We start from the raw sequence: 72,089 nt of genomic DNA on the forward strand, positions 1-72,089 counted from the left end.
TCTGTCTGTCTGTCTGTCTGTCTGTCTGTCTGTCTGTCTGTCTGTCTGTCTGTCTGCGATTTTGGTCCCACATTGTGAGATTTGATTTTGGTCAGTAATGATGTCACTGATGATGTCAGTCATGTCATCAGTGATGCAAAGTTGAGAAATTGGGCAAAATTGAGCATGCCAATAGAGCAGGCGAAGCCACTCAGCAGCCGAGGTGCGGGCGAGCCCGTGCAGAGGGTGAGCTGCAGGGCGGGCAATATGCATAGGGCAAGGCCTAGCGAGACCGCGCAGCGGGCGAGCCTAGGAATCGAGCGCTGTCTAGTACTGTATTTACAATCCTTCCGCCACTTTTAATCACACATGAGGCTTTCGTTTTAGTTTGTTACCGGTATATTACTTCAGAAAACACTGAAGAGGTTTGAACATTTTCCATCCACTAATATGCCATAGTACAGCATAGATATGCTAATCTTTTCGTGTCAGCCTAAACCATAAACAACATGGAATTGCATGTTTATTCTAAAGAGCAATTACAAAAGCCCCAAATTAACTGCTAAAAAAAATTGTTTTCTTTCTTTGTGCAAAATTAATTCAGCATTGAGATGGTAACGTGAGAATGTGTGAAGGACAGAGGGATTTAATAATGTAGTTATTGTTGGTTAACTGGTCTTCTTGTCTTCTGCTGCAGATCCTATGGAGCAGACGGCTGCTGTTGAGCAGAACATGCCTCTAGGTAAGAGAGAATATAGCCTGCACAGAGACTTGAGTTCAGCTGACTCAAAAGCATTCAATTACAAGTGCAAGCAAGGTAAAGAGATGCAGGTTCAATTCCCTGTGTGGATAGTGCACAATACTGCTGAAGTGCCCCTGAATACACACACACACACACACACACACACACACACACACACACACACACACACACACACACACACACACACACACACACACACACACACACACACACACACACACACACACACACACACACACACACACACACACACATATTTATGTCACTTATTGCTATTATATGGGGGGGGGGGGGGTGGTTCACATTCTTTGGTATGTAGCTATGTAACCTATGTGTACAGTATATGACCCATGCTCTTTGGCACCCTCTTTTGGCCTTAAAGACTCATGTGATGGTTGAAATGCCACAACAGCTGGTATATTATACTACGCATCTCGCGCGCTACGCACGCTTGATTCCTGCATCTCGGCTGCTGCGTGGCCTTGCCTGCCCTATTGGCAATTGGCAATGTCTCCCTCTCTCCCTCTCTCCCAGGCGATCACCAGGCCTTGATCATCAGTTAATGAGTCCACACATTTCTCTTCCAGAGGAGAGGCCAGAGGCGTTTCTGGTTGAGGAGGCAGGGAGGCTGGAGGAAGAGGAGCCTCAGGCTCAGGAGGTGGCCGGAGCAGAGGAGCTGATGGGTGACGGTGTGGAGAGCAGGTACGGCTGTCTGCCAGGATGGTCACAATTTGGATCCAGATGCTTCGCCTTCTACAAGAGCCCAAAGAAGTGGATACAGGCAGAGGTAGGGTGGGGGTTCACTCCAAAATGTTATTTATTCACTTTAACTGTTACCCCGTCATACCTATAATAACAACCTGTCAGGAATAAAACTCTGAAAGAAATACAAAATATTTCAGCATTAAAATGGTTACATTATCAGCAATAAATACCAGACTGGTGGTTGTCTCCTCCTGAACGGGATCATGTCTATGTTCCCCGGGTTCTATGTTCCCCGGGTTCTATATTCCCCGTTTTTCACTAACCTCTCCCAGCCCCCACGCCAAACCTAACCTCCCCCCATGCCTAAACCTAACCTCCCCCAGACCCTAACCCAAAACCTAACCTCTCCCACCCCCACGCCTAAACCTAAGGTCGGCATTGCGGGTTGTCGGCATAGCGGGTGGACACCATTTGGGAAAAACGGGGAACATAGGACCCGGGGAACATAGGGATGACCCCTCCTGAACTACCAACTTTACAGCTGATGCTGTCTCCATTAAAATGCATTACAGCCACTGAAGAAATGTGTGCAATAATTATTTGTTAGAAAACTTTGTATTCAACGTTTTGGAAGTGCAGACTGTTGATGAGGCCAAACTGTGTCTGTCTGCATTAAGAGTGGTTTCTCTCTTCTTTTACAGCAACATTGTTTGAACTTCGGTGCCAACCTTGCCTCCGTCCACAGCTTTGAGGAGTACCAGTTCATCCAGGGGATGGTGAGGTGGAACAGCGATGTCCCCTTCCCCATAACATGGCTCGGTGGCACTGATGCCGTTCAGGTAGCAAACTCATCCGTGTGCCTAGATCAATCCAGTACTGAGTGTGTTTTCTTTCTAGTGAACACATCTGTATGGCAATCAAATATTTTGCCAGCTGAATGCGAGCTAAAGTGTAAAGTATTCAGATCGCCATAGGTGTCACCCAAGAGAACAAAACTGAAATCTTGTAATGAAGTACTGTATTGTACTTAGTTATTACTTCCCAAATTTACCAACCTGATCTCACAGAAATACGTGAAATGACCACGACCTCTTAACACCACGGAATGGTGGCACGAAATGTGTTCAAATTACTTGCCGCGACCATGACCTGGACCGCTGGACAGTGTCGGACCGTCTGCAGTGGTCTTGAACGTAACAACAGTCTGAGGTGTACCAAAACAACAAAAAGTTGATAACGGGGGGCACGGTGGCGCAGTGGTAAGCGATGTCGCCTCACAGCTAAAAGGTCCTGGGTTCGATTCCCACCTAGGACGCTGTGAGCGCTGAAGGAGTGCGTGCCCGTCCGCATGCCCTCGAGTGCCCACCTCGAGTGCCCACCGCCTGCGTGGGGTCGTCAAAAAGGGCCTTTCTGTGGGGAGTTTGCATGTTCTCCCCGTGCCCCCTGGGGGCATACATGTATAGGAACCCCTCACCAAAACATGCAATATCCTGGTTGCTAATGTGGTTCCTCCTCTGGTCGTTCGGGGCGCCTGTTCGGAGGGAGGAGAACTAGTTGGAATAGCGTGATCCTCCCACGTGCTATGTCCTACCGGTGAAGCTTCCCCTGTCAGGTGAAAAGAAGCGGCTGGCTACTGCCCATGTCTCGGAGGAAGCATGGAGCCAGTTTTGGCTCTCCCCAGATCGGCAGAGGGTGGAGCAGCAACCAGGATAAATAAATAAAAAATTTGCACTAATGAGCGATAAAAAATCAGGGGGGGGGGGGGGGGTTGATAACAAACAAAAGTGCATCAGTGCTGCCCTATAGGGAGTAGGGGCAGGAGTGGCAGACCTGTAGGGAGTAGGGGCAGGAGTGGCAGACCTGTAGGGAGTAGGGGCAGGAGTGGCAGACCTATAGGGGGTAGGGGCAGGAGTGGCAGACCTGTAGGGAGTAGGGGCAGGAGTGGCAGACCTGTAGGGAGTAGGGGCAGGAGTGGCAGACCTGTAGGGAGTAGGGGCAGGAGTGGCAGACCTGTAGGGGGTAGGGGCAGGAGTGGCAGACCTGTAGGGAGTAGGGGCAGGAGTGGCAGACCTGTAGGGAGTAGGGGCAGGAGTGGCAGACCTGTAGGGAGTGGGGGCAGGAGTGGCAGACCTGTAGGGAGTAGGGGCAGGAGTGGCAGACCTGTAGGGAGTAGGGGCAGGAGTGGCAGACCTGTAGGGAGTAGGGGCAGGAGTGGCAGACCTATAGGGGGTAGGGGCAGGAGTGGCAGACCTGTAGGGAGTAGGGGCAGGAGTGGCAGACCTGTAGGGAGTAGGGGCAGGAGTGGCAGACCTGTAGCGTTCCCGACTTCCAACTTCGTCGTCACAAGAGAACTGGTTTGAGCCCCGGCGTGTCCAGGTTTTATCCCCATTGTAACCGTTTTTAACCCCGACACAAACCATAACTCCAACCAATTTGCTTTTGTTGCCTAGACCCAACCAGGTTGTTTTACTTGCCTAAGCTTAACCGGCAAAGTCAAGCCGTGTGGCTCCCACATTACCGGTGGCGAACCGGGCCAGTAGCGGCGACTCGCCGGTGGCTCGGTAACCAGGAAGTAGCAGTGGCACCCGCAACTCGCTACGGGGCCACCGATCAGGCGGGAAGGAGGGCAGTTACTCTGGGAAGTAACCACCACCACCACATAATGCAGTGTTGAGAGGTGGTGGTCATTTCATGTGTTTTTGTGAGATCATGTTGAAATGTACAGGAGCGCTATGCAAAATACATCTGGCACTTTCAACAGCTGCAACTTTGTGCACATTAACCAACAATGACAAGCGATTCTAATTCCTCTGTTATCAGGATCGCACATGGCTCTGGAGCGATGGGTCCAAGTTTGACTTTCATCTCTGGAGCAGTGAAGAGGGTGGAATGCCCAACAACGCTGGAGGCAGACAGCCTTGTATTGAGATGAATTTACCAGGTACCAAGAGTAACAAGCACATAGAAAGTTACATCACATTGTTTTGTTTCATCTGATCTAAAAACGGTCTCTTCTGGAATTTACAGGGGACTACTACTGGAACGATAGGAGCTGTGTAAATCAGTGGCCCTTTGTCTGCGCCAAAAGGCTGAACTGAATTCAACTTGCCCCAAACAGCCACTGGAATATGGAGAATGAGTGAGACAGTAATTATTGCTGATACTGCGTGTTATTAGTGTGTTGATACTGTCTGTCATTTGTTTGTATACCTGGTCAATAAAGAAGTTGAAGCAATAAAGAAATTCAAGTTTTGTGGTTCTTGATTTCAGTCAAGTCTGAGTTTCAGCAAATAAAGACTTGGTTAACAATAAATAATGTTATTAGGAATAAATGTGCCTCCTGTGTAAACTCTGCAGCTGAATAGACTGTATTTTAACGTTGGTGGTACTTGGAGAGGCAACTCATTTCTCAGGTGGTACTTGGTGTAAAAAGGTTGAGAACCACTGAACTAAGTCATTCAAATCTGATTAGCTGAATAATTGCTGCAATAACCTCATGGGCATGCACACAGTCAAAAACATTATGGAGAAGTATACGCAAATTTAGAAAACAAAACCCAGGAAAAATGAATTGCCTTGGTTGACAATGGAAATTGGAGTTCTAATGAAAAAGAATCTGAATTGAAATCAGAGAGATGCGTGTTTTCAGTGAAAACGACCTACATTCAAGTGTCGATAAGTAAAGAACGGGCACCAATATTGTAAAGTGTTACCGATATATGTCCCGCTACAATCCTTTAATCAGAGCAGCCTAACCCAACTTAGTGCCTGCCTCTCCCATATTAACTGATGGACTTCTCAAAATGAACGATGATAAAACTGAAATGATCTTGTTTGCCTCCACCAATTCATACAGTCAGAGAGCCTGCATTCTTGGTGCCCTATCACACAACATTAATGCAATGCCGATAGCCAGATCGACAGAGGGTGGAGCAGCAACCAGGATACATCAATTAAAATCAGCACTAATGGGGGACAAAAAATCTGAGGGGGGGGGGGTGTAGGCCTACTGTTCATTCCCCAACAGTCATGAATAAAGTGCACCACTCGTATCACTGCAGCCCTTTCGTGAATATAAAACCTTCTCACAGCATCAATGTGACAATATTGTATTATGACAAGAAAGAACACTGTCTCTCAATGATGGCCATTGATAAGAATGATGTGTTCTTATCTGATTTTTCTTTTCTTTTCCCAGCTGAATGCCGTTGCAATGGCCTAATTTCTCCATGGGGATCAATTTAATCTCATACATCTCCTGCTCTGGATCTGTCTATGTTGCATGTGATTGGTTATTTGTTGGAAACTCCGCCTCTTTCGTGTGAACGTGCTCATACAGTAGCTGGAAAGTTAAATAGTGGGTTGACAGAGCCAGTTGATATAAGCAAGGTGAGACTGATTATCTGGGAACGCCGTTGTTCGCTTTCGTGAGGCCAGCTAACGCAAATATAGCCCGACTTTGTTGAACAATGTGGACCTCTGTTCTTCTCTGTGCCCTCACTCTCAGCGCTGTACCAGGTGAGACTCACCATGAAGACACTGAACCTGCACTCAATTAAAGTTCTTCAATTGTTTGGACTCAGCTGTACAATCTGAGGTCTGGAAATATCACAAACTGTAATAACAAGGACTTTAATAAGTAATTGTCGTAGTTAGATTATTAACTGCTGGTCTATTTGTCTTCTGCTGCAGATCCAATGGAGATGGCTGCTGTTGAGCAGAACACAACTCCAGGTAAGAGAGAATAGCTTAGACAGAGACTTGCATTAATCTGACCCCATAACACTCAATTAAAGTTCTTCTTCTCTTCAATTGTTTGGACTCAGCTGTAGAATCTGAGATCTGAAAATGTCACAGACTGGAATACCATGTCTGTACAATGACTTCAGATGGTTAACTCATGGTCTACTCATCTTCTACTGTAGATCCAATGGGGCTGAGGGCTGCTCTTCAGCAGAACATGACTCTAGTAAGAGAGGACAGCTGGACAGAGACTTGAGTTCATCTGACACTAAAACACTTAATTAAAAGATAATGAAAGCAGGAGGCTGGCATGATGGTTACGGAGGCTGCCTTCAAGCTAAAGAGATGCTGCTTCAATTCCCTGTTTGGATAGTGCACAATACTGCTGAAGTGCACACTGATCCCATATATGTACCAATCTGCTCAATGGATATTGAAAACTGACTAGCGTCAACTAAATACTGTGAAACAACGCTACAAGGATCTGTTTACAGAATGTTCTTGTGGTTGCAGCAGTCCTCATAAGACTAAAGCAAAAACAATGCACCTTTTGGGACCAGGGACCAGTTTGTTTCCCAAAAGCATTTTAGCACTAAGATACTATTTTTGCTTTGGTTTTGACTAGAGTGAAATATAACCTTAAAAAACATTCACGGGAAACAAGCTCTTGATCATCAGTGAAGTATTTAACATGGTCATTACAGTATATACAAGTGCACCACTCTTATAGTGATCACCTTGGGACGGGGCAAATTGATCACTATAAGCGGATGATCATTATAACAGATTTTTCTCTTTTTCTTTATTTCTCAGGCAGATTACCATCTAACTGACATTTGTATATGTATGACATGAATACAGTACATATAAAGTAAAACAATGTTATTGACTTTAACAATCCATACAGTACGTTAGGCCTCCAGCTGTTTCAAACACAGCTGTCTCGCGTAGACTTACGCCATCTCTCCACAGACAGAGATGTTGTGATCTCTCCATATATACAGACAGACATGCACCGAGTATCTGAGTAACGAGATACAGCAGCCATCACTGCTGTATCTCGTTGGCTCATTTTTGGTAGGTTGTAAGTCAAAATAATAATAAAATGACTGTAGTTTTTAAACATTTTTTCCATTCAGGTGGAACAAGGCCCAAAATGATCACTGTAAGCGGAGTATTGATCAGTATAAGCACATATTTTAAACAGCATGTGTATAGGAATGATTCAGGACCAAGATTTTTGATCGATATAAGCGGTTGATCACTATAACCGTGATCACTACAGTATAAGCAGATTCCACTGTCATTGTGTGCTGTCTGGCATTCAGCATTGCTGATAATGATCACAAGATGGCAGACTGTAGCACCTTCAGAAGGAGCCTCCTATCACCTGTGTGTGTGTGTGAGAGAGAGAGAGAGAGAGAGAGAGAGAGAGAGAGAGAGAGAGAGAGAGAGAGAGAGAGAATCTGTGTAAGAGTCTATTATATCGCTCAGTGGTCTAAACAAGCTCAGAGTTGTTGGTGCACATGACTCTTTCAATTTGTCTGAAATTGTACACATCTTTGAAAACTGTTTATATCCTATAATAAGGGAGATCATTGTATGTTTTTATGGTAACGTATCACTACATTTGTTCCTGTTAATTTGTCATTCCAATGCTGTTTATGCTATATATTTTTATATAGTTTGACTCAAGGATATAGAGGGAGGAGGAGAGAGGAGAAAAACGAACCAGCATCTGTCTCTGTTCTGTGTGTGTGTGTGTGTGTGTGCGTGCGTGCGTGCGTGTGTGCGTGCGTGCGTGCGCGTGTGTGTGTGTGTGTGTGTGTGTATGATATGGACTAATTTAATAAAGTGATGAAACTGCACTGTTTCTTTTGTCTATATTATTTAAAAATATCTTCCTGTACATGGTCAGTGCTTACCCACTACATCACAAAAGTGTGTAAATGAGTCTTTACTTTACAAGTCAACTTGGTGATGTCATCGACTGAATCATATTAATTACAAGTCTTCCGAACAAGTCTTCCGATGACATCACTGGCATCAACAAACTGAAAGCGTCGTCATGGTGATCACACGGCATTTTGTCTCTAGAGGTTTTTTCTTCTTTCTCCACTGCATGCACACTGCCAGATGGGGGCGGGAAGTGAGGGCCGGACTGCACACTGCCTGACTTTAACCAGAATTGGCCCCAATTAGATGATCAGGTTCAAATAAATCCTCATTCATTGTTCAACTCGGGGCAGAAGAGCAGCTGCAGGAACTGTAAACAGCCACATGATCTTACCAACCCAATCTGATCTTTAGGATCCAATATACCTCCAGACAATGGGTGGTGGTAACCTGCCAGAGTGGCTGCTAGAGTAGGTCACAGGTAGTGTTTATCAACGTTTGACTGGGCAGATTCATTACATACAAACTCTAGATCTCATTGCAAAATTACTTAGTCACTGTCAGGTATCCAACTTATTTTCTTTTATTTCCTCTCTGTTCTAAATACATGGTCAAAAAGTCAAATGGTCCTCTTGATGGAAAAACAAGTGTCCTGGCCTGTCCACAGTTGTCGATGTATCCTCGCACAAGGATTGGAATCCAATTTTCTTCGTTAGTGCATTTACACTTATCTGTAAATGTAGGTAATCAATCAATCTGGATTCAATCAAGATGTGTCCAGCTGCCTTTTAACTCCAGGTGTAAATCAGGCCTTTAAAGTCGAACTGAACCCATTCGGCGGGTGGGTCGGAGTCCGTTTCAGACTTAAAACATAACTTGTCTGAGATGACAGGTTGAGAGGCGGGTCATAGTAGCATGTCGATGATTTGCTTTGACAATTCTGGGGACTGGCTTTGGCATTGGCCAATCCTGGCGTGTTCCACCCCCAAATCTAGTGGGATTCAGCGTGTTGTCGTGCTACGCGAGTGGGATCCACCGAGTACCAGGCAGCCACCTACTTCTGTGTGGAACGAGCAGACAATCCGATGCATGGAATGCGAGTTTTAACGAGCCAGTTACATTTCTTTGCATTCTCAGACATTACCGTTTGATTTATTTAGTATGTTCCATACAATTGGCCAAGTTAGTAGTTAGTTTATGGGCTAGAAATTCTGTCAGATGACAGGCACTAGGCGCCATTTTCTCCTTCATTTGGAAGAGAAAATTATCCTGAAATGAAGATTTGATTGACAGCTGCCCTGCCATGTCGTGATATGATTGGTTGAAATGCGGTAGAAATTTTATAGTACTAGTTGATGTCAGCAAACTGTAGATTACTGTTATGAATGAAATCTTGAAAAAGGAACTTTTGATGTGAAAAAGTGTGAAAAACTAAAGAAATTCGATTTTAGTGATTTTTTTTGCCATACATTATTAAATAGGTGCACTGCATACCCAGGTATTTGAACTAAAATAAAATAAAAGTCATTTTTGGGTTGAGCTCGACTTTAAGGTGTATCCTATAGGATGAGGACCAGGGATCGAGGGTCGTCTTTAGCTTTTAATATTAATTTTTATGTAATTTATCCATCCAGTTGGGCTCAGGTGCTAGTGTGTTGGAAACGTAATTATATCAAGCACAAAGAGGAAAAACCTCTAAGAAAATGTTCTCTTGCTCAACACCACATAGATGTGTTTGTTATTCAAATGTAAATTTCTGGTAAAATATGTCATCATGTCTATGACATCACTGATGACATCACTCGAGCACTCGATGATGTCCTCAGTGATGGTCACGTCACCTATGATGACCTATGATGACCTATGATGGTCACGTGACACGTCACCTTGCTAAAGTGTTGATTTTATTATCTCAGTAAAATTAGGCGCTATGGTTGAACTCAGGTTGTGCTGCCTGCAATGACATTGCATGAGAGAGAACCAGGTCATTTAGTTCAGCCCAGAAATAGGAAGGTGGGGTCACATAGCGCAGCAGAGTTTCCAAGGCCCGATTAAAGTAGCCATGGGCCCCGGGGCTACGACTTTTTCAAAGGCCCCCCTTACGACTTTTTCAATCCCCCCGGACACCATTACGACTCAACTATTGCCCCGCCAAACATCAGCCATGCTCAATTTGCATACAATAATGCCATAGTGCGTAGGTTTGTGGAAGACAGGTGCACATATTTGGGTTCTCCCCCATGAAAACTTTATGTTTTTAAATTAAAATACAAACATGCAATTTCACATAATTTGCAGTGATTATTATTACCATATCTGTGTACAAAAAGTAGGATAAGCTAAAGCAGATCAATAAACAACACCCAAAAAGCTTAAAGACAAATCTTCCTAAAGATTAACCATCAGATCTGGGAAAATAGATTAGTTTGTTTTGATGCTCTCCACATTGATTGGACATTCAGTACAGGCTCACTGTAGGCCAAGATCCATCTCTCTCACACATAATGCACGCATGTGAGTGTGAGTGCACGTGCGCACACTCACACACAACGAGGCATATCTTTTCCCCTGATGTTTTTTTTTCTTTTTCCCCCTCTGAGTCTTGGGCCCCTTCACGTCCTGGGCCCCTTCACGTCCTGGGCCCCTTCACGTCCTGGGCCCTGGGGCTTAGCCCCCGTAAGCCCGTGCATTAAACCAGGGCTGAGAGTTTCAGGTCAGCTTGTTCCTGCTCCTCACCTAGCTGGCATCATTTGCATATGCTTGGGTTTTGTCTTATTTTGATGGGTGTGGCTGTGGATGTGCTTCAGGTTAAATTGTCCTGACGATGGCATGTGGATGGAGATCTTCTTTTAACTTAACAATATAAAGGCAATTTTAGCACACAGGGTTTGCTACAATCATGTGGGACAACAAGAGACACATGCCAAAGTAAGTTGATTTTTTTCTTCTATATTTATACAACTGCTATTACCAGTAGAAGTATATTTTTTTGTTATGACCACAAGCTAATTGATTTAACAATAAATAACAAGAGGGAATTAAACATTAATCAACCATTATTATCAGTTCATATTTATGCCAAATATTGATTGATATGTTGATTATGTTTTTGCACTGATAGTAATTGAATTTCTTTCATCAATTGCAATTAACTTATTAAAGCAGAAATTAAGGAAATATGTTTTACTAGGCATCTCTCTACGCCACTACGCACACTCGATTTCTAGGCTTGCCCGCTACGCGGCCTCGCCCCCCTGGTATGGAGGACCAGGAGAGTCTTACGCTAATGAATAGAGTGTCCCCTTAATAATTATCCAATCGTACAATTAAAAAGAGTAATTTCAAAAAGGATTCACAAATGACGTATTAATACATCATTAAAAAGTCGTATTTGGAAAAGGAACTTCAAAAACATCCATTAAACAGTGTATTTCAAAATGGAATTACGAATACATCATTTAAAACATCATTTAATACATTGTTTCCTTATTCCTATTCGAAATAACCATTTGGAATTGTATTTGAAGTCACTATATTATATCCCTGATTCGAAATAACGATTGGATATGCCATTTACCCATTGCATGACACTTTTGGCCTTAGCCTAGAAAAACTGTGTAAAACAATGCAAATTAGACGTGTACTTTAATTTTAAATTTTACATACCTTGTAGGCCCTGGAGAGTCTTAAGCTAATGAATAGAGTGTTCCTTTAATAATTATCTAATCGTACAATTAAAAAGAGTAATTTCAAAAAGAATTCACAAATGACGTATTAATACATCATTAAAAAGTCGTATTTGGAAAAGGAATTTCAAAAACATCCATTAAACAGTGTATTTCAAAATGGAATTACGAATACATAATTTAAAAGATCATTTAAACAGTGTATTTCAAAATGGAATTACGAATACATCATTTAAAACATCATTTAATACATCATTTCCTTATTCCTATTCGAAATAACCATTTGTAATTGTATTTGAAGTCACTATTTCAAAACTAATTCAAAAAACCGTTTGGAAAACCATTTCATTTTAACATGACACTTTTTTGCTCTTTGTCCCCAGCCAAACAGTGTCAATCGTGAATTGAGCCCCCTAATGCAAATGAGCCATGTAACAGGCTCTCTGATTGGCTAGAGAGCTTTGAGGCACGAAAGAGCCTGGCTCAGTGGACTGCCTCTCTAGCCAATCAGAGAGCCTGTTACATGGCTCATTTGCATTAGGACCATGGATTCACGATTGACACTGTTTGGCTGGGGACAAAGAGCAAAAAAGTGTCATGTTAAAACAAAATGGTTTTCCTATCGGTTTTTTGAATTGGTTTTGAAATAGTGACTTCAAATACAATTACAAATGGTTATTTCGAATAGGAATAAGGAAATGATGTATTAAATGATGTTTTAAATGATGTATTCGTAATTCCATTTTGAAATACACTGTTTAAATGATGTTTTAAATGATGTATTCGTAATTCCATTTTGAAATACACTGTTTAATGGATGTTTTTGAAGTTCCTTTTCCAAATACGACTTTTTAATGATGTATTAATACGTCATTTGTGAATTCTTTTTGAAATTACTCTTTTTAATTGTACGATTAGATAATTATTAAAGGAACACTCTATTCATTAGCTTAAGACTCTCCAGGGCCTACAAGGTATGTCAAATTTAAAATGAAAGTACATGTCTAATTTGCATTGTTTTACACAGTTTTTCTAGGCTAAGGCCAAAAGTGTCATGCAATGGGTAAATGGCATTTCCAATCGTTATTTCGAATCGGGGATTTAATATAGTGACTTCAAATACAATTCCAAATGGTTATTTCGAATAGGAATAAGGAAACGATGTATTAAATGATGTTTTAAATAATGTATTCGTAATTCCATTTTGAAATACACTGTTTAATGGATGTTTTTGAAGTTCCTTTTCCAAATACGACTTTTTAATGATGTATTAATACGTCATTTGTGAATTCTTTTTGAAATTACTCTTTTTAATTGTACGATTGGATAATTATTAAGGGGACACTCTATTCATTAGCGTAAGACCCTCCTGGTCCTCCATACCCTGGCACCTCGCTGACCTGGCCTGGAGCTGACAACATACTGCTGTGCATGGCTGAAGACGGGGGTCTGAAGCCAGACTCTCACTTCTTTCAGTGTCTGCCCCTAGGACTTGAATTTGCTCTTATGACATCACTGTGTGTGTGTGTGTGTGTGTGTGTGTGTGTGTGTGTGTGTGTGTGTGTGTGTGTGTGTGTGTGTAGGTGTGTGTGTGTGTGTGTGTGTATGTGCCTGTCTCTTGTGTGTGTGATGTCACAATGCCTCTGACATCACTGATGATGACACAATTTATGACATCACTGATGACATCATCACTGGGACTTTGTGTGTGTGTGTGTGTGTGTGTGTGAGAGTGAATTTATGACATCACTGATGATGTCATAAGTGGGACAGACATACAAACAGACCCCTAGCTCCCTTTTGTAATAGATAGATAGATAGATAGATAGATAGATAGATAGATAGATAGATAGATAGATAGATAGATAGATAGATAGATAGATAGATAGATAGATAGATAGATAGCAATGGAGTTATAGTGAAAAGAAATTATTCCCCTTTTTGCTGGGGAGTGGGGACCCCCTGGAACTCCCTCAAGGCCTCAGACTCCACTTTGAGAACCACTGTTTTAAGGTGTCGTCACTCAATAAGAGTCTTGCTCTGAAATTAAATATCCACTGTTTGGACTAAGGAAGGATCTAACCCCTCGTGTTAGGGCAGTGGTTCCCTAAGTGGGGTCGCCTGAAATTCAAATAGAGTCGCCTGATTTCTTTTATATATATATTTTTTTTTACACCACACACAATTTAAAACAAGTGAAGATGATTAGGGTCAATTGCGTTTTTTGTTTGTTTTTTCCCCCCCGATTTTTTATCCCATTTTTTATCCCCCATTAGTGCTATTTTTTTTTTTTTTTTAATGAAAATGTTTGAGATTATAACTTTAAATCAGGATTCTGAGAATAAAGACGGAATTCTGAAAATAGTCAGAATTTTGAGATTAAAGTGAGAATTCTGAGGGAAAAAATAAGCATACATGTGACATCACTGACGATGTCACTGATGATATTATCGACGGTGTACTGGAATTTGAATGTCTAGGGTCCCTAGATTTTTGTGATGTCAAAATCGGGTCACAAGCCAAAAAAGGTTTGGAACCCCTGTGTTAGGGGTTCAAGGCCATATATGGGCTGAAACCCCAATGTTTTTATGTTGGTTTTAGGGGTCCAAGCATTGCTATTGTTTTTGTAAGGATTATTACGTTTTTAATCTTGTTCTTCTGTTTCTCCCCTAAAAGTCCCAAAAACTATACGACCAAAAATGACCAAACTTGGCAGGTCCAAAGTCTCAGCCACTACTCAAGTTACAAAATCTAGTTCAATTTGACTCCGCTCCCTCCCGTGGTGCTATAACAAGCAACCTTATGTTTTGGCTATAACTTCTGGTCAAAAATCCTTTTCCAGTCTATTCATTGGGCCGTTCCACATCTATCCACATAGGCCCCTGAATAAACCTTTAATGACAAGTCACACGCCCTATAACACAACATTGGCCATAACTCATTAACCGTTCATCGAAAATGCCCAAATTTCTAAGATATGTTGAGCAATGGTGCTTGAACACATCCCCCATGCATGGCATTTTCAGCTCTACCACTAGTAGGCGCTACAAATAACAAAACAGGTGGGAAAAACAATGTTTTTCTTTAATCACCATACCTTAATTAGTAAACAGACCAAAAATGATATCTTGAAAACTGAGCATACAGAATGTGCAGCTGCAAATAGTTTGATACAATGACAATGTGATATCTTCAACATAATTTGATCAATCTTCACCAAAGGAAATGCAAACGATGGATTGTCAAGACGATGTCTGTAAAGTCATGTGGAAATTGATTGTGGCGTGCTACAGTTACAGTAGTGAACTTTGCTTTGGTGTATGGTGTGAACAAAGGGTACGCTTTAAGACTCTGCCAACTTCCACCTTGATGTACGGGAAACTAAATAATGGGATAAGTGATACTGTAGGTCCCATATACAAAGCCTCTGAAATAATATGACAATTAGGCAATATATTACTATATTACTAGATTACTAGATATTACTAGATACTAGATTACTAGATATTACTAGACAGTCTATTGTTTATTCATTCCATTATTTTGACAGTTTATGATCTTTTCCCAGAAGGCCGTGGGACTCGTTCCAAGACATCCCGGTCATCCAAGATGAACAGATTCCTTGGAAATTGGTCAAACTGCTCAAGTTCCTCTGTCTCTGTGCGCTCGCCCTGCTCGTGTTCGGGTTGGCTGTTTCCAGCAAGGTTAGTCGTGTTTCAATCTATATTGAACTTAATATGGGGAGGGGGGGGGGGGGGGGTTACCACTGTGATTCCATTGGAGGCAGGATAGCTGAGTGGTGGCACCGTCCCAGGTCTTTTCTGTGTGGATGTTGCATGTACGCATGCGGCTGGTGAGCCTGCTGGCGTAGGCGGCGTACAGCTCTTTAAAAACAGATGGACTGGTTCTGCTTCTGCTGTGTGTAATGAGCTGCTGATGTGTGCTGTGCAGAATGTTCTAGTCGCCATGAAGATTGATTGACAGCTGCAGGGCCGGTTCCAGAACAAGATGACTAGGGGTGCATCCCAGATAGGAAAGGGTGCAGATGCCCGGCCGAAGGCCGGGCCCATTCGGGTGGCCTTTATTTACTAAAAATAATGCATTTGACCATCATTTCAAGTAGAATGATACCACCCAAGCAAGAATATTTCAAGTGTTTCAAGTGCTTTACTGAAATATTTGGACCATATAATGATAATACAATTATCTCAACCTTAAAAGGTTACATATAGGTGCCAAAAAGCCATAAAATCACATCAAAGAACAAAGAAAAACAACAACTATAATTCAAGTTTAAACAAGTAAGTAAGTGTGCAGCTGTAGCATTTATTAAAAAAAAAAAAAAAAAAAAGTTTTTTTTTTTTTTTTTTTTTTTTTTTTTTTTTTTACTTTTCAACTGAGCATGCAGACAATTAAAATAAGGGTGCAATGCATGCTTTTGCACCCCCGTAGAACCGGGCCTGGACAGCTGTCACGTCGTGATATGATTGGTCGAAATGAGGTAGAAATGTGACAGTACTATCTGACGTCAGCAAACTGTAGACTGTGATGAATGAACTCTTGATGAACGAACTTTTGATGTGGAACAAATTTGAAAAACCCAAGAAACTGGATTTTTGTGTTTTTTTGTGTGTGTGCATACATTGTTTAATAGGTGCTGGGATGTGATCTCAAATCGACAATAACATTGGGAGTGTGGACGTCCGACTGATGTCCGGCGGGCGGCCGTTGTGCCACTTTTTTTCAAACCCATGAAAAAATTTGGCACAACGCCCGCAGGAAATTTGTTCAAAAGTAATCCAAAAATTGTCGTCTCTTATCTTCTTATCTACGACTCTTCTTCCCCTCTCTCGGTCTGTAACAAAGCACTTCCTACTTAAATAAGTCTTGTCTCGACTCTGCTCTCTGCTGCAGGTCTCTTTCCTCCTGCTGATCACTCTGTCCAATAAGGCCACTTTGACCATCCCAGCTGACCAGAAACCCGTGGCCTTGCTGTGTATTGGCTGCGCGCTCATCTCTTCCAGTGTCCTGCTCCTTCTCAAGAGCATCTGGAAGGCAAACTTCAAAACCTCAAAGCTGCCAACCAAAGTAACTGCAGCCGTGGTAAGGACGAGTCTGACAACATTTCAACAGCAACTTTCCCTGCTCTCTAACTGATGCCTTGGGCTAAGAAGAAAACACCCTTGTTGGTTCTTTATTGCTGATGTTAAACGGCAAATTGCTCCAGATGAGAGATGCTGACTATGGAATTTTAAGGGTTGGCTTTATGGCCAAATGACCATGACAAACAGTGGGAGGACCACCACACCACTCTATTTAAAGAGCATGGTGCAGATTAACAAAAGTCAGAATTTACATTTTGGGCTCATGATTACAACGGAAATACCCCAAAAAGAAAAGAAAAAAAATCACAGGGCCCCAGGATATAAGAAGTAGGAAGATAACTAAAGACAATCACAAAGTTGCAAGTGCAATCAAAATCGAGTAAATATATACAATATGTACATGAGTGGTGAAGTGTTCTGTGGATGATAACTATGAATTTACGTTGAGTTAAATAGGTAGTGTATTTACATGAATTTACAGTCGGAGTTAAATGAGAGTTTACATTGAATGTACATGAAATTTACAGGCTAAGTTTAAATAGGCATTAAATGTGCAGGGAATTTACATGAATTTACAGTCCCAGTTAAACAGCCATTAAATTAGGTATGAGTTCCAGTTTTATTGTTGTGATGCTTTTAAATCTTTTATTTTCCTGTCAACCATTTTATGTGCTTAATGAAGTTGCTTAATGCACTTTTTATACTTTTTTTTTTTGTGATGCTTTTAAATGTCCATTTTATTCTCTTCTTTTCTTTTATTTTCCTGTCAACCATTTTATGTGAAGCACTTTGAATTGCCTCTGTGTATGAAATGTGCTATACAAATAAACTTGACTTGACTTGACTTGACTTATGCCGTATGGCATCATAAGAGGAGAGTGTTCTGCTGGGGCTGACACAGGGATGCAAAGTCATGGAGAGTGAAAAGGGTGACCGATACCCAGGGCAGAAAACCATTCAGAAATCCTCCTATTTTTCCCCCCATAGAAAGATGGTTTTCTATGGTGTTAGTTCATTTAGTTTGTGTAGCTATATAGCTTGATAACGCACATCACATTTATTATTTACGTTACTATCACGCCCTGTTTTCAGAGCAGAATTGTTTTTTCGCAGCATAAACGCTCTGTATCTGCCGGATGCACAGCACAGTTTCCGCAGGCAGACCGTAGTGCTACGCTTTTGGCGCCACACTAGTCTTCATGCCCGTGCTGTCAGCCATGTTTTCACTCCATGAGGTTATCAATTATGATTTTGTTTTTCACTGTGTGAGAAAATGGACTTGTAGCGTGCGGGTCGTTCCCGATGTTCCGTCTCAGACTATAGTTGACAGTGCTGGTCGGGATCAGACTTGTACTGTTCCCAGTCTCCCGGCCAAGGCACGTCACAAATTAATAGGAGAATGATTGCCTAGTCTGATGTTGTGACATCATGAAAGACAATAAATATCATCTAGTCTGATTTTGGCATTAGATGAGAAAATCTTACAAAAAAATCATACAGAAAAACTTATCACTGATGGAAAAATGGTTAATAACGTAATACCTTATCTTGGTCCCTGAATGGAAATCAGTCAAATTTATTGTTCTGTCTTCTTGTGTCAACCAGGTTCTGTCAATCGAGTTCCTGGTATCCCTGGGTTCAGCGGTTCTCACCATAGTGGCTATGCCACACTTGGACATTGTGAGCAATGTGACAATACTCAACAGTGTAGCTGTCCTGTCTGCGGTCTTACAGATTACCTCCCAATGTATTGCCAGAGAGAGGAATCGGTTCCTCCTGCCATCTATACTTGCCTTTGTCCTGATCTTGCTGGGCTACTGTCTGTTCCTCGTCTTCTACCTGCTGGACCAAAACAGGAACAAGATGGCAATTTGGGCAGGCCTGGCTATCGCTGGGTCCTTCTTGACCTCTTTCAACTGGTGGGAGAACTACATCAGATTGTTTACCGACAACAGCAGCTCAAACTTCCTGAGTGTTCTGTCTAAAGACATCAAGGAGTCCCAGAACGTGCTTCACATGCTCTCCAGCCTGCTCAGGATCCTTGTGACGGGTTTTGTGCTCGGAGCCTACGTCCCTCTGTCCAAAATGGACTGGACCATCCTGACCACCGTCCCACACCGCGAGACGAGGACAATAGCAGTCCTCATCGGGGTCCAGGTGATCTCCTCAGCACTGTGCCACTCGTTTGCAGGGGTGGCCTGCAAGATGCGGGCCCTGAAATGTAGCTTCATCCTCCCTTTGTACTTCGCCTCTCTGGCCGCTATGGCCGTGGTTATCGTGCCGGTTTTTCGTTATTATCAGGACTGCAAGACAAACCTGAAGGTGACCGACAACAGCACCTTCACAGACTACTGCACTGCAGCTGTGTATGGCAGAAACCAAACCCTGGCAGGTAGCATGTTCTCGCAACTCGGTTCGGATGTGACACGCACGCTCTGCTGCCGAGATCTGTCCCAGATAACTGACATAGGTCTATTAACAGGTAAGATTCTTGAGCTTGTTCAAACTTACAATTAAAATGTGGTACAATGTAACATTATACAATTAGACACCACAGGCATAACCTCTGCATGTGAGAAAGGCTGCAAGACCAAAAATGTGAATGTTTTCAGAGGGTCACGACTCACGACACTGAAACATTACATTTGTCTCAAAAATAGATGTTTTAATTGCAAGAGAGAGACAATGTGAAGGTTCCACACAGGCAGGTTTTGTAGGCCACCATGTCACATACCTGTCAGAAACAATACTGTGTACAAGACATGGCAACTAATTGTGGGAAATGTAGGAAATCGCTAACTGAATAGTACACAAGGCAGGTTGAGGGAAAGTGTCCGTGGGTACAACAAAAAGTATCCTAGCCTACAACACTTCACAAAATAACTCCTTGAAGGCACAGAACATCACCGATTTATGATCCTGTAGTGTACTAAGAGTATCCAGGGGTGGGCATTCCATTTTCCTTGAATGGTTCTGTTGATCCTGCCCCAGGTTTTGCAGTGGCCTGGTGGCTGGGTCTTCTGCTGGCCACTCGCCACATCTGGTTCCTCAGCGTGGAGCGCATTCAGAGAAGCCAAGACCTGTTCATCAATGGGATGTATGAGGGGGCCTTCATAGAGCAGTCCTTACTCCTCAACACACGTTTTGATATTCAAATGTCCGACAAGAAGAAGACGTAAGTGTGGTTGTGATGTGTGTATCTCTTTCTGTTTTTACACATTTTTGTTTTGTTTTAAATATTTAGTTTCTCTTTTTTTTATGAAGAGACAATACCGTCTTAATAGGGAACTATGTTATTAATACTGCTGCAGAATATAAGTATTTTAAGTAGAATTAGTATAGGATGGATGGATCAGCGTGACATCACGACAACAGAAAAACCGGGTTCAGGAGAGATCGCATAACATTTGACTCGGACCAAAACATAAAAAAAATGGGGGTTTAAAGAAAAATATATTTTATATATATATATATATATTAGATTTGGTCTGACTGCAATGTCCTATGGTCTCTCCAGATTCTAAATATAGCTGAACCGTTTGGTTTGACCAAGTAAAACTATTTTTTATAAGCATTTTACAAAATGTCTATGGGAAAATAAATTGCAGAAGAAAATCTCTGGTACAGCGCTGAAGCAGGAAGTGACGTTCACTTTGCCTCTCTATAGGATTAACAACAAATCATCTGGCTGGACTTTGAATGTCAATTCTCTAACTGTCCTAAATTAAACTTGCAATTCTTGTCTTTTCAAGTGTCAAGTCAACAGACCCAGTGACAGTGTATCTATGTGCTACCATGTGGCACGAGAACTACTCCGAGATGATGCAGATCATTTTTTCGGTGTTCCGGTGAGTTCACAGACCAGACCAGTCCAGCTCACAAGAATATTAGGGGCAGTCATTTTCCCATTCCAATATTGAGCAGTTGGATTTTTGATTTTTGTCTATTGATCCTGAGAGGGAAATTGCACCTTCCTAAATCTTGAGAGCTCAGAAAAATCAGTCTTTGAGGTTTTAGCAAATATCAAAGTACCTCTGTGTGATTGTCTCAACTCTCCAGGCTGGACAAATACAGACCAAAGGAGGATCCAGAGGACACTGATGTGCTCTTCGAGACCCATGTCTTCTTTGACGATGCATTCAAAGATGTTCCGGGGAGTCTGGGACGCCATGTTAATGAATATGCAGAGACCCTTGTGAAAACCATCAGAGAAGTTTACAGGTAAAATCCATGTTTACATGGTATACATGAAATATATATATATAGCCTCCTGAAAATCTGTGCAAAGATCGGCGCGGCCTGGGGGTCCTTCGCTAGAGCGAGGTGCTGCGTGACGTGCAGCGCACAGGTCTTCTTGAGGCATCCTCTCTGCCCATGGTAGGATTGCCTTTTCCCTGGGAGGGTCTGGTGAGACGAAGGAGGAGCCCCGGCCTGGAGTCACCCACAGGGAACTTAGACCCTCCATGCTCCGAAGGGTCTTTCAATCCTGGGGTGTAGCACTAACTCTATTGCAGCGGATTGGGCGTGATCAACCCTTCCGCGGGCAATGTTGCAGACAGAGTAGGAAGGCTGATCCGTGAGCGGCTGCTTCTGGGACACGGGTCGGGGTCTTAATCGGCCTCGGCTGGGTCTACTGGGCGAGGGTGTATGATGTTGACAGACCCGAAAACACCTTACGACCCCAGTTAACATCACTGATGACGCATCCCAGCGCATGCTGTAGTATAGATTTTAAACACATATATATATATATACCGTATATATATATATATATGCGAGATTTCTAGGGTGGAGACTCTGGCCCCTAGTAAAATCAGTGTAAATCATGGCCTCTTGTGCATGATTTGGTGCTGTAAAACTTCAGCACCAGAAAATCCATGAAAAACGACGTTGCAATATAATAATAAAAAAGAGAAATAGTAGGATCTTGCAGATTGCCACTTTAAGCGTTGCACTACTCTGTCATGCTCTGCATCAGTATCTTCATGGGGGATGATAGGAGCCTCTTCAGAAAGCAGCAGCACACCCCTGACCAGAATATCCTGAGGACGCCGTATGGAGGTCGTCTGGAGGTCACCATGCCTCACAGGAACAAGCTGGTAGTTCACTTCAAAGACAAGCAACTCATCCGCAACAAGAAGAGATGGTCTCAGGTGGGCAAATCATGTCTTCATGGCTTAAAAAAAAAAAAAAAAAAAAAAAAAAAAAAAAAGATAAGATCAGATAAGTTGTAACTCAAGACATAACTGGCTTTACTTTTATACCATTTTGTAAGAATAGACAAAATGGATATCTGGATATCTCTCACAACAACAAAATTCTCCAAAAATTATGGTTTTACCAGCAATCAATATTCCATTTGCATTTGGACCATTCGGCTGCCAGCCAGCCAGCTGGAAACTTCACTTAACTAGAAGCTTAACTTAATATACTTAAACTTAACTTAAAGTGATAATACAGAAGATTTCAGTTTTGTTGTCTTGGGTGACACCTATTGGCGATGAGTCGTAATTGCAGGTGAGATCCAAACTGTTATTATGTGACATTACTCAGTTTGTTCAGCCATAGTAACCACCCGTAATGCTAGCAGAGACCGGAAAAAAGTAGCTTGTTATCCTACTTCACACAAGAGTTGTCGGGAATCTACAGTAACCTACAGAGTGAGTCTATTGTGTTAGCTCCCGCCCACTCTGTGTCACCACAAACACCAAGTTCATAAATGCTGCAATACTGAAAATGCAAAGGCTTCCATCAATGGGCCATAGGCTCAATCACCATTATGTTAACTCACTATCAGATAGATAGTGACTTAACACACATTTATTCAGATGAAAATCTAAAGTATTATCACTTTAAAGGCCCATTCCGTCGGTTCTGGCGAGAAATAAATGTGCACAAAGTGTTTTTTATTGGCAATGAGTGAATGCGCCTTGACGTAACTTAAAAATGGCGACCAGGGGCGTTTCTCTCAGACCAGCCGTTCAGAAGATACATGGAAATACCTCAGTTTCGAAGGGGATAGCATTTCCCGCCACAGCTAGAGGATGTGACGTCTGCGCGCGTTCATGAGCTTGTCTCTTGTCCTAGACGGCTAACAGGAAATGGCTAAAGTAGCTAAAGTGGCTAACTCTGCTAACATTACCGTCTTGTGTGAAGTAATGCAACCCTAACGTTACTACCGTTATGCTTATGGTCATGGAACATTATTGTTTGACTGCATTTAAGCTGCGGTGGTGAGTGCCTATTAGAACCATAATGTTAGCTTGATGCTATATACGCGGCTAACTAATAGATTTAGCTATATTTATAGAAATTACCACCAGCCCCACTAATAACGTTACTGTCTTGTGTTGATAATGAATCTAACAGTCGGAAATATGCCTAATGTTAGCCTACTGTCTGTTTATGCTTACGGTACATTGTTTGACTGTTCAGTTTGGTCAACTCCAGGCATTACACGGTACCGTACATACAGGGGGAGCAGGCTATTTCCTGGCTTGTGCTAACATGAGTATCCACTTTCCCGCAACCAGCAGGCTCTGGCTGCAGTGGGACTGCACATAGTTAACGTTAGCTTGATGCTAATCGCGGCTAACTAATATTAATTTACATTTATAGAAATTACCACCAGCCCCACTAATAACGTTACCGTCTTGTGTGGATAATGAATTTAACAGTCCTAAATATGCCTAACGTTACTGTTATGCTTATGAAACATTGTTTGATTGTTCAGTTTGGTCAACTCCAGGCATTACATGGTACCGTACATACAGGGGGAGCAGGCTATTTCCTGGCTTGTGCTAACATGAGTATCGACTTCCCCGCAGCCAACGCAAGCCAAAACACGGCCAAACATGCCACAATAATGTCCCCTATTCATCCAGAATCCTTCCTGGGCATCTCGAGGCTGATCTGACCGATAAATTGTCCAGGTTGCCGTTTTCAAGTGACTTTTATGAGTTAACGTTACAAAGCAACCAACAGCTCTGCTGTTGCCAGGCAACTGCTTGTGCGCGTGTGAGTATGGTGCCCGCGCGTCAGCTCGTTCACACGCTGCCTGCAGTTACACTAACGGCCACCGGCGTCAGTAATAGTGAGTATTGACGGATTGGGCCTTTAACTTAGCATGCGGTTCTCTAAACTTTAGAGACACTAATGACACCACACCTAGTGGTTCAGTTTAGACAACTGCCTTACAAAAACATTGGTTGTCTGGGTTTGTAACGAGGTATCTGTGTCAGTATGTATTTGCAAAACATGATTTGTTATTTTCCAGGTAATGTACTTGTACTATCTTCTGGGCTGGAAACTCATGACTAAACATTACCTAAATGGGGTGAATGGGGAGGAGGCTGAGCTGAAGATAAGAGTCGAGGTGAGATGACAGAAAACACTCTCACACACATACATACACACACACACACACACACACACACACACACACACACACACACACACACACACACACACACACACACACACACACACACACACACACACACACACACACACACACACACACACACACACACACACACCAACTTTGTCATCATTATTATGTGTATGCATGTACATGCTGTATAATGCAAAATGTACTGTATAGGGATAGGGTCATTACCAATAAATTGGATATGAGCCAGTCAGTGTCATCCACCAACAACAGCAACAGGATGGCTGTTTGATTACATTGTATAATTGATCAATGCTACATTGGTTGCCTTAGTTTCCACCCTTCTCAGAATAACATTCTGGGGGAGATGTTTTGAATTTGATGGCAAATTTAAAGATGTTGATGTCGCCACAAAATCCAAAAATATCAGTTTCACCACTAAATAAACCTATATCGGTCAAACCTTTATGCACACGATATACTAGCCTGTTCTCTTCAAATAAATAACACATGAGTTTCCACTTTCCATGTAGTGAATATGCCAAACGTTACGATTTTCTGCAGTTGATACGCCAAAGATACTGGCCGCGCTGACAAGTAAAGGAGTATGGGTGGCCCCATAGTAGCGTACTTCTCTCACAAATTCCTTGTTGTGAGCACTGACCTAAAAATATGGACAAAGCTATCCCATTAATTTTGGTCTCCTGTTTGGAGTTGATTCGTTGGCCGTTGCCATCTTGATTTTTCGTCAGCAGAGTGGGAGGGAATGGGTTGAGTCCTTCCGCACCTCACGTGAGATAGGGGTTCCCCAAAGCCGCAGCTCCGCCTGCTAATTGGTCCGTGATCGGCAAACTGCGTGATCACTGGATAGGTGAGCTGTCAATCATGGCCTTTTCGATCATCTATTTTACTCCAAACGGGCGAGTTATAAAGAAATGACCCCCCTACAGTTGTTCTGAAAAGGTGAAATTAGCTATATAGACCAAAACCGTGTTGCAAAGTCGGGCATTTTAACATGGGGGGAACGCCTACTTCCCCCGACGCGTAGTGGCCATTCGAGGTGCTTCCTGCTGCTCGATGTGTGGAGGTCTGGGGGCATATTTGACGGCTGAAATGTACACTGGAGTGTTCACAAAGCGGATTACTAATCTGACAGGAGAAGTGATTGGTGTGCATTTACCAGCTTCTGGTGAAAGAAATCCTTCTGCGTTGAGTGACTGTCACGAGCCCGTGCGACAGCGCGTGGAACTCAGGGAGAAGCTGTTCGTTGCACCGCTTTGAGGCGCCAGGCTGGATGTGTTTTATGAACTTCCTCGATGAAGGGAGATTTTTGCGGAGAACGTTTGCTGGTTTTGTATGACAATAACTCTGGCTTGCGGCCGGTTAAAGGGACTGTTTGGGGCATGATTGACACCTGTCCAGTGATCACACAGCTCGCCAGTCACGGACCAATAGCAGGCGGAGCTGCGGCTCTGTGACAAACCCCCGGGCTCGCGCCGTCTCACGTCTCACGCAGCAGCCACACTTCAAAATGCGAGTCCAAACACTAATGGGTGACGTTTATACAGTCTATGGTTGATACGCGCAACTGCACACAAAATGACTTTGCCGTACACGTTGCACATATGTTGAAAGTGGAAACCTGTGTTATTTGTACGCCATGGGGTGAGACCGGGTCAGTAGATTATACTTTATATACATTACATATAAATTGGCATTTGTAGTGCATGAAGTTGTGTGTATAAATGTCATGTCTTCTATATGTCTCTATGGACAGTAGCAGGATATAGCATGATTCTAAAGCAGAGCAAATTCCTCGCCCTGTTCCTCCAGAAAGAGAAGCAGAACACCTACCTCCTGGCCTTAGACGGGGACACAGGTTTCCGGCCGGCTGCTGTCATGCTGCTGCTCGATCGCCTGAAACAGTACCCGGTTGTTGGCGCCGCATGTGGCAGGATTCACCCTACTGGTTCAGGTTGGCACACAGTATAAACTGGGAGCCCCGGGTCGAGACACACCCCTGCGCTGTTACATTGGTGTCAGAAGTGGGATAGGACGTGTGAGAGAGTTGAAGGCTGAAGCGCAGCGCTTAATGTGAGTACGCTGGCCCTTGGTCAAAGGGATGTCCCTTTGGCTGACTGGTTAGTGTGTCCGTCTGAGGGCTGGGAGTGCCGGGTTCGAGGCACACCCTTGCACCTTTACAATACAGTAGAACTATTTTAAAGAAGTACACAACATAATTGTAACAGTAGAAGAATATATTTTGTGCCAGTAGGTGGCAGGATTTAGGAGTGGAAAACGCTCTACTCCAGTGGTTCCCAAACAGGGGTATGTGTACCCCTAGCGGTACCTGGAGGTACTACAGGGGTTACTTGTGAGAAAGTGAAAAATGTAAGAATAAATCTAAATGAAACGTCAAAATTAATCTGCTCAGGAGGCACTAATTGCAAATCTTTCACTCGCTTTCTTATAATGTTATATTCTTCAAAAGGTTGGTTTTCATTCATTCATTGCATCATATGTTATAGTTTTCTAAGCAAAATGTTATAGTCGGGAAAAGGGGTTACTTGGCTTCAGAAATCAGGGAAAGGGGGTACTGAAGCCACAAGAGTTTGAGAACCACTGTTCCATTCTAATGAATTGAATTTGATTTGATGTGATTCGATTCAATTCTGTTTTCCTTGATCTTGAGAGCATCTACCTGAAAACAAAACGAAAACTGTAACTCTACTTACTTTACAGAATAGGAGGGATCAGCCGAGCAGCATTTTGGTAAACAAACCGCGTCACTGGGTGGCAACGGCAATGGAAATTGTGAGAGCAAAATTATTGATTGATTGCTTATTAACAATAATTTTGCTCTCACAAACCCTATGGAGCCTGAGCTTTGGGAAGCTTGAGTGTCTGACTCTGTTCACATTTTAAAAACTGCGACAGTTCACACAACTTTAACACGACATGCGTATATTCTACATAAAGGTCTTGAGCTACTTCTGCTCTCCCTCAGAATGTCAAAATATAAGCGATGTGATGTATCGTTTTTGAGAGTTTTTGGCACAACTCATACTAATAACTGCCGCGGGGTTCCGCATTTCTGGGTGGCAAGTGGCGTCACGCTGATTCGTCCTATATCTACATTTGCAGTATAACAATCTCCGAATGTTCATTTGTTTTTGCAGAAGTTTGTTGTCATAATATATCTGTTCCCTTATCAGGTCCCTTGGTGTGGTTCCAGAAGTTTGAGTATGCTATAGGCCACTGGCTCCAGAAGACAGCGGAGCACGTGTTCGGCTGTGTGCTGTGTAGCCCGGGCTGCTTCAGCCTGTTCAGGGCAGCAGCTCTCATGGACAACAACGTGATGAAGACATTCTCCGCCAAGTCCCTGGAGGCCAGACACTACATCCAGTATGACCAAGGTAGAGCCAGACACTACATCCAGTATGACCAAGGTAGAGCCAGACACTACATCCAGTATGTCCAAGGTAGAGCCAGACACTACATCCAGTATGACCAAGGTAGAGGCCATTCTTCTACAAAATAGACTGATAGATCACTCTGTGTCTCTCATTCAATATCGTTGTCTTTCACACATATAATCCCTCACACACACACACACACACACACACACACACACACACACACACACACACACACACACACACACACACACACACACACACACACACACACACACACACACACACACACACACACACACACACACACACACACACACTCTCGCTCTCTCTCTCTCTCTCTCTCTTCCTCCCTCTAGGGGAGGATCGCTGGCTGTGTACTCTGCTGCTGAAGCAGGGTTGGAGGGTGGAGTACAACGCAGCATCTGATGCCTACACCAACGCCCCAGAGGCGTTCAATGAATTCTACAATCAGGTAAGTGGTTGAAATGGGTCAAACTCTTTTCTCAGCTGGAGTTTTTCCAATGCACCCAGAGCAATCCAGTATAGAGAGTGGCGTCAGCGGACGACCAAAATGTGCGACTCAGTAGACAATGAATAGCCAGGAAGGGGGGCTCACGCTATGTTTGAATGCTATAATAAAGCTGATAGTGTACTTGATTCTTTAAACGTCGGACCCTTTCAAAGTACATCACAAACTGACCATTTTGCTGCAACTCGACAGCGCTGCTTAATCCAGAACCTGGATTAGTGGCTAGAGGGATATGGGTGGTGTTGGGGGGGGAATTGTGTTCTAAAAGGTTTGCGCTTGTTCTCTAGACTCTTCTTTCTTCTTCGTCTCTCTTTGGCTCCATCCATTTAGTTTTAAGATTATTTCTAACTCCAGATCAGCTCTGCCTCTGATAAACGGATAACTAGAATCTCTGAAAGACACACCAAGTCTGTGTGGTGACATTGTGTGTATAACACATTAGATCACATTTGTCTCATATTCAGCGTCGTCGATGGGGACCATCCACCATGGCCAACATTGTGGATCTGCTGGGCTGCACCAACATGGTTTCCAAGAGGAACCGATCCATCTCCAAACTCTACATGTTGTACCATCTCTTGGGAATGAGCTCATACGTATTGGGGCCCGCCACCATCTGCCTGATGATCTCAGGTTAGCTTGATTTAGCTTGTCTCTCTGTGTAAAATATACTCTGCTTACAGTGATCATTTTGGGCCCTGTCACATGTAAGAACAATGATCTTTTTTTTTAACTACACTAATTTTATTTTTCACTTAGAAACTGCCAAAAATGAGCCAACGAGATACAGCAGCTACACTTGGTGCATGTCTGTCTGTATATGGCGAGATCGCGGCATCTCTGTCTCTGTCTAGACCGCTGTGTTTGAAACAGCTCGAGGCCTATAGGCTAACTTAATGTACTGTATGGATTTTTAGTCAATAACATTCCATACATATAGCAAAGCTGTCTGTTTTATTACTTTATATGTACTGTATTCATGTAATAAATGTCAATTAGATGGTAATCTACATGAGAAATAAAGGGGGGGGAAACGGTTATAATGATCATCCGCTTAGAGTGATCAATTTGACCCGTCCCAAGGTGATCACTATAAGAGGAGTGCACTGTATTTATTATTTCTATTTTTCATTTATAATATTTATTCATATTTATACCAAACCCAATAACTATTTAGACTCTTGTAAACGGTGTTAGTGTCTTTTCCCATATCGCCCCAAACTGTGTTTTCTCACTTCTTCACCCCAGAAAACGGACGGGTTATTATCCCACTGTCCTCTCACAAGTGATTCAACTTTATAGCAACGCTGCACTTTGTTACTAATGCCGTTTGTATTAATACCTTGGCCACGTTTGTCTCGGGAGTGACGGTAGAAGGATTTGGTTGAAATGCCAGCCATCTTGTATTGACAGGAAATAGATTTTTCTTCTTCTACTACCACAAAATTGTAGATGTCTAAGTAACGACAAGAGGTCTGAGTTCAGCAGAATTAAAAATTATAGCGTAGAAACAGCAAACTAGCAAAATGTGATGTCCTCGACCTCGCAGGAACCCCGGGGGACTCACGGGTGTCATGTTAATGTTCTATGTAATATAGTACATTACGTTTCGTAGGTTTTAGTTGAGAACGGGTTCACATTACGTGGGCTATGTATAACGCACATATCACCAAGCCTCCCTGCTGAATGCGTTGGTAGGAGTATGCACGAACAGTGAAAGAAAACTATTTTTGTGAGATTATAATCATATGAACGTTTCATGAGAATACAATGCGGTAAGTTTTCTCATCTGTTGTGAAACCAGACCCTGACTCAGTGTGTTTTCTGTATTCTGTATTTCAGGTAGTTTTAGCTTTGTGTTTGGCATTCAGCCCAGCACCGCAATGATCCTGGCTGTAATACCTCCTGCTATCTTCCTGGGTCTCTGCTTCAAGCTCAAGTCAGACACTCAGATCCTTATTGCAGGAGCTATGAGCGTTGCCTATGCCTTCTTCATGTTGGTAGTGGAAATGTCCATTATAGGTAAGTGGACCTTAAGCCTAGCCACTCAATATCAGCCACAGAAAATAGAAAATAATGCTGTGATGTGCATGGGATCCCACCCAAGGGGTCTATGAGAAATCAGCAGTCGCTTTTAACCTAGTCCAAGTAGGCCAAAAGCGGGTCCCAGATAGTTGAGAATTTCTTAAGTGAAGTTGGTCCTCAGGAACCTGAGTCTCTCCGTGCGTATAACGGAGACCATGTCCGTCAGCCACAGCTGAAAAAAAGGTTGAGAGGGGGACTTCCACTCCTTCAGAATGAGTCTCTTGGTCGTCCCATGCGTCAGAGACCGTTGCACAGCCGTAGGGAGGAGCAGAGAGGATTCCGAGCAGCCGAAGATGGCGAGGTCCGCCTCCGGCTGAAGGGTTATTTTGTATGCCTTAGAGTACCAATTCAATTTGTTGCCCCAGAATCCGGATAATGAAGGGAAAACCAAAAAGCATGGGACAGTGTACCCCGTAACACCTGACACCTATCACATAGTAGTGAGACAGAAGGGTAGGGTTCAAACTAGCCCTACTCACGTTCAAAGCCCTCCATAAACTGGCGCCCCCATACCTGACCGACCTCCGACCCTCCCAAACCCTCCGCTCCTCATGCACTGTTCCCCTCACCGTTCCTCCATCCACACTCCCGCAGCTTCTGCAATCAAGCCTTCTCCAGAGCAGCCCCCCGTCTCTGGAACTCTCTCCCCCAGGCTTACAACCTCCGCTCCCCATAAAGCCTGGATTATGCTTGACGCTTTGGCCGGCCGCACGGAAATGAGAGACACGGAATCCGACGAGGAAACGTGTGGAGCTTGTATACTCTGTGTGGGTTTCTGCAGGCGGAATTGAGCGCGAGTCTTGAAAACTCCACCTTGTCCGCCCGTCCGCGTCCGCGTAGTTACAAATTTCGGCGTGCGCATGGCCGCTCGAAAACCGTCCGCACGGAGCCTTGCGGAGGGGCGTGTCTGCTGATTTGACGTCACTTTTCCGTGCGGACACTCGCGTTCCTCGCTGATGCGGAAAGCATAATGAGACCTTAACCCTGCTCCCTCTCTCCTCTCGTCTGCTCGGCCCCTCCCCTATATGTACAGTATCCCTGATTACCTTCGCTATCTATTCTCTATCTGTTCCCTGTCCCTCATTTCTCTTTTTGCTCCTCTTACCTGTTATTTGTCGACTCATATTGTCAGCTTCTTTGGCTAATTGAAAAGCGCTTTATAAGTTACATGAATTATTATTATTATTATTATTATTAATTATACAGTAGCCTTCCAGGGTGTATAGGCTTTACCATGCATGACTGGGTGGTGGCAGTAGCGGGTTAAGGATTGAACCTTTTATTTTATTTCATTTACCTTTTATTTACCTTTTATTATTTTATTTATCCCTCCTAATGTTTTATCCTCCATCAGGCAACATGGTGATGGACAAAACCATCCTGACTCCCAGCAGCATCTTCATCGTCGTCATGGCGATCCTTTACCTCTTCACGGCGATAGTGCATCCCCAGGAGTTTCCCCTGGTGTTTTACGGCTTCCTCTACATCCTCTGCATCCCCAGTGCCTACCTCCTATTGGCTATTTACACCATGGTCAACATGAACAATGTGTCTTGGGGCACCAGAGAGACGGCCACGCCAGCAGCCCCTCCACAAACAAGAGTCCAGAAAGGTAGACGCCAGTTTGAACATTGAAGTAGAAGAGAACAGATCACATTGAACACTTAATAATATTGTCAATTTGGCTCTGAATGGCCTATCCTACCCACACCAAGTGTGACATCGATATGCCAGGAATTAGTCCTGTCCCTGTGTGATGAATGTCCAAACTAAACTGCAACAGAGCCCTCGAACCCAAAAAGACGGAGCTGTTCGAGAGACGCAGAGGCATCGCCTGAGCTACAACAAAGACAACTAGCCCGGGGAGTGAATGTCCCTCATTTGATGACAGCTGTTCTTTTTATTTATTTTTATTTAATCCGGCTTCCCACCCGCAGACACAGCCAATCGTGCATGTACTGTATGGATGCCCGACCAAGCCAGAGGTAACACGGGCGCGAACCTGCGACCCTTGTGTTGGTAGGCAGGGAATCTCCCGCTACAATACAGTACCTGGACGACAGCTGTTCTTACTACATCCCTAGACATGAGCCTTATTATGATTATTGATAAAGCTAGTGACCCTGCCCGTAACACGTAGGAAACAATGGTGTTTTAAACATTCTTGCATTCTCATGCAGAGATTTTCTGTTGTTTTCAGAGATGTCTGTATTCATGTGGACCTAGCCTCAGATTTCAGATTTTAATCTCAGAATTCTGCCTTTTTTTCTCAGAATTCAGAGAAAAAAAGATTTTCCCATTTCCCCACTCTGAATTCTGGGATTACATCATTTTTTCATGTGTGGCCCTAATCTTTTGTATTTTTCTGCTCTTTGCCCTGATGCAATGTGCGCTGCTTAACCAGCTACTGTATAATTTCACTTTATGATTTGAGTTGACTGACCTGAAACTGAAATGACCCTTGCAGCCAGAAGTGCCTGGGAATGGCTCCTCCTGCATGGCAGATGCTGTAAAAAACCCTGTGCGAAAGGCAGTCGAGAAGAAGTCAGCATCAGCCAGGAGAGCCTCATATCTGAGGTGGTACAACCTGTACCTCAACCCCAAAACACAGTTGTGGAGGATGTGGGGTGCACTGTGGAGGAGCAGAGGTACATTCTCAGGGTGAACAGCCCGTTCTCACTATGATGGCCGCCTATATCCCTGCTCTGTCACGCACCTTGTGCACGGAGCATGGTACCCTTGTGTCCAAATAATGTACACCCACGGGCGAACCGTTGGGGTCAGGCAAAGGTCAGGTTTCGCCATGGGTCTGGAACTGGTCTTCCAATTGGAAAAGACCATCTCCCTCTCACTGGTTATGGGTTAGGGTCTCCAGTGGAAGGCTTGGGGGAGGAAGGGGGCTCTGACTCCAGCCCCCTCCCCTCCCCGTGGAGACCCTAACTCTAAGCCCCCCACCATATCTAAACCCTAACCCCAACCAAGTGGGTACCAGTGTCTAGCCCTAACCCCCCTCCCCCCCTACAGTATGCCTATCCCTAAAGAACCCCTACCAATGCCTAAACCCAACCAATGGAGACCCCCTACCCAATGCTTAAACGCAACCTGTGGAGAGCCCCTACCCAATGCTTAAACCCAACCTGAGACCCCCTACCCAATGCTTAAACCCAACCTGTGGAGAGCCAGGTGCTGGCCCAGCCCATACGGAAGAGGCATATATACACATATATGGACATACATCCGACATATATGTCACCATACATGTACATGTATGCACTTTGCATACAAACCCACCTGAGATATATGCATATATATGTGAGGATCATATATGTGATCCAAATATAAATTGACATATATGATCATATAGGCAATTAACATATATGAGTACTCCCATACATGTGATCATATATGCTCATGTAAGTAATGGACATATAGGATTATTCTAGCATATGTTTAGATATATGTACATATAAGCAATTAACATATAAGAATATTTCTACATATTTCCGCATATATGCAAATACAAGCAACACACATATATGTTATTCTCTTGCATATCAATATATGTGTGCATATGAGCATTAAACATATATGATTATTATTACGTATGTCAACATATATGCTCATATAATCAATTAACATATGCGGATGTTCGCATACATGTAATCATATATGTTTGTGTAAGCATTGAACATATAGGGTTAAACTTACATATGTCTACACATATGTGCATATCAGCAATTAACATATAAGAATTTACTTACATATGTAAGCATGTATGCTCATATAAGCAATTAACATATATGAGTATTCTCATACATGTGATCATATGTTAATGCAAGTAATGGACATACAGGGTTATTCTTGCATATGTTTAGATATATGTACATATAAGCAATTAACATATAAGAATATTTCTACATATTTCCGCATATATGCAAATGCAAGCAACACACATATATGTTATTCTCTTGCATATCAAAATATGTGTGCATATGAGCATTAAACATATATGATTATTATTACGTATGTCAACATATATGCTCATATAATCAATTCACATATGCGGATGTTCGCATACATGTAATCATATATGTTTGTGTAAGCATTGAACATATAGGGTTAAACTTACATATGTCTACATATATGTGCATATCAGCAATTACCATATAAGAATTTACTTACATATGTAAGCATGTATGCTCATATAAGCAATTAACATATATGAGTACTCCCATACATGTGATCATATATGCTCATGTAAGTAATGGACATATAGGGTTATTCTTGCATATGTTTAGATATATGTACATATAAGCAATTAACATATAAGAATATTTCTACATATTTCCGCATATATGCAAATACAAGCAACACACATATATGTTATTCTCTTGCATATCAAAATATGTGTGCATATAAGCATTACACATATATGATTATTATTACGTATGTCAACATATATGCTCATATAATCAATTAACATATGCGGATGTTCGCATACATGTAATCATATATGTTTGTGTAAGCATTGAACATATAGGGTTAAACTTACATATGTCTACACATATGTGCATATCAGCAATTAACATATAAGAATGTACTTACATATGTAAGCATGTATGCTCATATAAGCAATTAACATATATGAGTATTCTCATACATGTGATCATATATGTGCATGCAAGTAATGGGCATACAGGGTTATTCTTGCATATGTTTAGATATATGTACATATAAGCAATTAACATATACGAATATTTCTACATATTTCCGCATAATGCAAATACAAGCAACACACAAATGTTATTCTCTTGCATATCAAAATATGTGTGCATATAAGCATTAAACATATATGATTATAATTACGTATGTCAACATATATGCTCATATAATCAATTAACATATGCGGATGTTCACATACATGTAATCATATATGTTTGTATAAGCATTGAACATATAGGGTTAAACTTACATATGTCTACACATATGTGCATATCAGCAATTAACATATAAGAATTTACTTACATATGTAAGCATGTATGCTCATATAAGCAATTAACATATATGAGTATTCTCATACATGTGATCATATATGTGCATGCAAGTAATGGACATACAGGGTTATTATTGCATATGTTTAGATATATGTACATATAAGCAATTAACATATAAGAATATTTCTACATATTTCCGCATATATGCAAATGCAAGCAACACACATATATGTTATTCTCTTGCATATCAAAATATGTGTGCATATAAGCATTAAACATATATGATTATTATTACGTATGTCAACATATATGCTCATATAATCAATTAACATATGCGGATGTTCGCATACATGTAATCATATATGTTTGTGTAAGCATTGAACATATAGGGTTAAACTTACATATGTCTACATATATGTGCATATCAGCAATTACCATATAAGAATTTACTTACATATGTAAGTATGTATGCTCATATAAGCAATTAACATATATGAGTATTGTCATACATGTGATCATATATGTTCATGCAAGTAATGGACATACAGGGTTATTCTATTATGTTTAGATATATGTACATATAAGCAATTAACATATAAGAATGTTTCTACATATTTCTGCGTATATGCAAATACAAGCAACACACATATATGTTATTCTCTTGCATATCAAAATATGTGTGCATTTAAGCATTAAACATATATGATTATTATTACGTATGTCAACATATATGCTCATATAATCAATTAACATATGCGGATGTTCGCATACATGTAATCATATATGTTTGTGTAAGCATTAAACATATATGGTTAAACTTACATATGTCTACACATATGTGCATATCAGCAATTAACATATAAGAATTTACTTACATATGTAAGCATGTATGCTCATATAAGCAATTAACATATGAGTATTCTCATACAAGTGATCATATATGTCCATGCAAGTAATGGACATACAGGGTTATTCTTGCATATGTTTATATATATGTACATATAAGCAATTAACATATAAGAATATTTCTACATATTTCCGCATATATGCAAATACAAGCAACACACATATCTGTTATTCTCTTGCATATCAAAATATGTGTGCATATAAGCATTAAACATATATGATCATTATTACGTATGTCAACATATATGCTCATATAATCAATTAACATATGCGGATGTTCGCATACATGTAATCATATATGTTTGTGTAAGCATTGAACATATAGGGTTAAACTTACATATGTCTACATATATGTGCATATCAGCAATTAACATATAAGAATTTACTTACATATGTAAGCATGTATGCTCATATAAGCAATTAACATACATGAGTATTCTCATACATGTGATCATATATGTTCATACAAGTAATGGACATACAGGGTTATTCTCGCATATGTTTAGATATATGTACATATAAGCAATTAACATATAAGAATATTTCTACATATTTCCGCATATATGCAAATACAAGCAACACACATATATGTTATTCTCTTGCATATCAAAATATGTGTGCATATAAGCATTAAACATATATGATCATTATTACGTATGTCAACATATATGCTCATATAATCAATTAACATATGCGGATGTTCGCATACATGTAATCATATATGTTTGTGTAAGCATTGAACATATAGGGTTAAACTTACATATGTCTACATATATGTGCATATCAGCAATTAACATATAAGAATTTACTTACATATGCAAGCATGTTTGCTCATATAAGCAATTAACATATGAGTATTCTCATACATGTGATCATATATGTTCATACAAGTAATGGACATACAGGGTTATTCTCGCATATGTTTAGATATATGTACATATAAGCAATTAACATATAAGAATATTTCTACATATTTCCGCATATATGCAAATACAAGCAACACACATATATGTTATTCTCTTCCATATCAAAATATGTGTTCGTATAAGCATTAAACATATATGATTACTATTATGTATGTCAACATATATGCTCATATAATCAGTTAACATATGTGGATATTCTCATACATGTAATCATATATGTTTGTGTACGCATTGAACATATAGTGTTAAACTTACATATGTCTACATATATGTGTATATCAGCAATTAACATAGAAGACTTTACTTACATGTCAGCAGGTATGCTCATATAAGCAATTAACATATATGAGTATTCTCATACATGTGATCATCTATGTTCATGTAAGTAATCCAGGGTGCAGCAGAGAGACTGGTTGGAGGGGGCGTGAACATTTCTCCAGAATTTGCATGGAAGTCCCATGATGCATTTGGGGCAGAGATTAGGGATCTAATATGGTTAATAACTCCACAGGATTTAATTTATGAAGCTTTTAAATTATATATTTGGAATCAGCTTTACGATGAGCGTCTAAATCATATATAATATATAATGTTTACACTAAAACCATAATATAGACTATGGGGCATTTTAATGACTCCACTGTCAAAAACCCTTATTTTTAAATCTCATGCACACTGGACAAACCTTGAAAATATCCAGTAGTGCTGGAAGTCTTGCACAAAACTAACCATTTTTATGGTGGGTTTCACTTCTGAGATGTTGTTCAATCAAAAATAATTTGGAAAATTATATTTCTTTTAATTAAGAGATATGTGTTTTGATTCCATATATGTTCATATATTGTGATATATATGCACATATATCCTGGATATATAGGTGGATATATGTCGAAATAGAGATAAATACATACAGTTATACACAGGTAATAGTCATATATGTTCATATAAAATAAAACATATATGTATGTATAGTTATTATTCATATATAGTTTTATATGTATTAACCATATATGCCCGTATAGTGTCAATGCATACAAATGTACATATAATGAATTGCCATATGTGTCCATATACAATCTATACATGTATGCACATATATAATTATATAGGACAAACATATATGGACCATATATGAAACGTTCCAATTCCATACATGTTCATATATTGTGATATATATGCACATATATGCACATCTATCCTGGATATATAGGTGGATAGATGTCGAATACAGATAAATACATACAGTTATACACAGGTAATAGTCATATATGTTCATATAAAATAAAACATATGTATGTATAGTTATTATTCATATATAGTTATATATGTATTAACCATATATGCCCGTATACTGTCAATGCATACAAATGTACATATAATTAATTGCCATATGTGTCCATATACAATCTATACATGTATGCACATATATAATTATAAAGGACAAACATATATGGACCATATATGAAACGTTCCAATTCCATACATGTTCATATATTGTGATATATATGCACATATATGCACGCATATCCTGGATATATAGGTGGATATATGTCGAATACAGGTAAATACATACAGTTATACACAGGTAATAGTCATATATGTTCATATAAAATAAAACATATATGTATGTATAGTTATTATTCATATATAGTTTTATATGTATTAAGCATATATGTCTGTATAGTGTCAATGCATACAAATGTACATATCATTAATTACCATATGTGTCCATATACAATCTATACATGTATGCACATATATAATTATATAGGACTAACATATATGGACCATATATGAAACGTTCCAATTCCATACATGTTCATATATTGTGATACATATGCACATATATGCACATATATCCTGGATATATATGTGGATATATGTCAAATACTTATATGAACATATACTACATGTATGTTTACTACATATATGTGTATATATGCCTCTTCCGTATGGGAGGTCCACCCACACAGTGCTTGCTTGTTTAATGGTCCGCCACTGGGCATACATTATTTGCACACAACGGCACCGTGCTCGTTAACATCTGATGCACAAGGTGCGTGACAGAGCGCCAATATAGGACGCCATCGGAATGAGAATGTGTTGCGGTGAAACACTGGAATAGATTCCTGAGCTGCCAACCTGAAGTGTGAGATGTTTGAACATGTGAATGGGTGGATGGATGGATGGATGGATGGATGGATGGACAGACAGACAGACAAATGGATGTATGATATTAATCGCTGTAATTTACTGATTTTGAGTTCTGATTTTTTTTCAGCCAAGAGAAACCTCCTTTCATATGTACTAATCAATGTAAGGCTAGATACACATCCAAACACTGACATTCCAGTAGACTCTCAAATGTTGTCATGTTGTCTGAAATTCTTCAATCCCATGTCCATGCTCTCTCCAGGCTGGGTGTCACAGCTACAGAGCATGTCTGATGACATGTACCTGAAAGAAGAAACACTTGACAAGGTGTGTAGTAGGTCTCCCTTTATCACTTCATCATAATTGCCTGCCTTTGAATCACATCGAAAGGAGATTATTTAATTTGTTTTAGAAAACTAGGCTCACCATATACACTTGTTAAAAGTGGATAAGAATTATACGTACAATTAGGGATGGCACGATCCCACTTTTTCGATATCCGATCCAATACCGATACCACAATCTTGAGTATCTGCCGATACCGATATCAATCCGATCCGATCTTTTTCCCTCGCTTATACAACTTAGCTGTTAATAATAAATGTACCAATGCACTTTGCTTAACCCAGCCATCTAAACATCATGTTCAATCTGTATGGTATGGTGTGGTATGGTATGGTGTTTATTCTTAATCCCAGAGGGGAAACATGGTTTGCCACCAGAGCGAGTACAGATACAAACAAGAAACAGTAACATACAGCACAATAACAATAATACAGTAGAGAGAGAGAGAGAGCCTCACAATACAGAGCTAGCAGTGTTCATTAAAGAATTTTACAGAAGCAGGAACAAAAGATCTTCTAAATCGCTCAGTAGAGCACCGAGGCATCAAAAGCCTATTGCTAAACGAACTGCGCAGGGCATTAAATACATTAAACAAAGGATGGCCTTCAAAAGAAAGAATAGAGTTCAGTTTTCTCCTTGTTCTCTTGGCTATAATCATCTCCAAGGAATCAGGGGGAAGGCCAATCAATGAGCCAGCCTTTTTAATCATTTTGTTTATCCTATTTCTGTCCATGACTGTGAGGCTGCCCCCCCAGCAGAGCACAGCATAAAAAAGGACACTAGCTAGGATACCTTGGTAGAACACATGAAGAAGTGACCTGCTGATGTCAAACGATCTAAGCTGTGGAAAAGTCGAGACTGGGCCTTCTTGAACACAGAATGTGTGTTCTTCTTCCAGTCCAGCTTACTGTCCAGGTGGACACCGAGATACTTATAGGACTGGACTATTTCTACCTCCAACCCTTTAATTATGACAGGGGAGACTTCTGCCTTCTTCCTCCCAAAATCAATAACTAGCTCTTTGGTTTTTTCAACATTGAGCAGTAAAAAATTGTCATCACACCAGGAAACAAATAAATCAATCTCCTTTTTATAGGCCCGATCGTCACCTTTGTTGATGAGACCAATAAGAGCAGTGTCATCAGAGAATTTCTGCATATGACACCTGGCCTCACTATGTCTGCAGTCCGCAGTATAAAGAATAAAGAAAAAAGGAGCTAAAACTGTTCCTTGAGGGGCTCCAGTTTTTGTCCAGATGATATCTGATACAGTGTCGTCCAGCCTAACAAACTGAGGTCGAGGCACAAACAATATGTTGATACTATTGTGGAACAATATGTATCCCCTAAATGATGAAATAGGCTATATAGCCCACAACATAGACTCAGTAATGCACTAATGCTGCTTCTTTTTAAGCCTTCTATTTCTCTCTCTCTCTCTCTCTCTCTCTCTCTCTCTCTCTCTCTCTCTCTCTCTCTCTCTCTCTCTCTCTCTCTCTCTCTCTCAACACACACACACACACACACACACACACACACACAGGACTACAGGAGAGAGATAGAGGACAGGTTGGGTTGGGGGGGGGTTGGGGGTTTCAAGTCACTGACCAAACATTCTATTTCAGTGATTGCTGTCAGAATATAGAGCCATTTAACACTTATTTTAACACAAAAACATCACTGAATGTACCTTTAACTGACAAATAGAAATAAAAACAATGAATGTGGTTTGGAAGCATCAGCAAATATTTCTGACATACAAAAAAAGTACAATATATGTAACTTTGTCTAATGAGTTTCTGCATTTCTTGTCAGGATGAGGAGGCGTTCTGGAGAGAACTGCAGACAAAGTACCTAGGACCTCTTCCTGAGGACAAAAAGAAACAGGAAAAAATCACAAATGACCTCAGGCAGCTCAGAAACAAGGTAGCTGTCTTTCCCAAACCACAGGATGGAGTTGAATTGCATGTGCTTCAGTGTAATATCACTAAGCCAGAAACAAGTTATGTTAGAGTTAGACTTAGCGTGTGACACGTAAGTGCCTGGAAGAAAGTGCAGAGCTCTCGGTGCAGGAAAACATGAAGACAAGGTAAAGGCCAACTGCATATATTACCCACATTATAATGATACAACGCGGATTGAAAATCAGCAAAGACTACCTTTGAATGTGACTTATATGTTTGAAATGTGGATTTTGAACACGCTGGGCTCAAACACAGAACCCCAGCGTGAAAAGCAATTGTTGATGCCTCCATTGTTCTCCATACACCAACTACCCGCCAACAACTATCAGTGTGACGCTCAACGCTAACAGCTAGCGTCCAATCACAATTGACGTTTAACCCCACATACATTCGACAGTTAAACCAATGAAATCACAGGAGGCGGGATTAAACGTTCAACATTGAACCCCACCCCATTCTACAGGATGCAGACAGGTGCTCAATTTTCTTAGTGGATTTTCTTCAAATATCAAAGATGGCAGTCTATGAAGCAGCAGGACAGGAGAAAGAGGAACAATTTCCCCACATAGGCCAGGATTTTGTCCACAAAAGTAATCTTATTTGATCCTTTCTCATCATGCATAGATCACTTTCGTCTACTTCATCTGTAATGCCCTGTGGCTGGTGGCAACATTCACCCTTCAAATCTTCAACTCTTCCAACGAAGCCGCCATCACCATCACCATCCCCATGGTCGACCACAACCTGGAACCCACTGGAAAGAACATCTTCATCGAGCCCATCGGCTTCATGTTCTTACTGGCCTATGCCTTACTGGTTGTGATCCAGTTTTTGGCCATGCTGTACCACAGGTAATCTAATGGATAAGAACAAATGTACACTTTCTCACTACAATATTTGACATTCATGATGTTAATAAATTTTAATGTAATTGTTGGTGTCTTTGTCTTTGTTCTTCCAGAATATGCACTCTGATCCATTTAGTGGCCTTTGTAGACACTGAGTCCAAGGCTGCCAAGCAGGTATTCAACTAATGCTGATACTACTACTACTACAGTATATTACTGCTACTGTAACTGCTACTACTACGGACCTTCCCCCCCGGGGCACCCACTTTCGTGTCAATATTAGGACTTCGGGGACAGAATGTTGTCCGATGGACTCGGGACCACCGTAAATGGACTAGGACGGTCCGTATGGGAAAGTAGGTAAAGCCCTGGTTCGGGTACAACGCTTTGTCGTATCAACATGGAACCACCGTAGACGGACTCGGGGCACGAGGAAAGCTTATCATCAATGCATGTCACCTGTCCTGAATACCGAGAACACAGAAGAAAGCCAAGCCGGGGGGGGGGGGGGGGGGGGGGGGGGGGGGGGGTTAGGATGCCACACTATGGCTCTGCGGTCGGGGGGGGGGCTCTCTGAACCGATTTTCACAAAATGTGGTCTGTTATAAACGTATTGAGATTCTGCATGATTGACTGTATGCTTTTTCATAATTTTGTTTTGTTTTTACCTTAATGCTATTGTATGAATGTATTTGCATTCATTATTATTGTTCTTCTGGCCGTTTGTAAAGGTTATAAACTTCATAGCAACAAAGTGTGTACTTCCCCCCATATATTATATTATACTGTATTGTATTGTATTGTATTGTATTGTATTGTATTGTATTATATTATATATTATAAAATACATGCAGGTCTAAGGGCTATGCTTGTCATTGCAATTTGATTTAATTAATTAAATAAACAAGACTACACCCCTAGACACATGACTATCTCACTTCTGCAGAATGGACAGTTGCCATTACACAAATAATGTCACAAATATTGTAAATCTCAAATACATTATTTTATCATTTCTTTAATTCATTCAATATAATGTGACCTGCTCTATCAAAATAACATTGACTCCAAAACACATTTTGAGCTTTATACACTGTGCAGTGGTAGCGCTCGCCTCACAGCAAGAAAGTCCTGGGTTCAATTCCCGCCTGGGACATTGTGGGCGCTGAGGGTTCGCTGATGCTGTCTCCTCATCCATTCACATTTTACCACGCTGCATGTGGCAATAACCAATCAGCCCAAGCTATTCCTTTCCAGCTGATCCCAATCACCTAATCAGCGTAGTATATCAGGGTCCATGTTTTACTCGGTTTGCTATCTGTGTATGTCATTCTCAGTTGCTGATCATCAAGCAGTTGTTTTCACCCCACCTCCTCCCCTGACCACCACTATCATCATGACGCCTGAAGAATTCCCTATGGGGGATTTCCTAACCTATTCTTCTCTGACGACGCCCTCTCATCATCTCAGGAGAGCGTCATCATATCATGGAGTCATAGGCCAAAATTAATTTGTTGTATCATTAAAGCTTGTTAAACTTTCTACTAGTCTCTCATTATTGAAGTGGACCCATGGGAGTTGTGACATTCAGAAGCTCCCTGATCCCCACAAATCTGTTCATGAGCTGTAAGGGAAAGGCAGTATTGGTAATGAGTGCAATCCTAAGCCTGTGCTATAGGACCAAGCAGAACTAGCTCTGAGTCACTCATTTATAACTCAGGCTCAAAAACTTTATTTAACATTATTTAACATTATTTTTAATGTACGTTTTAATGTGTGATTAACATTATTGTGTTGGCCTTGCTGTGGAAAAATGATCACTGGTCAACTCTGTGGAGGCCATTTGCATTTTTCATATCCATAATCAGTTAGTTTTTTTAAGGTAGGAAGTTGTAATGTAATTGTAATTTATTTTTTAGATTGTGATGGTAAAAGTTGGCTTTGGCTGCTGATAATAGATGATAATGTAAAACGATAGTTCTTTATCAAATATGGAAAAATGTGCATAGCCAGATTCCAAAACTGGCTAAGATTACATGCAGCCAGATTTTTTTAACCTTGGAAACAATGTCATTGCACTATTTAGTCTTTTGTGCATGCATGAATAGGGTAAAATAAGTACAATGCTCTAGTTTCACTGACAACCACTATGGATGTTGAAAATGAATCATGGGTGTAAAGGTAATATGAATTTGCACACAAGAGGATGAGACGCATTGCTGAATGAAAAATGTCTCAATTAATCATTTTATTTGTAGTTTAAATTCAACTGGTATATTTTACATTCTTTAATTTTGAACACAACACAACACAACACCGTACACTATTGCAATTTGAATCCATCCACATACTTTATTTCATTGCAAAAAGTTAAAAGAGCATTTAAAATGTATCCTTTCCCTGTGAAAATTCTGCTGTGTGTGAGTGTGAGCGATACCCGAGTACATTTGAGTATATTTGATTAAAATGACAACAGGAACAGGAAGTGAGCTTGACCATAAAATAAATGTGTTGCTTTCTCGGTTCTATTGTCTGAATTGTAAGCATAAAGGACATGTATTCTTCAACAGTGATGAATCACAAGAAATTGCCTAACAACACTTTTTGGTAATGCACGTGATTATGTTAGGCGGGGGTCTAGTGGATCCATGCACATTGCAGACACTTGACACTTATAGATAGAAGATAAGATAAGAGCAGAGTAACACTTGGACACACATATAGAACATTGACCAACAGACAGTACCGTATTGCACTAAGGTACAGTGAGAAATAACATATTACAAGCCGAGGCTATGATATTGATTGATTGATTGATTATTTTATTTGGTCTCCCTTAGGAGAAACTTGTTGTGGATGACAAGCTCAAGCTGCAGCATACAGATAACAGTAGCAGTGATACATACAGAAACACCAGCCCATCACCATGGGCATCAACACATCTACTATAACATAAAATTTATCATGACAGTTATCATGACATGTGACATCATCCCCACACACATTTAGCATCCACCCACATTCCCACCCTGGATGTGCCACTCACCCACACCCACATATAAAGCATAGCTATGACATCTTATGGAATGTGTAATGATGTGTGACTCTTTAAATAATGTCTCAGACTATTTTCAATGATGCAAGACTACTTCCCCTAGTCAATGTCTGATTAACCATCTCATTCATTAATCCATTGTTCCTTTTAATTCATCTCTCTTCCCTTGCAGCAACAGTTCAGGTTATATCACTCATTCATAAATATGCACGCTCCGTCATTCCTGTCCAATCAATGTCTCCCACGCTTTCCCTCTCTCTGGCTGGCTGGCCAATCACCTAACTGGAGTTCTATATCAGTTCCCTCACATTTTACAGTGTTGTAACTAACCTTCTGTGTCACCCCTCAGTGATGATCTTTGCCGTAGCAGTTACTTCACCCCACCTCCTCCCCTGAACACCACCAATGTCATGACTCCTGTAGAATTCCCTATTGGGGGTTCTCTATCATTGGAGGCCAATCACAGCATTTGCAGCTGTCTCTAAAGACTAAGCCAGCTTGGCAGTTTTGGATATAGGTCATGCCATGGCCACAATTGTAGAAAGATCCAGGAGCATCAGGCTTGGAATACTGCCCATCTGCCTTTCCAGCACAAAAGTGATCACGTCCCATGATGGGGGTGATTGGAGGCCAGTCACAGCATTTGCAGCCGTCTCTAAAGATTAAGCCAGTTTTGCAGTTTTTGATATAGGTCATGCCATGGCCACAATTGTAGAAAGATCCAGGAGCATCAGGCTTGGAATAGTGCCCATCTGCCTTTCCAGCACAGAAGTTATCAGGTCCCTTGGTGGGGGTGATAGAGGTTGGAGTGGCTGTACTACAAACCCACCTACAACTTGTAGGTTGGCTTTTAGTTGTAGACAGAGTCATTGGATTTGGAGTGGCTATAGGTGGAGGCCAGTCACAGCATTTGCAGCCGTCTCTAAAGACTAAGCCAGCTTGGCAGTTTTGGATATAGGTCATGCCATGGCCACAATTGTAGAAAGATCCAGGAGCATCAGGCTTGGAATACTGTCCATCTGCCTTTCCAACACAGAAGTTATCACGTCCCATGATGGGGGTGATTGGAGGCCAGTCACAGCATTTGCAGCCGTCTCTAAAGATTAAGCCAGTTTTGCAGTTTTTGATATAGGTCATGCCATGGCCACAATTGTAGAAAGATCCAGGAGCATCAGGCTTGGAATAGTGCCCATCTGCCTTTCCAGCACAGAAGTTATCAGGTCCCTTGGTGGGGGTGATAGAGGTTGGAGTGGCTGTAGGTGGAAGAGGAGTAGGATCTGGAGGAGTGAAAGTCAGTTTTAAGTATTCTGTAAATTGTACAGTAATTAAAGGTGACCGAAGGTGAAGAATTAAGGATAAGCTGAAATACATTTAAAACAAAATCTAACTAGCAATATCTGTCATAGGCTCTTTGATGTGATTTTCATCTTTTTTCTTTTCTTTTTTTTACACAATACAATGGAGTTGTTCTATGGCTACTGAGACAGACATGGGCATCGCCTACATGGACGAGACTTGTTAAGGTGCGTTCACACCGACCTATTAACGTTTTCCGCTGGCATCGAGTTTACATACAAAGTCAATGCAAATGAGCGATTGAGCGTATATTTGCAGGGGAGAAAAATCGCTGGGCGTCCGAGCGACAGAGACAGAGCAACAGGGCGAAAATTTGCTCGTCGCCCGAGATGAAATATCCCAACTCGAGCGAAATTTCGCTGCCAACAGTCGCAACATTGTGCACAAATAGTCTCTCCCTCTCTCCGAGCTCTGAGTATGAACACCTCGGCCCGAGGGCGGAGTGCACTCCCGGTTTGCCGAGCGATTTAAACACAGCGACAGAGCAATTCTAAAGGGTTGAATCGAGCGACAGGGAGAAAAATAAATATCTCGGTGTGAACACAGCTTTAGCGAAACAAATTCATTGCTGATTTTGTTATTTTCATAGGATTTTTTTGACACAAGCCTTATCCTTTAAGTGTTCTGATATATTGTGTGTAATGTTAAACTCACTGTTGCGTGCCAAATATCCCAGGCTGTCAGGAGAGGCTGAAATGGAAGAATAAGCATGTTACATTTTGAACAATAATCAATTATAATTCATATAATTAATCTGTCATTAAATTCATGCTTCTGTTTATTAATTTAACAGCATGTAACATTTCAGGATTGCAGTTGCTGATAAGCCGGTGTAGATTGATTCAATTTCTCAACTCACCCAAGCTGCCAACGGTGCAACAGAGACCTTCCAAATCACAAATTTTGTTGGTAAGTAGGCTTTAAGGTTTAATTAAAAAATATATACTGTATATTTAATCAATTTGCATTGTGCCTTACCTGCAATTAGAATTAGCCTGTTCATGGTGTTACCGCCTTGATGAGCTCTTGAAATGGTAAGAATAGAGACACATGGGGGTGGGGGGTGGGGGACACACACATACAAATGATATCATTAACCAGGAACAAATCATATGACTCCAAGCTTGTGTTATGAACCTGTTGCTACAACAACTAAATCAATACAAGTTCAGTCACAATCTCATCATGAGAGTCGTCATGTCATCATCAGGATATATACGCAGTGATGAAAATGGGGGGGGGGGGGGGGGGGGGACGCCTGGGGGGGGGCGGGGGGACACCTGGGAATGGAGTTCCCACAGTAAACGTTGTGAGGGAACGATGAGAACAATAGGGGGAACGGTATTCCTCCTCAGGTTCCCCTTAAGAAATGTCTTGCAATGCAGTGGAGAGCAGAGCAGTGGAGAGGGGGCAACATGAAGGGAGCAGAGAACATGTATTTGGAAGCTGAATAAGCAGCAATCAATGTGTCAAATCTGTCATGAAGAAAATCAAGGGGAAATAATCAGTAGAGCTCAGCGATCTTTGTAACTTTGTAAGAGATTTTTACGTAGCTGTAATGGTATAATGAGTAAAAAAAAATAAAAATAATCAAGCATTCAGAAATAATATCGTATAGCGCGGCAGGGGGCGGTCTCCACCGCGTCCGGGACTCCCCATCCTCCGTTAGGGTCTAACCATTTCCAACACTGTATTATACAGTATTGTTGGCATAAGTGAAACCTAACCATCCACTGTTTTTTCTCCTGCTCTCTCCTCTGCTCTCTCTTCATTTCTATATTTTCTATATTATCAATTGTTCAAATGTTATCTTTATTCTGTATATTCTTGTTACTGTTGTGTTAGCTAGAATCAGCTAGACATACTTTCTGTGAAGCCCTCTGAGACATGCTTGTGAATTAGGGCTATATAAATAAACTTGACTTGACTTGACTTGACACTGTTATTAATGCAGATTTGGACTGTTCTCTCGCCTAGACGGACACATGGCAGTAACTACCATTGACGACACCGAGGTCATGACCTCGGTATTTTCTTTATTCATTAATTAATTTATATTTCTTATAGAAAAAACAGCCCCGGCCCCCAGATCTATTCATCTGTCATTGATGTTTTAAAGCCCTCATAAATAACATGATATATGACATAGTTGATCAGAAATGCAACAATTTGCTTCCTCTCTGTGTGCTATAGCCTATAGAAGGAGGAGACATAACTCTCACCACAACGTTAATATTTTGCATTGGGGCTAGACTTTGGGGACAGTTCCATTGAAGTGAATGGGTAAGTAACTCCCCTGTAAGTGATGTTTGTGTAGATGGGCCATTGTATTTAATCCTGTATTCTACCATAATATGTAACCTGTATGTAGAATATTCTATATTATGTGGGGAGACATTTATTATTTCTATCAGTCTAAAGCAACAGCAACCGTATGTAGTTCTTTATAGATCTAGCCTCTTAATTTTGCTCTCAAAGTGAACCAGATTGAAGCATGTTACTTTAAAATGGACAATATTTTCCTGCCCCCTTCCCTGGACCCCCCACGCTGTGCTAAAATGACCTCGGGATCTCTCAAATCCTGGGTACGGCCATGGACAGACATACTCCAAATAAATTAGGATGGCTCCTCAACAGTGTTGGGAAAGTTACTGAAAATTGGTAATTAGTTACAGTTACTAGTTACTTTACAGAAACCATTGTTTCTGTAAATCACCTTGAGAAAGGCCAGTTTGACCGAAACATGTCGGTGGAAGCCATATTTTATTAAAGGCTTTTTAAAATATTCTTGAAGAGTTGCCTTGGACTTCCTTTGTTCTTTCTACATTAGGAAAGTGTTTACTGAGGCCATACTTGAGGCTTCAAAACAGAAATCCACAAACCAGTGGGTCGCCCCCTGCAGGCAAAGAGGACACTTCCGCATTTCCTTCAATTTCGACAAAAAGAGCTAGCCCCTTGTATGTAACACATTTATGTGTCATGAATGGTTTACACCAGTGATTCTCAAATGGGGGTCCGGGGACCCCCAGGGGTCCTTGAGGGGGTTCCAGGGGGTCCCCAGCCAAAAGGAGGTCATTTAGTTTCGCTATAATTCCATTCATGAGTAACACAATGACTATTTTGGTCATGGGTGTTATACACTTCCTGTAATAAAGCATCTAAAAGCATCAAGTCAAGTCAAGTCAAGTCAAGTTTATTTGTATAGCACATTTCATACACAGAGGCAATTCAAAGTGCTTCACATAAAATGGTTGACAGGAAAATAAAAGAAAAGAAGAGAGTAAAACGGACATTTAAAAGCATCACAACAAAACTTAAAAAAAAGAGTATAAAAAGTGCATTAAGCAACTTCATAAAATGGACAATTAAAAGCATCACAACAAAACTTAAAAAAAAAGAGTATAAAAAGTGCAATAAGCAACAGGCGCGGCAGTTGCAGAAAGAGCTAAAACTTATAGAGGACTCATTGGGTTTGCATAGTAGCTGTCAGCAGTTAAAAGCGACGGTAAACATAAAAGTCTTTAGTCTATTTTTAAAAGTAAGTAAGGTTGGGGCAGATCTGAGGTCTTCAGGCAATTTGTTCCAGCTAGCAGAAGCATAGTGGGTAAATGCAGCCTACCCGTGATTTGATTTGATCCTAGGGACAGTTAATAAGCTGGACCCTGTTGACCTAAGAGTTCTAGACGGTTCGTAGCGTGGGAGCAATTCAGCTATGTATTTTGGGCCTAGGCCATTAAGTGATTTATAGACTAATAACAGTATTTTAAAATCTATTCTCTGACACACTGGCAACCAGTGTAAGGACTTAAGAACTGGAGTGATATGATCAGCTTTCTTAGTCTTCGTTAGAACTCTAGCAGCAGCATTCTGAATGAGTTGAAGTTGCCTAAGTTCTTTTTTGGAGAGACCAGAAAAAAGGCTATTGCAGTAGTCTAACCTACTATATCTAAGTCTAACCTACTACATCAATCTTATTATCGTATGGGGGACCATGGGACAAAATCCTATCAAATGGGGGTCCGTGGTCTAATCTTTGTCAGTTTAGGGGTCCCTCATGTGAAAAAATTTGAGAACCACTTACACTTTAGATTAGGGGATGCAGAAAGCTTTGGAAATTAATTGTAGATTATTTACACATCATTTACAACAGGTGAGGAACACTTAATTTACTAAAGGCTTATAGATGACTTACAACACATTTGTATATGTTAACATAACATTTATTAATCATCTACAAATGTATATTCATGTTTTGTAAATGGTTCATCATTAACTAAAGGCTTATGAATGACTTACGACTGAACGTTATTATAAAGTCTTACCAAAGTGGGTAATGCCTGGAACCCCTGAAGACATTTAGTGCACCAGCATTTTATGCACGTTGCCTCCAGGTGCGTGCATATTCTGGGAGGCATTAAACAATAAAGGTTTTATGGTCTACAACTACATTCACTCACCTCTTCCGTCTCCGCCACCTCTGAACACTGACATTCACAATATACCGCAGTTGCTGGTGGATGGCTTGTCGTGCCCAAGAATAGTCATCGATACATGAGACAGTCAGGAGCAAGAGGTCTACTATTTGTACCTGCCAGCCAAGGGGTGTGCCATGTTTAGTTGATCCCCTGCCAACCCTCTTCCCACTGTGCCTGATGCCTCTGGGCGCTTTTTGGTTATACTCCCCGGTCCATTTCTACTGTCTGTCTCCTCAATACCCCCCATAATCTCCAGGTAAGGAAAAGCATTGTCTTTAAGTTAAGTTAAGTTAAGTTAAGTTAAGTTAAGTTAAGTTAAGTTAATTTAAGTTAAGTTAAGTTAAGTTAAGTTAAGTTAAGTTAAGTTAAGTTATCCTTTATTTATCCCCATGGGGAAATTCATCCTCTGCATTTGATTCATCCTCTACTAGGAACCTTCCTAGAACTAGGAGCAGTGGGCAGCCGCAGTGAGCAGCCGCAGTGGGCAGCCGCAGTGCAGCGCCCGGGGACGAACTCCAGTTCTTTCGCCATTGCCTTGGTCAGGAGCACTGACGGGAGTGTTATTCCTAACATACATGTTTTCGAACATGGTTATTGTTTACGCAGCATAGACTACCGAAAGTTAAAGAAAAACCAGGAATACAGTCTCTCTAGCCAGGGCCGGATCTACTATATGGGCAACCCGGGCAGGTGCCCAGGGGCCCTCAGTATGAAGGGGCCCTTTTTTTTCTTCTTTTTTTTTATAAAATAATAAAAGTAAAATAAAAATAGTTTCCAAGAAGATTAAAACCTGTTAATCCCTAAGCCTATTTTTCAGATCACCTGCCGAAAATGACATGCCCGAACTGAATGGAGTATATCTCCACAACTACAGGGTATTTTCTGAAAATTATTTTTTTCAAAAGCTAGCCAACACCTGTGAGATTGCTGTAGAAGTGTCAGAATCAATTACAAAAGTACTGTATCAGAGTACAATCAGTTGGAACATGGCAAAAAAATAAAAATTCAAGCTCCGCCTAAAAAAACAACACTATTTTGGATGAAAAGCACCTGAAAATCATGGGTTGGTAGCCAAATTATTCTATGGAGCAGTAGACTAATATCGTATGAGTGCTTGTATCAAAGCAAATCCTTAGAAAGTGAACCAGAGCAATTTTACAGATGATTTACTACATGTAGGCCCAGGCGGACCTGATCTGGGCACATTTTGGGCATCATGGGTGCCATTTGACTTTTCTATGGTAGAAGACTGAAATACCTTTTTATTCTCCTATTTACATATCACTATAGGTACTCAGTTAATATGCGTTATGGTTTGGATAACCCTCAAGCCTTATATCTGTATTTTTACTCTGTGAAATGCATCAAAAGGGCTTCTTGAAATTGCATGCAAAGCCTGGGGCGATACGCAGAGGGATATATCAGGACCCCATTGGCCGATTTCGATGATTGACACCTCTATGGAAGCGTCAGAGCCAATAGAATCGACGTGAACTGAAATAATTTACGTCAGCCAGTTTTCCAGGAAATGCTGTCGACTGAACCCAAAGCTCGTCTATTCTGTGAAGATGACCACCATGTAAAATCCTCCATATGGCTTTGTAAACACGATGACTGTAAAAAACAACGCTTTAAGATGATGAAGAGGCATTAGGAGTAGCAATTAGTAGCGTTTTTATGAAGTCAAACACAACTTTTGATTGGAAAACAGCAAAGGTATAAGACATAACTTGTAGTTTTATCTGTAAAACGTTAAACACTTTTTGCTGTTCTTTGACAGCCTACTGAGTGAGTTTTCATCTCTCAGAGACGAGCTATACTTCATTGGAAAGAGCAGATTCTTGGCTTTCGAAAGCCGTCTCGTTTGGAGAGAAAAGATTCACTCACAAAAACAAATCACCACATAAAGTCAGAGTTTTGTAGCCACTCCTCAGAGCTTCAGTGCCCAGGGGCCCCTGGGTTTGCTAATCTGGCCTTGAGGCCTACTGTTGCATGTTGAGTGTGCAGAAAATTATAGCTTCCAACAGTGATGATTAAACTCATTCCCATCACTGCACCTGAGAACATGTGGTGACTTTGTGAATATGAAACCTTTTCACATCCTCAAAGTGATAACATTGTATCGACATCAACAACATTGTATCGATGAAGACAAACCCTTTGCAGCCAAACTCAGACAGCTAAGGTCGGAGAAGAAAGAGGTGTTTAGGAGTACGGACAGAGCAGGGATGTGCACAGACATTTTGAGGGGCTGTTCCTCTGTCTCCCTCACATCATGCCCTCACTCTCTGGCCAGAAAGCCTCATGTTAAATTGAATTATTAGAATCAGAATTAAGAATACTATTTTCCATTCAAAATGGCTTTGGCATGGTAGAACTACCATTTCAAATAGCAAGTATTGTGTATATGTACACTTCTCATTGCAAAAAATGTACCAAGACAACTGAACACTTCACAGCCAGTTGAATTTTCAAGGATGTAATGCTGACAGTGGCTTGACTCAGTGATTCCTGGTCCAAGGGGCCGGTTGCACAAAGCACCTTGAGTTAAGATTTTCCTTAAAGTCAGAGTTAAGATTTCCATAAAATGAACTCGGTTGCACAAAACACCCTTAAGTCTTCTCCTTAAGGTTAAACATTCTAAGGAAAACTTAACGACAAGACTTAAGGGTGTTTCAATAATGAGAGACTAGTAGAACGTTTAACAAGCTTTAATGATACAACAAATTAATTTTGGCGTATGACTCCACGATATGATGACGCTCCTCCTGAGATGATGAGAGGGCGTGGTCAGTGAAGAATAGGATAGGAAATCTCCCATAGGGAATTCTTCAGGAGTCATGATGATGGTGGTGGTCAGGGTAGGAGGTGGGGTGAAAACAACTGCTTCAGAGATGACAAAATGACACATGGCACATACACAGCACATAGCAAACAGAGTAAAACATGGACCCTGATATACTACGCTGATTAGGTGATTGGGATCAGCTGGAAAGGAATAGCTTGGGCTGATTGGTTATTGCCACATGCAACGTGGTAAACTCTCTCGTAATGGACAAGCCCGTCTTTTATTGTCACACGAACACCACAATACATGCATGCGGCCACAACACACTCATGCTGACGGTGGCCGGTGAAAAGTGTCCTCTGCATTTAACCCATCCAGGCATGTCCTTTCCTCCGGGGGGCAGGCCAGGAGCAGTGGTCGCTTTCTCGTACAGCGCCCGGGGAGTGAAACTGTGAATGGATGAGGAGACAGCATCAACGAAAGGGGGCGAGCCTAATAATCAATGGGTTATACAACCTCAAAGAAAGCGGGAGTGCACTGTGAGATGACCTAGGCTGGGCGTTAGCTGCTAAGTAGTCTTCATTATTTAAAATAGTCCAAGTTATTATTTTGTGGAACCGAGTTTATTTTATGGAAACCTTAACTCGGACTAGTCTAAGGAACATCTTAAGTAAAGGTGTTTTATGCAACCGGCCCCAGGAATTAGACTGGAGTATCTAGTCTTGTATGTAAACATGTGTACTATTGTTATTGCCTCTCAGCTGATTGATTTTCTGAATATTAACAGTATTTTCGATTACTATCTGTCTGGTTTACGAGCTTTACAAAGTACTGAGACGGTCCTCGTCAAAGTGACAAATGAGTTACTCCTGGCTGCAGAAAATAGTGACAGCTCCATTCTTGTCCTGCTAGACTTGACCTTTGATACAGTTGACCACTCCGTCCTTCTACAGCTTCTTGAAACCTGGGTTGGTCTCAAAGGGTCTGCTCTCAACTTGTTATGCCATCTGTCCAATAGAACCTTTTCTGCTGTTGTCAGAAATTCCCCAACCTCTGTCTCTCAGTGTACTACTCACGGTGTTCCTCAAGGGTCAATCTTGGGGTCGATACTGTTCGATATCTATGTAGCTGCCTTTGGGTCAGGCTTAAGCACAATGTGCAATACCAATGTTATGCTGATGATACCCAGATATATGCCCCATAACTTACACTCCTCTAATCCAGGGCTTCCCAAACTTTTTCATGTTGGGACCCAAAAGATACATTTTGTGTCTCCCTGGGACCCAAACTCACAAAAAACATATGGTAATGAGTTGCCATGATGACCAGTTGGCGACCCACCCCCCACAGGTCCACAGCCCAAATTGGGTCCCGACCCATAGTTTGGGAAACACTGCTCTAATCATAGCAGCCTAACCCAACTTACTACCTGCCTCTCCAATATTAACTGCTGGACTTCTCAAAATTAACGATGGTTGAAACCTGAAATGATCTGCATTCTTCAGCCTGCATTCTTGGTGCCCTATCACACAACATTAAGCCTACTGCAAGAAACTTGGGCATTTTGTTTGATTCCCCCTTCTGTGGCCAAGTTAAGAAGATTGAACAATCTTGTTTTTTATCAACTTAAGTTCATCCTTTTATCTTATCTTAAGGTTGTCCATGCTTTTTTCTCTCGTTTAGACTACTGCAATGCCCTTTACACAGGTATTACTCTCAGGAACTCCCTCCATCGCCTTCAACTGGTTTAAAACGCTGCTGCTAGAGTTTTCACTGGTTCTAGAAAACAGTAGCCGGGCGACAATGTTTACAGGCCAGTAGAACCACATTGATTTCCGTGATCGTTTATTATTTCTGAGATATGATATTTTTAGGTCACATCTGTGATGAATTCCCAAGCATTTGATCCACTCTGGCCATAAATGAGGACGTCTACCAAGTATCAGGTAACTTACATTAGTTAGAGCACAATAGTGAAATGTAGGCCTACTGTTCATTCTTGGGGAATCCCCAAGTTTCCAACATGGTGACTTTGTGAATACAAAACCTTCTCACAGTCTCAATGTGACAATATTGTATTATGACAAGAAAGAACAGTCTCTCAATGATGGCCATTGATAAGAATTGTGTGTCCCTATGTAATTTTTCTTTTCTTTTCCCAGCTGAATGCTGGGAATCAATTTAATCTTATAAATCTCCTTCTCTGGATCTGTCTATGTTGCATGTGATTGGTTATTTGTTGAAAACTCAGCCTCTTTCATGTGAACGTGCTCATACAGTAGCTGGAAAGTTAAATAGTGGGTTGACAGAGCCAGTTGATAAGCAAGGTGAGACTGATTATCTGGAAACGCCGTTGTTCGGTTTTGTGAGGCCAGCTAACGCAAATATAGCCCGACTTTGTTGAACAATGTGGACCTCTGTTCTTCTCTGTGCCCTCGCTCTCAGCGCTGTACCAGGTGAGACTCACCATGAAGACACTGAACCTGCACTCAATTAAAGTTCTTCAATTGTTTGGACTCAGCTGTACAATTTGAGGTCTGGAAATATCACAAACTGTAATAACAAGGACTTTAATAAAGTAATTGTCGTAGTTACATTATTAACTGCTTGTCTATTTGTCTTCTGCTGCAGATCCAATGGAGATGGCTGCTGTTGAGCAGAACACAACTCCAGGTAAGAGAGAATAGCTTAGACAGAGACTTGCATTAATCCGACCCCATAACACTCAATTAAAGTTCTTCTCCTTCTCTTCAATTGTTTGGACTCAGCTGTACAATCTGAGATCTGAAAATATCACAGACTGTAATACCATGTCTGTACAATGACTTCAGATGGTTAACTCATGGTCTACTCGTCTTCTACTGTAGATCCAATGGGGCTGAGGGCTGCTCTTCAGCAGAACATGACTCTAGGTAAGAGAGGACAGCTGGACAGAGACTTGAGTTCATGTGACACTAAAACACTGAATTAAAAGATAATGAAAGCAGGAGGCTGGCATGATGGTTACGGAGGCTGCCTTCAAGCTAAAGAGATGCTGGTTCAATTCCCTGTTTGGATAGTGCACAATACTGCTGAAGTGCACACTGAGCCCATATATGTACCAATCTGCTCAATGGATATTGAAAACTGACTAGCGTCAACTAAATACTGTGAAACAACGCTACAAGGATCTGTTTACAGAATGTTCTTGTGGTTGCAGCAGGCCTCGTAAGACTAAAGCAAAAACAACGCACCTTTTGGGACCAGGGACCAGTTTGTTTCCCAAAAGCATTTTAGCACTAAGATATGTTTCCTTCGGTTTTGACTAGAGTGAAATATAACCTTAAAAAACATTCACGGGGAACAAGCTCTTGATCATCAGTGAAGTATTTAACATCATGTCATGATGTGTTTAAGACTTGACTTGTATTGTTGAGGAGTGGTCATGATGTGTTTAGTAATGACTTGGGTCATTACAGTATATACAAGTGCACCACTCTTATAGTGATCACCTTGGGACGGGTCAAATTGATCACTATAAGCGGATGATCATTATAACAGATTTTTGTCTTTTTCTTTATTTCTCATGCAGATTACCATCTAACTGACTTTTGTATATATTACATGAATACAGTACATATAAAGTAAAACAATGTTATTGACTTTAACAATCCATAGAGTACGTTTCAAGCTGTTTCAAACACAGCTGTCTCGCGTAGACAGAACCATCTCTCCACAGACAGAGATGTTGTGATCTCTCCATATATACAGACAGACATGCACGTAACGAGATACAGCAGCCATCACTGCTCTATCTCGTTGGCTCATTTTTGGTAGGTTGTAAGTAAAAATAATAATAAAATGACTGTAGTTTTTAAACATTTTTTCCATTGTTGTCAGGTGGAACAAGGCCCAAAATGATCACTGTAAGCAGAGTATTGATCACTATAAGCAAATTATTTAAACAGCATGTGTATAGGAATGATTCAGGACCAAGCATTTTGATCAATATAAGCGGTTGATCACTATAACCATGATCACTACAGTATAAGCAGATTCCACTGTAATTGTGTGCTGTCTGGCATTCAGCATTGCTGATAATGATCACAAGATGGCAGACTGTAGCACCTGCAGAAGGAGCCTCCTATCACCTGTGTGTGTGTGTGTGTGTGTGTGAGAGAGAGAGAGAGAGAGAGAGCGAGAGAGAATCTGTGTAAGAGTCTATTATATCGCTCAGTGGTCTAAACAAGCTCAGAGTTGTTGGTGCACATGACTCTTTCAATTTGTCTGAAATTGTACACATCTTTGAAAACTGTTTATATCCTATAATAAGGGAGATCATTGTATGTTTTTATGGTAACATATCACTACATTTGTTCCTGTTAATTTGTCATTCCAATGCTGTTTATGCTATATATTTTTATATAGTTTGACTCAAGGATATAGAGGAGGAGAGAGGAGAAAAACGAACCAGCGTCTGTCTCTGTTCTGTGTGTGTGTGTGTGTGTGTGTGTGTGTGTGTGTGTGTGCGTGCGTGCGTGCTTGCGTGCTTGCGTGCGTGCGTGCGTGCGTGTGTGCGTGCACGTGCGTGCGCGTGTGTGTGTGTGTGTGTGTGTGTGTATGATATGGACTAATTTAATAAAGTGATGAAACTGCACTGTTTCTTTTGTCTATATTATTTAAAAATATCTTCCTGTACATGGTCAGTGCTTACCCACTACATCACAAAAGTGTGTAAATGAGTCTTTACTTTACAAGTCAACTTGGTGATGTCATTGGAAAGGACTGAATCATATTAATTACAAGTCTTCCGAACAAGTCTTCCGATGACATCACTGGCATCAACAAACTGAAAGCGTCGTCATGGTGATCACACGGCATTTTGTCTCTAGAGGTTTTTTCTTCTTTCTCCACTGCATGCACACTGCCAGATGGGGGCGATAGTGAGGGCCGGACTGCACACTGCCTGACTTTAACCAGAATTGGCCCCAATTAGATGATCAGGTTCAAATAAATCCTCATTCATTGTTCAACTCGGGGCAGAAGAGCAGCTGCAGGAACTGTAAACAGCCACATGATCTTACCAACCCAATCTGATCTTTAGGATCCAATATACCTCCAGACAATGGGTGGTGGTAACCTGCCAGAGTGGCTGCTAGAGTAGGTCACAGGTAGTGTTTATCAGCGTTTGACTGGGCAGATTCATTACATACAAACTCTAGATCTCATTGCGAAATTACTTAGTCACTGTCAGGTATCCAACTTCTTTTCTTTTATTTCCTCTCTGTTCTAAATACATGGTCAAAAAGTCAAATGGTCCTCTTGATGGAAAAGTTACTTTAAAACAATTGTCCTGGCCTGTCCACAGTTGTCGATGTATCCTCGCACAAGGATTGGAATCCAATTTTCTTCGTTAGTGCATTTACACTTATCTGTAAATGTAGGTAATCAATCAATCTGGATTCAATCAAGATGTGTCCAGCTGCCTTTTAACTCCAGGTGTAAAGCAGGCCTTTAAAGTCGAACTGAACCCATTCGGCGGGTGGGTCGGAGTCCTTTTCAGACCTAAAACATAACTTGTCTGAGATGACAGGTTGAGAGGCGGGTCATAGTAGCATGTTGATGATTTGATTTGACAATTCTGGGGACTGGCTTTGGCATTGGCCAATCCTGGCGTGTTCCACCCCCAAATCTAGTGGGAGTCGTGCTACGCGAGTGGGATCCACCGAGTACCAGGCAGCCACCTACTTCTGTGTGGAACGAGCAGACAATATGATGCATGGAATGCGAGTTTTAACGAGCCAGTTACATTTCTTTGCATTCTCAGACATTACCGTTTGATTTATTTAGTATGTTCCATACAATTGGCCAAGTTAGTAGTTAGTTTATGGGCTAGAAATTCTGTCAGATGACAGGCACTAGGCGCCATTTTCTCCTTCATTTGGAAGAGAAAATTATCCTGAAATGAAGATTTGATTGACAGCTGCCATGTCGTGATATGATTGGTTGAAATGCGGTAGAAATTTGATAGTACTAGGTGATATCAGCAAACTGTAGATTACTGTTATGAATGAAATCTTGAAAAAGGAACTTTTGATGTGAAAAAGTGTGAAAAACTAAAGAAATTCGTTTTAGTGATTTTTTTTGGCATACATTATTAAATAGGTGCACTGCATACCCAGGTATTTGAACTAAAATAAAATAAGTCATTTTTGGGTTGAGCTCGACTTTAAGGTGTATCCTATAGGAAGAGGACCAGGGATCGAGGGTCGTCTTTAGCTTTTAATATTACATTTAACGTAATTTATCCATCCAGTTGGGCTCAGGTGCTAGTGTGTTGGAAACGTAATTAGAGGAGGAAAAACCTCTACGAAAATGTTCTCTTGCTCAACACCACATAGATGTGTTTGTCATCTTATTCAAATGTAAATTTCTGGTAAAATATGTCATCATGTCTAAGACATCATCAGTGATGTCACTCGAGCGCTCAGTGGCGTGCCTGACCAAGTTGGTGCCCTAGGCAAGATTTTTGCTGGTCCATCCCCCCCCAAAGAAAATATAATCGCCCTTCCCCAGTGGCGCTGTAAGTACTTTTAGGTAGGGGGTGCTGTAAGGAAGGGAATCTTGGTGCTGCCCGCGAGGGCAGCGCCGAAGAAAATTTGACGTTTTTTGGACTTTCATCCATATTTAGAAGAATATTTAATTTTAAATTAACATTAGGATTATACTGTTGTGATGTCATTATTCAGTATCTTCTCCTTTTCTCACTCACTTTCATGTAAGCACCTGCTCTCCCTTTAGTCGTTTTACACTACAACAGACAGCAACACAGGCATAAACACTGAACTTATTATTATTATTATGGAAAACCAGATTATGATGAAAATCAAACACTTTTGAAGAGAGAGCGTATGAAATAAGATTAGAGCTGGGAAGCACAAACTGTTTTTTGGTGTTTGTTGGTGGTATAAACACAAGACAGCCAAATCCAACAATTTCGAAAATCCCATTTCTTGCCACCAGGGGGTGCTGCAGCACCCTCAGCACCCACCTTCCAGCTCCCTTCCCCCACTCTGGGAAAAAGCTCTGAGCAGGTAGAAGGGGGCGCGGTGGGGTGGTATGGATTAGGGACCATGGTGAAAGTGCTGCAGCCCAGGCAGCCAGAAAGACAGAATTAGAAAAATGATTTCACTATTATTTAAAGACTTAAGACATTGTTCTGCTTATTTTTTGTCTACTATTGTAAAATAATAGTAGGCCCATTATCATGAAAAAGTATTTGCAATTTTTTTTTTTTTTTTTTTTAACCCTCTCTGGCGCCCCTAACGGCTCAAGCGCCCTTAGCATTTGCCTAGTTCGCCTAATGGACGGCACGCCACTGCGAGCGCTCGATGATGTCATCAGTAATGGTCACGTCACCTATGATGACCTATGATGGTCACGTCACCTTGGTAAAGTGTTGATTTTATTATCTCAGTAAAATTAGGCGCTATGGTTGAACTCAGGTTGTGCTGCCTGCAATGACATTGCATGAGAGAGAACCAGGTCATTTAGTTCAGCCCAGAAATAGGAAGGTGGGGTCACATAGCGCAGCAGAGTTTCCAAGGCCCGATTAAAGGAGAATTTCGTTTTTTTTTAACCTGGACCCCTCTCCTGGCAATAATTATGATTTGGCCACTCACCCAGTAATCTCCGCGGCATTTCTGGCCGTCCTAGCGTTGTTTAGAGATCAATAGCGTCCAAGTCAGTAGTAAAATGGAGCTGATTTGGGGCCAAGTGGGAGCCTGTCTTTCCTGCATCTATATAGCTATTTTTATTCCCGTTTTCGCCACATATCGTCATAATCTGATCCCTCAACATCCAGCAAGTTCTCAATTTGACACAAACATACCTTATATGCATATATATACATACACACACAGTGTGTATGTATATATAAACATATCCACACTGGATACATATACACAAACGTACACATTATAGAACTCAAATCAAATATACAGCATATTTTTTCTCTTTTCCCAGGCTTTAGAAATGAAATTGGCTGCATGGAATGCTTTTGTAAAATGCTTATAAAAAAGATGTGATTTACTTGGTCAAAAAAAGTGATTCGGTTATATTTATAATCAGGAGAGACCACATAACATTTTACTCAGATTGTTTTAGTTTATTTTTTAGTTTGTTAGTTTTTTCATTTTTACATCCCTCCCCCCTTCTTCTTCTTCTCCGAGTGTAATGTTCGGGAAGGGGGGGGGGGGGGGGGGGCCCAGGGGCCCCTGGGTTTGCTAATCTGGCCTTGAGGCCTACTGTTGCATGTTGAGTGTGCAGAAAATTATAGCTTCCAACAGTGATGATTAAACTCATTCCCATCACTGCACCTGAGAACATGTGGTGACTTTGTGAATATGAAACCTTTTCACATCCTCAAAGTGATAACATTGTATCGACATCAACAACATTGTATCGATGAAGACAAACCCTTTGCAGCCAAACTCAGACAGCTAAGGTCGGAGAAGAAAGAGGTGTTTAGGAGTGGGGACAGAGCAGGGATGTGCACAGACATTTTTAGGGGCTGTTCCTCTGTCTCCCTCACATCATGCCCTCACTCTCTGGCCAGAAAGCCAGAACTCAAAAATGATGGTGGGGAAAAAAATGACCTAGTCGGCAGGCCCTTTCCAAATGTTACGCAGAGTGTTGTCTTTTGATATGAGGTAGGCTGTTTTTGGCATTTCGGGAGACACATCGGACCAGGGAACATAGCGGGGAACATAGGACCCTATTTGGGAAAAGCGGGGAACATAGGACCCTTTTTCATAGAAAGGGTTCTATGTTCCCCGGTCCCACAAAAACGGGGAACATAGGACCCGGGGAACATAGGACCCGGGGAACATAGGGATGACCCCATTAGGACTGCACCTGGGGTCCTATCGCTTACGCACCAGTTTGCGCGCCTTAAAGGGATAGTTGAAGGTTGAAGGTTGAAGGCCGCAGCTATGTGCTCTGTACAGGCATTTAGCGGAGGAATACGGTAGTTCTGCGGTTGGGAGGAAATGTAGTGCCGAATGAGAGGGCTGTTTGACGGTAAAGTAAAGCGCTGAAAATTGTCAAAATAGAGCGTACATATACACTGATATTGATTTGTTTAGGTGGGCATTGTTTTAGGTGGCTAAATTACGTTTTAGTTCCTGGCCCCCTGAACTAGAGAGACAGAGGTCTGGAGGCTGCTGCTTCAGAGTGCCGGGTCTCGATACACGGTGTGCTCAGCGTCCAGAACACTTTACCTATTTCAGTTAGTGTATGGAACTAGCTGATAGGAGCCCACTTCAAACAAACCAAACTATCCCTTTAACGCGTGGGTGTGCCTTATGCTATCTTCCCTGCATCTAAGGCAGGGACGATAGCAGTCCGCCTCGCGCAAGTCTCAATTTGCGTTCCCGGTGTTGTGCCGAGTTTTGCACCCCCGCCGCCAAACGCATCCCCACCTCAGGGGAGCATATTGTAATGATTTATACAGAAACGTAACTGTTTAAAAATGATATCATTGTCTGGGTAGACATGACCTCCCTGTTTTTAAGTTAAAACAGCCCCAAAATATGGTGGGGATGCAATTCTTGGCAGGGGTGCGGAACTCGGCATGGCACCGGGCACAGGCACAAATTGGCGGCATGCCAAGTCATCTGCACACAGCGCAAACAGGATTTGGGTGGTTGTAACCACCAGAATTATTCACAGGTGTGGGCTGGCAATGCCTGGGCATTACATAAATCAAAACAATCAGTATCCCGCCTCGCAGTCCCGTTAACACGTTCACTGCCACTGACGTATTAATACGTCAAAAAAAATCCAGCGGTTCACTGCCATTGACGTATTAATACGTCAAAAAAAATCGATTTTTTTTTTTTGACGGTGGGATGTGCATCTAACCCTTTTACATCTCTTATATAAGTATTGGACGTGTACAACGTGTACAACCCATTCCACCGACCCACTAAGTGGCGACAAGGAAGGAGGAAGGCAAGCAAAAAGCAGTGTGACGAAGCCATTCTCATGAAAATGGATTGGCGAAAACGCTTTCGTTTTCGCGCTGATTGCTGGCAGTGCGGGATTGCAAATTTGCATAATAGATCACGGATGGAACACACTTTGAAACACGCAGCATAAATATGACCAGAATCGCAAAAGCTTGATCAAAGCTCTCAACCAAAACTCCAAGAAGCGAGCGAGTCCAACCAGACTTCCTCAAAGAGCGGCCGCTCAGACAGGCACAGCCGCACAGCAGCTGCAAAGCAGTGAGACTGGTGACAAGCTTGTGACACGGCCGCTGGCTGCAGCCAAGAGGAACGCCCACGGAGGGAGGAGTTGGAAGCAGAGGGGAGTTTCCTGCTGTTATGGAGGAAATTACTGTTCAAAACTATTGTTTAGGTCTTACTGATGCCAAAAATGAATGGTTAAAGTGACTGTTCTATCGAATTTCACAAAAAGCCGTTTATCTCTGAATAATTTTTCTGACGATGAAACCATGCTGTATTCAACTGCTAATGCTTACATAACTACTAACTCTACAAACTAACTCTTTTAGACAGAGAAAGCACACATTCTATTAGTTGTTTTGAGATATTGTGTGTTCACAAAATCTTAGCAGAAAAGAATCCTCGGCTCTTGTAAAATGAGCCAGAATCCTAAAAAAAAAACCTGGCAGAACCTACCTACAGCATTGAAAAAAGGGCTGGCAGTCAATGTGTTAATACAGTTTGCGCGAGGGATGCAATATGCTCGAATTCTCCCCATGCGTAATTTGGATAGGCCTATCTCACAACACCACCATCACATCATATACATTACCTGTTAAAAATCTGTGATTAGATGCAATTTGGGTTCTTCTGTTCATAGGCAGATTAACCATTATGGGCAAAAGGGCATTTGCCTAGGGGCACCAAGCATCTGGGTAAAAAAAAAAAATCCGCCTCCCCATTTCATGATGACGTGTATGCCTCATAGACTAGAAAGACGGTGTGAGTCATATTGCTACCTTGTGTGAGTTGTTCTGTGGCTGGGGATGTCGTCTTCCTGACCTGTGACATGTGAAGCTGTAGTTAAGCACATCAGTGTATCGATTTAGTAGTGTTGTGTTTGGGATACAGCTTAGTCGCCTATTTGCTGTTGTTGCAGTGCAGAGTAGTGTATTGTAATGTTTGATTGTATGTTCTTTGATTACTATTCTCAGTAGGCTACTTCAGCACTTTCAGTGACAGTTGCTAACCAATCCAAATCAATTTAATTTGTATTGGTTTTAGTGGGAAGTATTTTCCCAAACTGTTTTTGTTTAAACTACTAAGAGTACAATTCTGAGAGAAACCCTTTTTTGTTTTCTATTCTGGTTGTATTTATCAGAGGTCAGTGCAATCTATGTCGCCATCTACTGGTTGAAAGATGCAGGCTACTTGGCAGACAGGCTTCTACGATTAATAGACACTATTATTATTAGACACTATTAGTTTATTTTATTGTTAAATATAAGGCCATTTAATATCAAGTACAAAATACCAAATATCTGTTTGACTGATATGGTTGTCTTTCCCTGAACTGCTTTACAACCAATGGAGAAATATGTGGAAAATGTTTTTGTTACAGAAGTTTGCATTAAAAAATTTTTAGAACTGCAGACTCTTGATAAGGCAAAACTGTGTCTTTCTGCATTAAAGGCATTTTTTCTCTTCTTTTACAGCTCCATTGTGTGAGCATTGGTGGCAGACTTGCCTCCATCTACAACTTTGGAGAACAACCAACCATCATCATGAATTATGTGCTTCGTGGTCTCTACTCATGCTGGAACGGTGGCGCTAATCTCATTGAGGTAGCATACTCACAACTTTACTCAGATCAATCCCGTCAAGTTTTACGTGTGCTTTCTTTCTGTTTGCAAAATAATATCTCGACAGGCCGCTCGCCTGGCTGGTATCTCATGCATGGACCCCTTGTGAGGGATCCCATGCACATAAGAGAGCCAGGACAAACCGCGCACTTTTTTCTATTTTCCTCTCTGCACAGAGATGCATTTTTGTAAGTAACCATACTTTATTGTGAACAAGAGACACTCGGCCTCTCCCAGTAACAACCGTGTTTTTTTATTTTGGTGAAACCAGTCGGACGCAATCAGGAAGTAAACTGATCTCGCGCTGATCGCCTCACAGCGCTGTCTGTTGGGGCGAACGGGGGACTGCAGGGGAGGGTTAACGGCGCGGTTGGATAAATCCTCCATGGCTGTTAGCACCATGTCGTAATGTTGAATGTAGATGTTTTTCCCCCTTTCTTTTTCTTTTATCTATCTTTTCCTGTGTCTGAGCCTGTTTGTCTTGTTCGTATATTGTTCTATAAAAAATGAAAATAAAATATACAAATAAATTTCCTCCATTCAAAATGCAAAGAAAAAGTTCACATACCAATACAGTATAGACAGATATGTCTTCATTCTTAGCATAGACTGAAGAATCCTTTTGTATGGGAAGAAATGCCAAGACTTTTTGTTTAGAAAATCCCCTTCCTGAAAAGAATAAATTGTAAAGTAAATTGACATTTATTCTGCAGATGCATTTAAATAAAAATAATAAAATAAACCACACTTGCCAGTGGTTGTCGATATAAGATGGTGTCTGTTAGAGCAGCAGGTTGAGGTGTGATACGGGAAATTTACAGTGCACTATGCAAAATACAAATACATCAGGCAATTTCAACAGCTATAACTTGGGGGCACGGTGGCACAGTGGTAGCGCTGTCGCCTCACAGCTAGAAGGTCCTGGGTTCGATTCCCACCTGGGACGCTGTGAGCGCTGAAGGAGTGCGTCCCCGTCTGCATGTCCTCGAGTGCCCACCGCCCGGGTGGGGTCGTCAAAAGGGCCTTTCTGTGTGGAGTTTGCATGTTCTTCCCGTGCCCCCTGGGGGCTTTCCCTCATATAGGAACCCCTCACCAAAAACATGCAATATCCTGGTCGCTGAAGTGGTGCCTCCTCTGGTCGTTCGGGGCGCCTGTTCGGCAGAGGGTGGAGCAGCAACCAGAATAAATAAATTAAATTAGCACTAATGGGGGAGAAAAATGGGAGAAAAAAAAAATCTGGATTAAAAAAAAACAGCTACAACTGTGCAAGTTACCAACAATGACAAGTAAGTGATTCAATGCTTCTGTTAACAGGATCAGGCATGGGTCTGGGTCGAGAGTGTTGTCTTTCAGCTCTGGGACTCCCGTAACTTTGGAGGACAACCGTGTATTCAGGTGGACACTAAAGGTAGAGTAACCATCACACTTCTCTAACTAGAGTTATGTCACCATTTTTGTTTCATCTGATCTAAATGGTCTCTTCTCTCATTTACAGGGTTCTACTACTTTGACGCTATTCAATGCCGCGGTTCGCTTCCATTTGTGTGTGCCAGGAATCTCTACTCTCTCTAACTCACTCACAACAGCCTATGGAATAAAGAAAGTGGAGTGAGAACAACTTAATAATGTTAAAAATCTTAATTTGAGTATAGAAGGTGATACCCATTCGTGTGTTGTGTTTGTCCCTTATGTTGTTTGTCAGAGGACCGCAATGGAAACAAGCCTATGCTTTATGCTACGGCTTTATTGTGTTTTTATCCTCGGTGATTGTCTGTATTCCCTGTCTCTTTGTTAACATTCACCAAATAAAGTCAATCAATCAATCAATCAATCAATCAACTGATACTGTCTGTCACTAGTTGTTTGTATACAAAAAAAGATTTCAATTTAATATACTTCACAGAACATGTTACACCCCCTACAGATGACACAAAATTGACAGCAACATCTCCCCCATGTGTCAGAGATGTAAAATAACAGAAGATCTTCTACACCAGGGTTGGGCAATTATTTTTCATCGGGCCACATGAGAAACCCAGATTGTCGGGGGCCGAACAAATATTGTCATGCCGTAACCCAGGGATGGGCAACTTTGATGATAGAGCGGGCCACAAAAATGTCCTCACTACCAGAGGGCCACTTATTCAGCGGGTATCTTGCATGTTGCGTTCAGGTGCACTGTAAAAAAGAAAAAAGAAAAAACATTGCATGCCCTGGTCTGTTCTACACAGTGATTGAAGCATTTTGGAAGCATATTATTATTGTTTTGTGTTCGTAGTCTGCGTTTTGGAGATATCAGCCGTAGAGATTTCTGCCTTCTCTCCAATAGCCTACAATGGAAGTGGATGGCACTCGGCTTGTGATGCTCAAAGCGCCAAAAAAATACAATTGGGAAAACTCAACAGCAGCTTCTCTTTCCAGAAATCATGACCCGGTTACTCAAGATAATCCACAGACTTGTTGTGAGCAGTTTTATGTAGGAACTATTTTCGACCGAACTACACCCACTGCGGCTATTTTCATGTAGGAACTAGCTAGCAGCTAGTGAGTGTAGTTTGGTCGAAAATAGTTCCTACATAAAACTGCACACAACAAGGTCTGTGGATTATCTTGAGTAACCGGGTCATGATTTCTGGAAAGAGACACTGCTGTTGAGTTTTTCAATTTTATTTTTTTGGCACTTTGAGCACCACAAGCCGAGTGCCATCCGGTTCCATTGTATTGGAGAGAAGGCAAACATCTCTACAGCCAATATCTCCAAAAAGGCAACTATATCCCAAAACAATCTAGATGGATTGGATAAATAGCACTACAGGTGAGAGGAAAAATATGTATTTTTGATTTTAGGGTGAGCTGTCCCATTAAAAATGAAAACAAATCTTAAAAAAGAAATCATGTATTTTTGTGGTTTGATCAAAGCCTCTTCCAGATAGATTTCGTAATTTTGTCAGGTGGATCAGTAAAAATCGTATTGTTTAGTTTCAGTTCATGTGTCAGTATTTGATTGTATCACTTTGATCTGGATCTACAGCATTAGAACAATTCAGTCTCCACTCACACTAAGGAAATGCTCCCTGCTTCCTGTTAATCACTCAGATTAATTCACCAAAGTTCACAGTTCATAGTACGGTATTTTTACTTTAGCACTAGCATCACATTTTATATCCTTTGGCTGTAGCTCAAAGCATTCCACACATCAATAACCTGTCAATAAAGGCTTATCTGAATGGCTGGTTGGCACTGATAGGCACATAAAACATAATTGTCTATGTTTGCTTACAACAGTACTTTATGAGACTTAGGTTACACCATGCAACCTAATTGTTACAAATGATCACTACCATGAAAAACACATGTGTGTAAGTTATGAGAAATATTTGCTTAATAGTAGCCTACTAGAGTTTGTACTGTAGTGGTGTTAAACTTTACATGTTTCTTTTTTAATTATTGAAAATATACCAATCAGTTGGTTTTAGGATTATTTTCGGAAAATTATGGTGAAAGTTTGATGTAAAACTAAACTGCAGCTCCTGTTGATGAGACAGGAATTTATGTTAGATGTAAAGTCACCACGTACAAAACAGAACGATAAGGAGGTTTGGGGACTTCATCCTCCTACATGCAAAAAAGCAGTTACAGAGATCAATCTTGCAAAATATTGATAGTAGGGATGTCACAATATATCGTCCCACAATATATTGCGATATCAAAACGTGACAATATGTATCGTTGAGATGAAATCTCATATCGCGAGAAAAAGAAGCTGAACATGGTGGCACTGATCTGCATCTGATTGCATGCTCGCTCTCCTTTTCATTGCTTTGTTTGAACAGACGAGGGACGTTACAGAGACGGGGGATGAAAATGGTGAAATTACTCAAATTAGCGTGGAGGATGCCCCCTCAACTTACAAATCGATCGCAAAAAAATATTGTTAAAATATCGTATCGTATCGTTATCGTGAACCCAATATCGTGTATCGTATCATATTGTGAACTGAGTGTATCGTGACACCCTTAATTGACAGTGTTAAGCCGGGGTCAAGTGGATTCATTCACAGACACGTGACAGCCGTAAAAGGCTTGCATAGGCAAGAGTAAACGTGGACTCAGACTGGCCATGGATGATTCTACAATCTGACTGTGTGAAGCTGAGAGCTTCATACAGTCTTACTGTATAAGAGCTGACTCTTATAGCCCTCGAACGTGACAACATTACCGTATGACATCATAAGTGAAATTACTAGGGGGCATGGTGGCTCAGTGGTAGAGCTGTCGCCTCACAGCTAGAAGGTCCTGGGTTCGATTCTCACCTGGGGCGCTGAAGGAATGCGTGCCCATCCGCATTTCATCGAGTGCCCACCGCCCAGTTGGGGTCGTCAAAAGGGCCTTTCTGTGTGGAGTTTGCATGTTCTCCCCATGCCCCCTGGGGGTTTCCTTCATATAGGGAACCCCTCACCAAAACCTGCAATATCCTGGTTGCTAATGTGGTGCCTCCTCTGGTCGTTAGGGGCGCCTGTTCGGAGGGAGGGGAACTGGTTGTAACCTTCAACAGTGACATCATCTGGGGGGGCGGCTTTAGCTCAGGAGGTAGAGCGGGTCGGCCAATGACGCAAGGGTTGGCGGCTCGATCCCCGCTCCCTCCCAGCTGCTGTCGTTGTGTCCTTGGGCAAGACACTTAACCCTCCTTGCTCCCAATGGTGTGTAGGCACCCTGCGTGGCAGCCTGCCACCATCGGTGTATGAATGGGTGAATGTAGACTATCTACTCATTGTAAAGCGCTTTGGATAAAAGCGCTATATAAATGCAGACCATCTAACAGACGTCATCATTGGTGACATCATCTAACATTACCTCCCCCTCTACGGGCGCCACCTGGCGCCCGGCCGAACTCATGGAACTCCAGAAATGTGGGAAGGCTCAAGGATGAATTGTCGAGGGAGCCACCAGAATTGATGGTGCCCTGCAGGTCAGGAACTGAAAGCCTGCGGCACCGAAACTCATCAATTGCGCCATTATGCATGAGTTTAATGGGGGGGGATGAGGGCCACTTTTAAACAGTGGGGGAGGAGCCAACTAGTTATAAAAACACTACAATCTATAGACTACCGCAGGGATGACAACTTTTTGTAGGCCAACCTGGAAATTAGAATTGTGCTGGTTCCTTCGTCTGGAAGTCAGTGGGATTTTTATATGGGGATTTTGCCTGAAATAAGGTCTGATAATCTTCACACAAACACCACTTTATTTTCAAAAGATAGTGCAAAATAGCACTGCTAACTAAACATTAAGAACCACAACAATAGGCTACTTCAATTTCTCAACTTATTCAAAACTTCAACATCTTAATATGAGGGATCAGCCGAGCACCATTTTGGAAAACAAACCGCGTCACTGGGTGGCAACGGCAATGGAACCCTATGGAGCCTGGGTTTGAGCGTCTGACTCTAGCCAGCTGACCGTGTTTACAATTTAAAAACTGCGACAGTTCACACAATTTTAACACGACATGCATAATTTATACATCAAACTCTTGAGCTAATTCTGCTCTCACTCAGAATGTCAAAATATAAGCGATGTGGATGTATACTTTTTGAGATATTAACGTTTGTTTGGCACAACTCATACTAGTTAACTGCCGCGGGGTTACGCATTTTTGGGTGGCAGTGACGTCATGCTGATTCATCCAAACAGTTTTCTTCCAGTAACTTAAATTAATTTCAGGTAACTGTCAATTCCAGTAACTTTCAGTCTTTTCAGTCATTATTGTTGATGTTTGGCCTCTGTAACAGCATTATGAGGATAAAGACATAAAGTGTTTGATTTCCGGGCCGTAAACCTCCATGTGAGGTACTCCCCTGCTCTGTCCACTTAGCTCTTTAACAGGCATTATGCCGATTAAATGGTGTTGTAAAATATATAATTTTGTCTGAAACATGGTCCCTAACATGGTCCCTATCATGCTCAGTAACCAGCCTGTGGAAAAGGTCAAACAGTTCAAGTATCTGGAGACAATCTTTGACCAGACTTTGACCTTTAATGAGAACATCCACTATATATACAAGAAAGCCAATCAGCGTCTGTTTTTAATCAGGAAGCTGAGGAGTTTTGGTGTCAGCCAACACATTC

At 41.5% G+C, this 72,089-nt stretch overlaps 1 protein-coding gene across 1 annotated transcript; it reads left to right on the forward strand.

The window, feature by feature from the left end:
* Positions 1–10,985: 10,985 nt before the first annotated feature.
* Positions 10,986–56,766, forward strand: LOC310785053 (chitin synthase chs-2-like; the record flags this gene model as incomplete). Its single annotated transcript, XM_083646048.1, has 21 exons — positions 10,986–11,014; positions 15,341–15,476; positions 16,687–16,875; positions 18,483–19,359; positions 19,869–20,052; positions 20,630–20,725; positions 20,937–21,098; positions 21,856–22,030; positions 24,154–24,252; positions 26,101–26,242; positions 27,483–27,683; positions 28,043–28,158; positions 28,680–28,848; positions 30,058–30,237; positions 31,655–31,912; positions 39,543–39,607; positions 41,440–41,550; positions 42,213–42,439; positions 42,550–42,610; positions 56,556–56,566; positions 56,742–56,766. The coding sequence occupies 21 exons, from the start codon at positions 10,986–10,988 to the stop codon at positions 56,764–56,766; spliced, it is 3,513 nt and encodes a 1,170-aa protein (XP_083502174.1).
* Positions 56,767–72,089: the final 15,323 nt, after the last annotated feature.

The sequence above is a fragment of the Poromitra crassiceps genome (genome assembly GCF_964638095.1).
Source record: "Poromitra crassiceps genome assembly, chromosome: 11".
In the NCBI taxonomy this organism is placed as follows: Eukaryota; Metazoa; Chordata; class Actinopteri; order Beryciformes; family Melamphaidae; genus Poromitra; species Poromitra crassiceps.